This window comes from Octopus sinensis, linkage group LG13 (genome assembly GCF_006345805.1).
Source record: "Octopus sinensis linkage group LG13, ASM634580v1, whole genome shotgun sequence".
Classification (NCBI taxonomy): domain Eukaryota; kingdom Metazoa; phylum Mollusca; class Cephalopoda; order Octopoda; family Octopodidae; genus Octopus; species Octopus sinensis.
This window is the reverse complement of record NC_043009.1, coordinates 36,477,640-36,549,728: the sequence shown is the minus strand read 5'-3', so window position 1 is coordinate 36,549,728 and position 72,089 is coordinate 36,477,640. Positions and strand designations below refer to the sequence as shown.

General features: G+C 36.2%; 4 protein-coding genes across 7 annotated transcripts; 3 read left to right on the top strand and 1 right to left on the bottom strand.

Moving 5' to 3' along the window:
* The first annotated feature begins 1,187 nt into the window (after positions 1-1,187).
* On the top strand, positions 1,188-3,046 carry LOC115218458. The gene has a single exon (XM_029788282.2). It carries the CDS (start codon positions 1,639-1,641, stop codon positions 2,854-2,856), a length of 1,218 nt encoding a protein of 405 aa, XP_029644142.1. The 5' UTR covers positions 1,188-1,638; the 3' UTR covers positions 2,857-3,046.
* A 10,796-nt stretch (positions 3,047-13,842) lies between these two features.
* Positions 13,843-14,430, top strand: LOC115218276 (uncharacterized protein K02A2.6-like). Its single transcript, XM_029788026.1, has one exon. It carries the CDS (start codon positions 13,843-13,845, stop codon positions 14,428-14,430), a length of 588 nt encoding a protein of 195 aa, XP_029643886.1.
* Positions 14,431-15,067: 637 nt separating this feature from the next.
* Positions 15,068-58,418, bottom strand: LOC115218634 (mitochondrial ornithine transporter 1). Of its 4 annotated transcripts, XR_005001673.1 has the most exons (7): positions 58,316-58,418; positions 34,095-34,201; positions 32,404-32,791; positions 22,539-22,711; positions 17,539-17,700; positions 15,419-15,656; positions 15,068-15,382 (listed from the first exon to the last, which is right to left on the bottom strand). XR_005001673.1 is itself a non-coding variant. In XM_029788547.2 (6 exons), the coding sequence occupies exons 2-6, from the start codon at positions 34,168-34,170 to the stop codon at positions 15,526-15,528; spliced, it is 930 nt and encodes a 309-aa protein (XP_029644407.1). In that variant the 5' UTR covers positions 34,171-34,201; positions 58,316-58,418; the 3' UTR covers positions 15,068-15,525. The 4 variants fall into 4 exon arrangements, 3 of the variants coding, with proteins under 3 accessions (XP_029644407.1, XP_029644408.1, XP_036364206.1); XM_029788547.2 differs by having other exon boundaries at positions 15,068-15,656; XM_029788548.2 differs by lacking the exon at positions 58,316-58,418 and adding an exon at positions 57,854-58,000 and having other exon boundaries at positions 15,068-15,656.
* Positions 36,814-37,440, top strand: LOC115218275. Its single transcript, XM_029788025.1, has one exon. The coding sequence runs from the start codon at positions 36,814-36,816 to the stop codon at positions 37,438-37,440; it is 627 nt and encodes a 208-aa protein (XP_029643885.1).
* Positions 58,419-72,089: the final 13,671 nt, after the last annotated feature.

Below are 72,089 nucleotides of genomic sequence, written 5' to 3'. Positions count from 1 at the left end.
TTGCGTAATAGGATTTTAATTAGTATATGTCTGAAAAAAATCAAAAAGACAGATAGTTACAACTGGGAGGAATTTTGACGAAATAATCCAGCATAATCAGAGCTGACCTAAGGGTGTGGTAGGAAACTAGACAACACAGTAACAACAACCGAGGTACATTTTTACACAAACAGTCTAGACCGATATTCACCTGGTTAATCCTTGAGACATTCCCCACCCTCTATAGTATTTGATGTGTATTAAATGTAATGAATGGATAATGGCGACGGTGTGTTGTTCGTTTTTACTTTCTTTTTTTTTTTATTATTATTATTATTTCTCTTGTTGTAAACTGGAGCCATAAAATTTTGCCAGAGACGAAAATGAGGAAACCTTCACCAACAACTGATTTACTCGATGTATTTGTTAAATATCAGCATGATAGCAAAATAAGATAACTCTTGTTTTATCATCATCGATTATGTGAATCGATTTCTGCGTGATCTATTTTTTTATTTATTTTATTTGTTTTTTGTTGTTCACTGCCAATGTTTGTCGATGCTTGTTGCCAAACCTCGAAGCTTTGCGTTTACTCAAACATTCACTTCCGTTTCAAAGAACATCGACACAATTTTGGGTCTGCAACAATTTTGTTTCTTACGTTGGTGGTGCCAAGTTTTAGCAAAAATGGCTTAAAACAGAATAATTTAAAAAATTATTTATTGGATTCTAATTGATTGCGATTCTTTAATATGTGAATGAGATGTGTGTGTGTGAGTGTGTGTGTATTTTTGTCTAGATGTAGTGGAATATCGCATAGGAATTAAAAACCATTGGTCCAACTGAAAAATCCTTGACTAGGTTTCGATATCTAACTGGAACCGATTAACATATCACCTCTTTTCTTAAATATTTATGGGGAAGGCATAAATATTATGTCTCCATTCCTTTCCTGCCCATCATTAAAAGAAAATCTTCCGTTTTGATTCTCAAGCCGTAAATGTAAAGAAAAAGAAATAATTGTTTTGTTTATAAATTTCTTCCGACATGAAGCAATGCGCTTTAAATTATTATTATTATTATTATTATTTAGTGGGTTTTTTTTTTAAATAGAATAAAATAAATTTTTGATAATTTAGTTATTTTTAATATTAGTTTCATACCTTGTCAGAAATTTGTTGAAGGAAGTTGTTAAAATGTATTTATGGCTCCGTGACAAAAATACGAAAGTATGATTAGAAATCATGAAATATGTGAAGGTTGAAGGAAGGGAATGTCTGTGATTCTGTGAAGACACATGAAGAAGATTTCACAAGTGAACAACTCAAGAAAAAGAAAAAAGAAAAAAATGTTCAGTAGAAAAGTTTATTCAGAACCTAATTCTTCCACTTACACATACTTTTCCGATGACTTTGGAGGCAAACTGTTCGCTTTTGGTGCCATTCATATTGTTTATTTTCTGATTTTGCTGTCGGTTAGCGGATAATGAGAAGCAGTGGTGGAGAAGTTTTATTATAGCAGCGGCTGACAGCCACTTAATGTTTATATTATGGTTGTTAGTAAGCAGCAAGTAAATTAGCCGAGTACCAAGCCATAGTACCAGTCTGCAGACAGATTCCTAGAGCAGGGAGGAGGCAACAACGGTTCTCTAGAACGAAAATGTATGGTCAGCTGCTGCGTGCCGTACAGGATGGCGACGCGGATGATTTGCGAAGACTTTGTAATGATTTCATAACAGATATTAGTGTGACTCCATTGAATCCTGGAAATACACCTGCTCCAGTGGAAGTGGCTTGCAAAAATGGCAACACAGAACTCGTTAAAATTTTCTTAGAAAATGGATGCAGCCCTAATCTTCCAACATCGAAAGGGCGCCTTATTCACACCGTTTTGGATTCGATGAAATCTGGAGCTATAAATCTTCGAGAAGGTCGTGATCTTATAAGTTTCATGATAAAGAAAGACTTGCAATTATCTATGGTGGATATTAAAGGTGATTCCCCGCTCCAGCTTGTCGCCGAACTCGGTGATGTCGAAACCCTGGAAATTATTATTGAACATTCCCCCGCTAAACACCAGTGCGAGAGAAGTATTGGAAGTGGCTTCATTCCTCTGCATACATCTGTCATGAGAGGTGATTTAGACTGTGTTGACAGATTACTTCGGCGTTACCCCGCAAAGTTTATAAACCTTTGCGACCAGAATGGGGAAACTGCCTTAAACCACAGTCTCAAGATGATTCGAAACAACGTCAAGTACTTACGGACTGACAATGGTGTCATTTGTTTGGAACAGAATCCCGACCAACTTCGATTGTTCGGACACCAATGTAAATTTGTTGGAATTATGGAGATGTTGCTATCGATGGGAGCCGAACCTAATTCCTTATATTTCGAAAATAACTTCGATACTTCAAGACGACAACAGTCTATGCTTCCTTTATGTATCGCTCTCAGTATCCTGTCCATGTATGAAATGAGGTATGTTCATAAAGTGGAACCCGCAACGTTAGACCTAGAGAAAACAGAGGACTACATGAATCTATACCAAAGCATTCTTCAAACGTCAGAAGAATTCCTTAACCTCTATAAGAGTGTGGTTCGTTTATTGGTGCTGTGGGGGGCAAAACTCGAAAAAACTAGTCGAGTTTACTACAAAAATCTTTTTGCTAATTGTCCCATTGTTCAAAATTTAATCGATGAAGTATTTGATTACTGGTCATTTGTGAGATTTACCAAAAACAAACCTAAAAAACTGGGACATCTTTGTCGCCAGATCATCAGAACCAGACTTCGCCAAACTAAATCCTTACATTCTATCGATTCTCTTCCATTACCTGCAAACCTAAAAGAATATGTAAAACTGAATTATTTCTAACTTAAAATGTAATTAACGAGCAGCTCTTCATTGTGTGGGTTCCACCTATCTAGCCAAAATATGTTTGTTAAATGATGAACGAATCCTAAAAGTCAGTTGCTATCGACATTTGCTATTTTAAATGTATTTTTATGTCATGCTTGCTGTATTGTCAGAAAAGAATGAAAAGAAAAATAGATTCTAAAATCGCTTTATTTATTTATTTATTATTCAAGGTGTTCTAATTATTGTTGTCATTTTGTTATAACTAATATATATTATAACTAGAAAAAAAGTTTTTTAAAGTTTGATTTGTATTCCAGTGCTTCTCCGATCCTGATATGAGTCATGTATTATTTCTATCTCATCGTTTATATTTTAGTTAAGTGTATATATATATATATATATATATATATATATATATATAATATATATATATATATATATATATATATATATATATATATGTATATATATAAATGTACTTGCAGAATCGTTCTTCGTCTCGGCGAATAACTTTTGTACTCTAAAAACTGTTGGTGCTGTAGAAAGAATGTCTGTGAGTGACGTACCACTGAAAAAATAATTGATTGCATATATTTCATTCAAACCTCCCCCGCCACTATTCCTTACCATTTAACCATGGCTTCCTCTGCGCCTTATCGTCAACAACATGGCATCTGTACCTTTAACTATGGTTGTTCTTTCAAAACGGTTTATTTAATCATATTCATATCCACCTAGTAGTTGTTTGATTTTGGAAAGCTCCGTTTGTCTTTTAACATTACATATCTAAAATTCTGAGATAAGTTATTGCTAGAATTTGGATTTTCAATAGATTAACCTCAATCTTTCACATTCTCTCTCTCACTCTCTCTTTCTCTCTCTCTCTACACTTCTACGTTTTACACAATCAGTCGTATTTGCTGGTCATTCTTATGTACCCTCTTTCCTGCACACACGCTGTGTATGTGTGTGTGCACGGTACATAAAAAATGGATTTTACCTTTGCCAACATGGATCAGAACCTAGATTCCTCAGATTCTAGATTGTGCATGTGTAGCCATCCATCCCAAACCTTGGGCAATGAATTGGTAGAATCATTAAAGCATTGGACAAAATACAGTATTTAGTTCAGAGTTCAGATCTTGCCGAGGTCAACATCCCTTTAATCCTTCCAGGTCTAATAAAAGTACTGTGCTCAGTTTTAATATTCATATAAAACACCCTAGATTTGGCTGTAGTTATTGGAAACGGTAAGACTGCATTGGAATTCAAAGTTATTATTTTCTAACACAATGCTAATCAAACTAACAGGTTCTTTTTTACTGTTGTAATTCTTACCAAAATGGATTTATATTAAGGGAATTTTAAATTTTGTTTCTCAATTGGAGGCAAGAAGATTTAGCTCTTGTGGAATAGCAGAAGTCTAGTTGCAAAGCTTATTTTCTTTTAGGTAACTCTCCTCACCTTATCAGGTGCAAAACTTGGTAGTTGCTACCACTCTTCAGAGATTGTAAGACTTTTAGAGTGGAAGTAAATGAGTGCTGTGTCCAAGAGATAAGATGGTCCCAAGGAGCTCACAGACTAGGAACATAAGCAAAAATTCTCTTGGGTGAGTAACATTGCAGGAGTTGGTAAAGTAAATTTATTATTGGTTTCATAATGAATGGATAAAGTAATTAGAGTATGTGACTGAATGATTAAGACTAATCAGAGGTAAGACATCAGGAATAGGGATCTCTATATGCATCACAATCTAGATGATTTGTTAACAAAAGGACCATTTCTATGAGACCTTGCAAACTAGGATAGAAGACTGAATTTGCTATGGCTGGGAACTTTAATGGGTATGTTGAACTACATTATGTTGGTTATTCCAGTGTATATAGAGGTTTGGGTTATGGTACTTGCAATTAAGATGGTTCAAGATTCTTGGAGTTTTGTGATGCATATGACCAAACCATTTTCAAAACTAACTTCAAGAAACAAGCCAACCTTTTTATTATCAACTATGAACATGCAAGTCAGAGAGGCTTCATACTTGGCAAGGAATCGATTAAATAAATGGTTATGAATGTTAAGTCTCACTAATACTAAAAAGAAGGAGGTATGGAAGTGTTACTTAACCCTTTAGTGTTCAGATTATTCTATCAAATATAATGCTTATTGATTCCCATTGATTTGAATTAATCATGCATTATCTCATATCTTCAAGATCTTGATGGTGTAATTACTTAATGTAGAATAACATTGTAGGGTAGGTGTGAGAGCCTGGATCTGGTCAGTTTGAACATAAAACAGACTAGCTATTTTGGCCGGATATGGCCGGTTTAAATACTAAAGGGTTAAAGTGCTGAATGAGGAGAATAAATAGGACTATTCCAAGTAACAGCTATGCAATTGAAATAGGCATAGGGGTACAAATGCAAAAGCAGTTGGGCCTCAAGGATAGCCAGTGAAATGGTGAAACCATCTGATGAAATAGGGCTAATCATCATGTAGATCAGTGGTTCTCAACTGGGGTCCATATAAGATTTTGTTGTTAAAAATAATAACAAGTTAATTTTACTTTTACAATACAATATAGGCACAGGCATGGCTGTGTGGTAATAAGCTTGCTTCCCAACCACATGATTCAGTCCCACTGCATGGCTTCTTCAACAAGTGTCTTCTATAGCCTCAAGCCAACCAGAGCCATGTGAGCGGATTTGGTAGATGGAAACTGAGAGAAGCTAGTCATCACACTCTCCTGTCCCAGAAAGCATATTCTCTTTGTCCATCTATTTCTGGTCATTTCGAAAATGTAACTACATGTAGGCTGTTGGTGATTTTTTTCTCACTCTTCCTTTTCTGTTGGACTTTCCTATGTCTCTTGTTTCCGAAGAAGAACTATGCTTGAAATGTAAAACAACCACTCTTTCTTTCCTTCTTTGAGCATCTCATTAATACTTTGCATGTACTACATCCTCACGTTTTTTCTTGTCTTCTTTTCTCCATATTTAAAAATTAGTTACATATATATATATATTAGAAGGTTTGGAGGTGATGTACAGGTATTATATATTAGAACAAATAAGGTACTCAGAAACTTGGATGGTTGCACATTTACAAATTTTTATTTATATGTCGTTTTTATAAATCATATATTGGCACTTGCATCTACTCTAGTAGATTCTTAAGATATATGATTTATAAAAATATGTGACATATTAAAAATCTGTAAATGTACAACCATCCAGATTTCTGAGTACCTTATTTTTTCTATTATATATATATATATTAGAAAAAATAACACCCACACACACACATATGTGTGTGTGTTTGTCCACCTTTTACTGTTTGACAACTGGTTTTAATGTGTTTACGTCCCTGTAACTTAGCAGTTCAGTAAAAAAGAATGATAGAATATCAGGCTTTAAAAAGAAGTCCAGTGGTTGATTTGTTTGCTTAAAACCCTTCAAAGCAGTGCTCCAGCATGGCTGTGGTCAAATAACTGAAACAAGTAAAAGAATATTAAATATTTTTATTTTTTCAATACAATTCCTAATAATATTTAATTACAAAAGTATAGTGAGATTTTAAACATGAAATGACTGAGGGTCCATCTGAGTAAAATTGCGATCAAAGAGGTCCATAGGCAAGAAATGGTTGAGAACCATTGATGTAGGCAATCAAGTTATTTAGAAAGGGACCATTTCAAACTACTGGTATAGCAGTATCATCATTAACCGCTAGAAGAGCAAAAGCGGTTCACTTAGAGAGAAAGAAAATAAGAAGAGCATGAAACAGATGGACCGGTAGCAAAAAGAATATAGCACAATTAATTAAGACGAAAATTAACTTAGATAAGATGGAGCTTGGAGTACCAGTGACTACAGGAGTTGTTTTTAGTAAAGTGCAACCCATTACACTAAGCATTGTGGAGGCGCAGTGGTTAGGGCAGCGGACTCGCGGTCATAGGATCGCGATTTCGATTCCCAGACCGGCCGTTGTGAGTGTTTATTGAGCGAAAACACCTAAAGCTCCACGAGGCTCCGGCAGGGGATGGTGGTGATCCCTGCTGTACTCTTTCACCACAACTCTCTCTCTCTCTCTTACTTCCTGTTTCTGTTGTACCTGTATTTCAAAGGGCCGGCCTTGTCACTCTCTGTGTCACGCTGAATATCCCCGAGAACTACGTTAAGGGTACACGTGTCTGTGGAGTGCTCAGCCACTTACACGTTAATTTCACGAGCAGGCTGTTCCGTTGATCGGATCAACTGGAACCCTCGTCGTCGGAACCGACGGAGTGCTTCCATCCACACTAAGCATTCACTGATTTGGAGAAGGTCTTCAACAGTGTACTACTCTCTATAGTGTGGTTATTAAGAAAACTTGTGTAGATAGTTTGTAAGAGCTGTGTAAATATGTACAGAGATGTCTGCAAGGTGAGACCAACTTAGGATATAGACCTAATTCTAACCCAGCCCCCTATTCTCCTGGTCATAACAGAAGTGTTTAAGACTAGCTGTCTGCAGGAACTCCTCTATGCCAATGAACTAAAATATAAATGAATCTAAAACAAAATATTGCTCTCAAAACAACACGAGAGATGAAAGAGTGGCTGGTCAGTAAAAGTATCAGCTGACTGTATATTAAGAAAAGGTGTTAGTGCTGGTTGAATACAAATCAAACATAAAATCTGTTGGGTAATGAAAATGCCAAAGTGGAATGCCTCTGAGCCAGAGGAAGAAGTCGCTAAGTCACAGATACAAAAATAACTTGGAATTAAGGAGAGTCCCTTATTAATTAACCAACTAGACAGCTAGTTCGACTTGGCTAACCTAGGATTGGCTATCTATCTTAAAAATGTGGTAATATTTAATCTGATTTCTTTGTGTGTGAGTCTGGCAACAGAAATAGCATGCAGGTATGAAATATTCTTTTCTACTCTAGGTACAAGGCCCAAAATTTTTTGGGAAGGGGGCCAGCCGATTAGATTGACCCCAGTACACAACTGGTACATAATTTAAATTTATCCCCGCCAAGGATGCAAGGCAAACTTGATCTTGGCAGAATGTAAAGACAGATGAAATACTGCTAAGCATTTTGCCCGGTGTGTTAATGTTTCTACCAGCTTGCTGCCTTATCCAGGTATCAAATATTGGCAACAGAAAGGGCATCCAAGCATCATCTATAAGAATTCATCTTTATCACTATCTAAATATTCATAGAGATGCGTCTTTTCTCCTTTCTTAACCCCACTCTCTTTTATTTAAATTTTGTAATGTGTCACTCTGGTAATACAGAAAACAAATAAGACCAGTTTCTTTTGGCATCAGACAATACCTTGCTCCTACTATCAACCTACAGGACATGAACTTCTCTATTCACTACAAAACACTACTAATCTTTGACTTGAAATTCTCTTATTAACCCTCTCTCATTCTCATCATTTAAAATCCGTTCTCCATGCTGCTATGGTTTCTATGGATGGATTGGATGCCCTTCCTAACACTAACCTCTTTGAAGAGTGTGCTGGGTGCTTTAAACATGGTACCAACATGGGCACCTTTATGCAGCACCAAGACGCTGTGTTGAGCTATTTTTCCTCAGTCCCCTTTGCTAATATTTATGATCAAGTTCATTGCCAGTACCGTCTGACTGGCCCCCGTGCCGGTGGCATGTAAAAAGCACCCACTACACTCTCGGAGTGGTTGGCATTAGGAAGGGCATCCAGCTGTGAAACTCTGCCAGATCAAGACTGGAGCCTGGTGCAGCCATCTGGTTGCCAGCCCTCAGTCAAAATCGTCCAACCCATGCTAGGATGGAAAACGGACGTTAAACAATGATGATGATGATGAAAGGTAATCAGTGCAAGACCATCCCATTTGAAAATAGTTAATCACTGTAGTGTGACTGAAAAGTGACAGCTTGCATTGTTTAATGTAAACAGAGAAATATGTCAGAGGCAGCTCCTATACCCAGTGGTTTTTACTGTCACTAAGAACTTCCTGGTCAATAACCACCTGTCCTCTGGCTGGCAACAAGCTGAATGTGTTGGCCTATAAGTATTGAAATAAAGCCTAATGTAGGGAAAGGTTTCTCTGTAGACCCTTCACAGATTACTCTGGTGATGTATCTAGATATGTTATTGGATGTGAAATAAATGTACAGAGACAACTTGGAGATGAAGGAACGCACTTTGGTCTTCTGAGGGATAAGACAAACTTTTTGATGCTAGTGAATGGACAAGTGGATATAGTGTAATGCAGAGAGAATTCCTTGGTCTTTCTGTAAACAAGGCAACGTCTCTGGTACTGATGCCATTATAAGATGTATCCAGTACACTTTGTAAAGTGGTTGATGATAGGAAGGACAACCACTCATAAAAATTAGGCTGCAAAATGAAATGAGTGAATGAGATGTGATTCCTAATCTAAGAGGGCAATATTTTCAAATAAGAACTGGTTCAGATTGTGGTAACCCAACTCAATCCTGCAAGAAAAAGTAGGCATTTCACAATTTGTCATGTTCTTTAGCATCCTAAAATCAGCTTTCACCACTTTTGCTTATGTTTTCTTCCTCGGTCTTCCACTTGGATTTCCTGTCACTTCTTTTCTTAATTGTCATCATTCAGGGTTGCTGAAGCGTGGAATAAACTGCCTGCATCAGTTGTTGACTGCCATGACACTGCATCCTTTAAGGCCCTCATGCTTCCCGAAATCCGTCGAAACTACACCTGATTATATATACACTTTAGATGAGTTGTAGTGCACCTGAGCACTGTACACAATTATTATTATTATTATTATTATGTGCATAAGATGTCCATACCAGTGCAATCTTCTCTCTTGCACTGTTCTGCTGAATCCTCTTATACCCACTAGGGCCTTATCAATTCACATACACTAACATGACATACCCAGTGGAACATGCTTGCTTTCCAGCCTTTGCTCATTCTCCACATCAAGCCCCATGTTTTATTCTCATGCAGCAACATCACATCACACACAAATATCATACAATTTGTCTTTGGGTCAAAAAGAGAATCTCTTTGTTGCCAGTGGGGTTATTAGCTTCCTGAGCATTTTCCACCCTGTTCTTATTAACTCTGATATGTTCAGGTTACCCTCCTCTACTACTGGTTTGCTCACCTAGGCTAGTGGTTATTAAGCCTATTTTGTCACGAGGTACTTAAATAATTTTTCCCAAAATCACAGAACCCATACATATAATTTATAGATAACCCCTGCACTTTAATTGTAATGAAACATCAGATAAAGCAAAAAGCAAGAACTTTTAGAGAGAGAATCTCTCTCAAACATGTGTGCATGCATGCACGGACACACACACACACACACAACATAACTTTGAGAGATACAGACCTAAGAATTTTAAAGAATTTATGTTACTCGTGTTCTAACTACTAAGTATGCCTGTGCATCTGCTATATATAACATTTTGTTTCTCTGTCAACTTGCCTGGGATCCCACTACTTCTAATGTGCACCTGTAGTTTACATTATGTACACCAAACTGTAATTACAGCCACTCCTCTGCACACCAGCTTCACCCTTTTCTCTGAATGCAGCAGGGTTCAGTCCTCTTTCCTACTTATTAAAACTTCAATCTTTGCTAAGCTTGCTCTGAGGCCTCTTGGCTCAAAGTTTTGCCTGGAACTTCTTCTCTAAATCTCCCACAGATTCAGTTATAATAACTAACCCTATAGTATATTACAGATCCTACAGAGATCTGATCATAAATTCCTCTCTTGTGAGCTGAAGAACTATAATTGATAGTGGTAGGCTGAGAACAGAGCTTCAAAGAACACCAACTTAAACTGTAAATTTCTCACAGAATTCATGGTTAATCCTTGTGTTGCTAATAGCTTGTACCTCTTATAAGCTATTCATCGACATTTTGTTTTCTAAAAGACTACTAGACTACAGAGCATGGTACCCTGTCAGAGACCTCCTTCAGATCAATAGATAGTGCATTATGTGGATTACTCTGAGCTAAGAATTCTCTTGCTGTTGTCTATTGCAAGAAGAAGGCATTAGACATACCCTGATCTGAAACAAGCCAAAACTGCAGTGCATCAAAGTTAATTGTCATCCTGATGATCAGTTTACAAACAAAATTTAACACACACATATATAAATACTTGTATGCACATAGTATGTTTAATGATGGGATAATGTAGTTTTGTCAAAATATTTCTGCAAACCACACACTTAATGTGAAAAAGAAATTAAAAACACTTTATTTCTTACAAGGTGTGCATATGCAACCTATTCTGATATGTATTTTGATACATTTATTTACCTATGAATATATCCATAAGATTTAATATAGCAGTTAACATTTACAGCTTTATGGCAATTAAGATAGCTCTTATGTTATCGGTAGATGATTTTGTTCTTGACAAAGGTACATAACTCTGGTTGCTCTAGTTTACTTGGGTTGAGTAAAATTTTTTTGATTTGTTCAGGGTATGCTTAAAAGGAAAATTTAGCTATAAAAGAAATCAGTTGTGACCTTCCAATTTTTTTTTTATCTAGACACAGAGTATCGAAGACTAGCTTATTTAACTTTATTTTTGGTTCTGTAGCGACAGTCCATTTATTTATGCATTATCTTTTACTTGTTTCAATCATTGGACAGTGACCATGCTGGGGTACCACCTATGACTTCTCAAAATAAATTAGTCATTTGACCTAAACAACCACATATCCACATCAGTGCATCAGCCTCTCCTATACACATCAGTATTCTTTATAGTTTGCCTGCTATTTCAATTCATTTTGTCCTCTGTAAATTAATTTTGTACATCCAAGGGACCAGTTGAACACATTTTCCTCCAGCCTTAGCTAATCTGCATTGTTTCTTAGTCTCATATCAGAGAACATCAGAAATCTTTAACACCAGGTCAGTAATGATTCAGGCGTCCTCTGATCAAGGTTACACTTGTGACCATCTCATCTTTATATTCAGACACAATCATCATTTAATGTCTGTTGCCCATGCAGGTTTCATTGCTTTGTTGGTCACTGTTTATAATAATAATGAAATTGTTGTATACAGTGTTCAGGTGCACCACAACTTGCCAGAAAGTGCATATAAAGTGTATGCAGTAATGCAGAAATGTCTGGAAAGCGAACAATGTATGAGTCAGATACATGCTTGTGTGTGTATGGAGGGGAGGAAATCAGGTGTAGTGTTGGCGAATCTCAGAAAGCATAGAAGTTTTGAAGGATGCAGTGCTCCGACAACTAATAACCGATGCCGGCAGTTTGTTCCATGCTTCAGCAACTCTCAGCGTGAAAAAATGTTTCCTGAAGTCATGGGAGCTGTGCTGTTTTCTGACTTTGTAAATATGTCCACGGGTGTTAGACAGGTGTTTGATGGCAAAGAAGGCACATTGGTAACAGACAGTTCTGAGGGGAATAAATCCAAATGATAAATAATCACTACTGTACTGTTGACAAATTTTCTTGACTGGAGGCATCAGTAAAGTGAAAATGTGAAAACAAATTTCTATAGATGGCATCAGAAAGGCAGTATGGTATTCCCAAAGAGAATAAGAAGTCAATAGAGCAGAATCAGATGACATGTCTTTATTGGAGCCAATACAGATCTAGTTCATCTGCCTGCCAGCATTTCAAAAATTAAAGTTTATCAAGAATTTTAAAATTTGGCACATTAATGTACTTTTCCAAGCAAACTTGCTGGAGTTATTCAACTTTTTCCAGAAAAATGTTTTAAAAAACTTATATGAGATATAAAGTTTGATCACTTAAATCACCCAGTCAAGAAACACGATTTCAAAGCTGTCATTGTGTGCATGACTGCACATTTTGTCAACATCCTGAAAATAGCACTTGTGTTTTGATATGAAACCACAGAATTATGCATGACATATAACCCCTCATAACTCTTTTTTATTTTTCAGAGTTTTGGGGAAATTTTTGTGAATTTGAATTCTACACGTGGGACTTCATACGATTATGCCGAAAAAAAAAAAGGTTAACATTAACCAAAAAAAAAATATTTGTAGTGGAGTGTGATTTAAGGCCTAGGCCTATTTGGCTGCAATTTTTAGCATGCATGACAACCATCTCAATGAGTGTGACAAAAATATTTGATTGATAAACAAGTCTGCGTTTTAAATACAAGGAACATCTCATGCGAGTAGTCAAATCGATAAAAGTGCATCCTTATTCTAGGCATACCTAAATATTAGTAAATGCAGACTTGATTTCTAAAAATTCATTGTCACCCACAAAATGTTCATATCACTCGCTAAAATCTCAAATTGGCCACCATTTTCTAGAAATTAGCCCATTGCCCACCTTTAAGCTGAAATCACCCACTTTGGGAAGCTATGCCATAGACCTTTGCTGTCAATTTATGGGTCTAAAGAAGGGTTACTAACTCATACTGTGAACTGCCTGCAATGTTGGGGCGTAAATTATAATTTCAAAATGCAATACATACCATCACAAAAAAATCAGTCATGCAGACTGCCTTTTGAGATTAATTCCAAAATGTATGGAACCAGTAGAAGAGACTTTTATAGCTACACTGCTGGCAGAAAATTAAATTAAAAGTGTTATGATGAACATTATCCAAGAACTATCAGTGATGGCACAGGATATAAGAATGAAAGCTGTAGTTGATGAGTATATTACGAAAACAAAAGAAGCTTTAAAAAAATAAACAATAAAAATTCAGATGCCATCAATTTGCAATGATATTCTGATGTTTGCCCACAGATTGGTGGTTCCAACTACATTACGAAAAGGTGTATTGCAACAATTTCATGGCAAACAACTAGAAATTACAAGGATGAAGGCTCTGAGGAGGAGTCATGTCTATTGGCTATCTATGGACCAAGATATCGAAAATTTGGTGAGGACATGCTGAGGTTGTGCACTTGTGGCCAAAGCCCTGCCAGTAAAATATCAATCATGGCTAGTGACAGAGAACCCATGGTCGTGGTTACATAAACTATACCAGACCAATGAATAGCACTTACTACCTAATCGTACTAGATAGTTGTACTAAGTGGCCGGAGGTTTTCAGGTGCTATAGACCAACTTCTAAGACAGCTATAAAGTTCTTCTACGAATTGTTTGAAGAATATGGTGTCCCTGACACACTAGTTTCAGACAACAGAACACAGTTCTCTAGGTATGGATTCAAGAACTTCTGTAAAAGGCATGTGATAAAGCATATTTTCACTCCACCTCACCACCTGAGGTCAAATGGGCAGGTAGAAAGATTTGTGGACACCTTTAAGAGAGCATTAAGAAAAGTGAATGAATTAAGTGACGATGAAGCACTGTCAAATTTCTTAAGAATATACAGAGTGACCCCCAATCCAAGTACAAATTCAGGGAAGTCTCCCACAAAACTGATGTTCACAAGAAGAATAAAATCCATTTTTGATAAGCTATTACCAGAGAAAAAAAGACGTAAAGGAAATATGAAAGAGCTAACGAAATACATTGAGATAAGTGATAAAGTGCATTTCAAAACCTATAGAAATGGTAAAGAAGGCTGGGAAGATGGCTTTGTTACCAGAAAAATTGGAAGTACATCTAATTAAAGGGTCACACAGTGAACACAAAAGACATGTAAACCAACTAAGGAAGAGGCATACCCAAGATCAGGAAGAAATTCCCATGGAAGTATTCTGTGAAATATTCAATGTACTGGTACCAAAAGTAATAAGAGTCCCATAGAACCAGCATGAGAAAAAGAAAGCAGACTGAACACTTTGAGATAATGTCCAAACGAAAGAGATACTAAAAAAAAAGCTAAATAAATAATTCCATAGTTTGAGTGTTGATAGTTCACAGTTCACAATTCAAGTTAGCATGTGGGATTGTTGATTCTTAAAAGATTGTTGTTACAGTCCGTTCCGTGTGGTTACTGCCGTTTGTTTCAATTATATTGTTATTACACTATTGTAGTGTATTCATTTCTCCATAAGGATATAACACAATCCTTTGTGTTTTTCAATTGTTTAAGAAAATAGAGTGTGATTTAAGGGAGATATAGTTATTTCTAGCAGACTGAGTAGTGGCCTAGCAGTTCCCTTGTTGGCTTAGTCTAAACATGGTGATCCAATGATCCATTAATGATTATATAAATATTTTGGACTCAATGCAATAAAAACATGTCTCACTATTACCAGCCATGGCAATGAAAATATAAAAAAGTAATTTAAAAAACTCCATTTATAAACAGTTTTTATTAAAATTTCGATATATTCAATTTTATTTTACAAATATGTTGTAAACAAAAATAATCATCTCTTTATTGGAAAGAATTCCATAAACGTTGTTGTTATTGTTTAGCTCTGATGGAGCAAATTTATGATTAAAAGTGTTCCAGTTGTGACCATCCCAACTTTTCTCCAGCCATTGTGTATTTACTATTATTTTTGTCGAGGTGTCTTTTTATTTATGGTAAAATAGTGATTTAAGAGAAATTTAGCTGCTATTTCTAGCAAATCGAGTGAACACCTATGGGATCCTTCTTCGATTCCTTCATGATTGATTCTAGTTTCAGCTCATGAGCTGTGGCCATGAATATATTGTTTAGCTTTCAGATCAAAAACATGTTTACAATGCTTTTTGTTTTTTAAGGTCTTGCAGTGTATCAAGTGAACTACAATTTAGCAGAGTTTCAAGGATTATCACAAATGGAAATAATCAGCAGTGAGACCCATGTATTTCTTGGTCAACTCAACTGTGAGGAACAGGCCTCCAGTGGATGGAAATGTTCGTAATAATGTTGGCCCCAAACCTTTGTATAGTGCTGTTACTCCTATAAAAGAAAAAGAATTAGTAATATTGTAATATTTATTAACTCATTACATTCTTTATAACATTTATAATGACAGTGATAAGGAAAGTATAGGAGATTCAGAAAGTATAGGAGATTCAGAAAGTATAGGAGATTCAGAATGTATAGGAGATTCTAATTCACTTAAATCATTTTATGACTCTAATTCATTTTATGTCTATTTTCCATGCTACTACGGGTCAGACAAATACACATTATTGAGGCATTGTTTCATAACCAGATACCATTCCTGTTGCTAACCTTTACTTGTTTTTAAAGAGAGAGATCTCTTAATTTCACCTGTCTTCAAAGGCATGAGGCAAGTAGATGATTTATTGACAGCAGAAATGACAACATTGCTGTTTGCAGCTTGAGACTTTCATAGAGTGCAAATATAAACAAACACATGCATAACCATAGATAATATATAATACATTATATATGTATATATATATAGAGGCTTCTTTCAGTTTCCATCTACCAAATTCATTCCAATGCAGTAGGAGTGAAAGTGAGACTATGTGATCAATGTAAAATATGAGTGGAGAGAATCAATGATATGAAAGAAGGATGGATGTTAAGTGAAGTGGATCTGAATTATGAGAAGTATCATAGAAAAATCATGTAGTTTTGCCCTCATTTAATCACAGCAGCAGAACACTGCATTTAGGTAAGTGATGAAGAAGAAAGTTTAGTGAGTAAATTATGCAAGGGACTCAGAACCTTAGTTTCACTAACATGGGCAGGTCTTCTCAAGTGCTACATATAGTCAATTGTCCTGGTCCTTTGTCATCTCTGAAATTCAAAGTCCTGAGGTTTATTTCTTCCTGAATCTCTCTTCCACAAACTCCATCTACCTTAAGTGATCAACCCTTCCTTACACAGCTGTCCTTATCCATATGCATCACATGCTCATACCAGTACAATCTTCCCTTCCACATTTCATCTCATCCCCCTTATGTCCAATTTCCCTTTTAACATATTTTCAGTTTGTTGTATGTGCACACTGATGCACATTTAATGGGGTGTACAAGCCTCATTTCTTTCTAGTCTTTGTATGTCCTCTGCATTCAGGGTCCATGTCCTAATACTGTGTAGCATTGTTGTTTGCACACAAGTATAATACAACTCTGAGAGAAAGACCATTTGTTATCAACAAAGGTAAGAGAACTCTGAACTTTCTCCATCCTGTTCTTATTCTAGGAACTATGCTAGGCATGACTTTCTTCATAATTAACTCAAGAGGTGTAATGGTATTAAAAAAGCGGCGAGCTGGCAGAAACGTTAGCACGCCGGGCGAAATGCTTAGCGGTATTTCGTCTGCATTACGTTGTGAGTTCAAATTCCGCCAAGGTCGACTTTGCCTTTCATCCTTTCAGGGTCGATAAATTAAGTACCAGTTACGCACTGGGGTTGATGTAATCGACTTAATACCTATGTCTGTCCTTGTTTAGCCCCTTGTGGGTAATAAAGAAATAGGTATTAAATGAAAGCTGACAGAGAAAGGAGACTTTGTATGTGGAAGATGCACAAGAGCAATAAACACTAAAAACACATGAGAAATAATTCTTCTCAAAAGCCCAGGAGGTTCTCTAGAGATAGTGAATAATTCCTGCTACCTAGGTGACCTAATTATCAGTGGGGGAGGATGTTCTGAAAGTATGGTCACTAAAATAAAAAAAGGGTGGAAAAAGTTCAGAGAGCTTGTTATGTCAAACCATCCAAGTAATACCATAATGGAAGGCAGAGATTAAATGATGATGTTGATAATAATGAGATGACAAAAGAATATATATAATAGAAATGAAAAACCTGAAAAACAAAAACAAAAATAAAGAAGAAAATATCAAATTAAGAGACTAACCTTCAGTTTTTAAGACCGAAAAAAATACTGATGAAAACGTTGGTGCTGCTTTACCAACTGTGCTTTGAACTTGGATCCTAGATTTAACAACATCAGCTGGAAATATGGCTGTCCACAGAGCTAGTCCACCAACTCCACCACTAATAATGGTTCCTACTGGGCCTGGTAGATGACAAAACAGATGAAACATTTAAAATAAAATAACTCATTTCAATGGAAACATGTGTGCAAGTTTATACACATACATTATCATTTTAATGTCCATTTTTCAATGCTTGCATGGGTCAAACAAAATCTGTTAAGGCAGATTTTCTACAGCTGGATGCCATTCCTGTCGCAAACCCTCACTTGTTTCCACACAAAGTAATTTTTTCCCCATGGCTAGACATATTTTTACAGAAGATTGGAAGCGAGGAATACTGCTTTTATGATGGCAATGATCTTTTACAATCTTTGCATGCTGCCAAGAGGAGACACAAAGACGCACACATACACACACACAAGCTATGTAGAGGTGCAGTGAGCAAAGTTAAAGTAATGAGTACAGTAATGTATATCACATGCAAGTGGCACCTCATCAGGGTTCAGTACACAAACAAGCTCCCTGTTTATCATAAAACCTACAGGTCACAACAGAATAATTTAATATCAACTGTCCATGGGAACTTCTCTACACTGATGATTTAATCCTTATAGCAGAATCTGTAGCAGAGTTAGAAAGATTCCAGACACAGAAGTACTGTATAATCTAGAATGTAAACTTCACGGAGAGAAAATAGATCCTTTTTAACACCAGAAAAATTGCTAGGCTCAAAATGCAGGAGAAAGGTCAAGAGAAATTTTCTACAATGTACACAGTGTAAACTATGGACACGCAAGAGATGTGACAGTCAGGCTAACAAAGAAGGTAAACATTGTATGCAACCGAAGTTCACAATCAGTAAACCCTTCAGTGCAGATGTAAAATAGATTCTCTCAAATCTCAATGTAACAATCTTAGAAGCAGGTGATAGTTTTTGTTACTTAGGTGACCAAATTATCAGTGGAGGTGGATGTTCTGAAAGCATAGTAACCAAAGTAAGAACAGGATGGAAAAAAATTCAGAGATCTGTTACTTCTTCTGTTGGTAACAAAGGGGTTTGTCTCAGACTGAGTCGTAGATTATATGGTCCTTGTGTATGAACTGTGATGCTACATGGTAGAAAGATGTGGGTCTCGAATGCAGAAAAATTACAAAGACTAGAAAAGAATGAGGCAAACATGCACTACTGGATATTTAATGCTATAGTAAATGACATGCCCTGATCTACCCCTCATATAGGCATGGTAAAATAAACATTAACATGGAGGGGAAGATAGAATCTGGCAGATACAATATACTCATAGCTAGATTTCAGGTCTTTTGTCTCTCAAGTCCTTGTTAAATTTACATCTGCTGACCCTCAACTTTTTGATACCACCCAGTGCAGTAACGATACTGTTAACTCAGAGCTTATTCTATACATTACTCAGGTGTGCAAATATCAACCTATAAGAATCTAAACTAAACACCAATAATAATCTCACCAGATGTGGCTGTGTGGTGAGAAGTTTGCTTCCCAACCACATAGGTTCAGGCCCACTGTGGGTTCAGGCCCACTGTGTGGAACCTTAGGCAAGAGTTTTCCACTGTAGTCTCAGGCCAACTAAAATCTTTTAAGAGGATTTGGTAGATGGGAGCTGAAAGAAACCTGTTGTATATGTGTGTATATACTACACTCTCATAGTGGTTGGCATTAGGAAGGGCATCTAGCAGTAGAAACTTTGTCAGATTGGATTGGAGCCTGGTGCAGCCTTCTGGCTTGCCAGCCCTCACTCAAACTGTCCAACGCATGCCAGCATGGAAAGCAGATGTGAAACGTTGATGATGATGATATGTGTGCGTCTTTGTGTTTGTCCCTCACCACTGCTTGACAACCAGTGTTGGTTTGTTTGTGCCCCTGTAACTTAGCAGGTCAGCAAAATAGATTGATGGAATAAGTACTAGGCTTAAAAAATAAAGTACTGGGGTTGATTCTTTTGGCTAAAATCCTTCAAGGCAGTACCACCATCATGGTTGCAGCCCAGTGACTGAAACAAGTAAATGATGAAAGATACATGCATGCATGTCTGAATGAACAGTTATCATGTTTCAACCAGCACCAGGCACAGCCTATATGGAACCTTCCATCTACATCAACAGGAAGAACCTAAAGGTTGTTGACAACTTCACTTACCTCAGTAGTACAATACATCATCAATGCTCCCTCTACAATGGAATATCTTTCTGTCTTAAGAAAACCACTGATACCTTCTCTATTCTTAAAGACTATATGTGATCTTAGAAAGGCTTGAAGAAGACAATGAAAATACAGGTCTATAATGCCTGTGCTCTTACAAACCTTCTTTACACTTGTGAGACCTGGGTAGTTTACAGGAAACATTTAAACCTACTGGGTTGCTTCCACCTGGACTGCTTGAGACTGATCTAGGGCATTCACTGGATCTCACATGTTTCAGACACACACACACACACACATGCATGTATGCAACACACACACACACACTGGACCAAATGCTTACTGTTGTTACTTCTGCCTCTCTACATTCTGAGTTCAAATACCACTGAGGCTAACTTTACCTCTCATTATTTCAGGGTCAATAAAGTAAATTCCAGTCAAGCACTAGAATTAATATAATCAACTAGCCCCTCCCATCAAAATTTCAGGCCATGTGTCTATAGAAAAAAAAAAAATTATTATTGGTGAACTGGCAGAATGGTTAGCACACCAAGCAAAATTCTTAGTGACATTTAGTCTGCCTTTATGTCCTGAGTTCAAATTCTGCCAAGGTTGACTTTGCCTTTTATCCTTTTGGGGTCAATAAAATAAGTATTGGCTGAGCACTGTGGTCAATCGAGTCAACTAGTCCCCTCCCACAAAATTTCAGTTCCAGTGCCTAGAGTAGAAAAGATTATTATTATTATTATTATTATGAAACTCTGACAGAGAGAAACAGCAACAAAAACCACATTTTTATCCACAATAAGAACAACAACACCAATAGCAGAAGCGGAAGGATCTTCTCCGTGGTCAAACAACTATACAAAAGAAAATTTTGTAGCAAGAAATATCTTCCTTACTATTTAAAATTATCAGATAATATAGTGTTAAATATGTAATGATAGTTAAGGGGAGATAACTACATTAATGTGAAGATTTGTTTTTATTGGTTTGATCTAGAGCAGGGGTAGAGGAACCCCGGCCCGAGGGTGCAATTGCGCCCACAGGCTGGGATACTCGTATGTACAAAGTATAGTAAATTTTTCAATTATAAAATATATACAATACTCGTATACCTCTTTGCGACATAGGTCACGTTTCCACTACAACTTAAAACGGTTAGACTCGAACAGAAAATCGTTCGGTAATTGCCATTTGAATGGAAATTTTGTTTTCACTATAAAACACATATTGCTAGGTTTGTACCACCCCCTTGAGACCCAAGTAGACTCTAGCTGAAAAATATAGAATACTTCATAAGTAATATAAACGTCCTAAATTCAGGGGCAGCGTTAATGACGTGTTAATTTAATGTGTTAAACTTATTTTTATTAATGTATATCGAATTATGTATAATATATATAAGATTTAAGAATTAGAACTTATGATTTGTCCGAGGACCTTTTTTCGGAAATTTTTGCCTGCCTCACTAAAAAGTTACCCCATCTCTGATCGTCGTTTGTAGATCGTCCAAGACTTGTAAGATTAATGTCACTAACATTTCACTAGATCTATTTATTGCAGGCTAATGATAGCAGGAAAATTATGAGCAGCAAGGGAGTTCCAAAGGAATGATGCTCATACATCCTATTTCTCTCCAAGACATGAATTTCTTAACCTTAGAACAGGAAAAGATGGTACAGGTATATCCCAGAAAAGGTCTCAGAAAATGACAAAGCAACCATGCTCTGGGATATGCCAATACACACAGATAGCGAAATCAAAGCCAATAGACTGGATATAGTTGTCAGAGATCATCAAGAAAGAAAATGCCTCTTCATTGATATATCAAACCCAACAGATGACAATGTATTTCTAAAAGAAACAGAAAAAACTAAAAATACAAAGACATGAGAATAGAAATAAACTGAATGTGGAGTCTAAAAACAGAAACAATCCCTATAATAATAGGTGCATTAAGTATGAATAAAATTTTTTTAGACAAATACATAACCAAAATACTAGGATTTATAAATATGCTAGCAGTATCGCCCGGCGTTGCTCGGGTTTGTAAGGGAAATAACTATATAAGCATTTTTAGAGAGTTACTTCCTTTATAGATGCCAATTCGGGCTTTCTTAGCCATTTCTGTTTTGGTGTCTTCAAGCCATGAAGTCGTTGTTCTAAAAGAACGCTGGTCTCCTTGACAACGCATTACGACGTTGATTTCCTTAAACTCCCTTCCCCACAGCTTCACGAGGGAGGGAAGAAGGGGGAGAAGCAAACACAGGTGCAGGTGTTTGAGCGTGGACGCCAACTCCGCCGCCATCGACACACGAAAAAATATGCATTAAAATGGAATAAAAAATGATGTTAAATTATTTTTAAAATCGTAGACTTATCGTAGACGCGCGCTAATAGCCAGACGGGCTTGATATTAATCACGACTATAAGATACCCGAATTTGGTTAAACTGCACCGCAAAATGTGGGAGGAGTTAGGAATCTAAATCGTAGGAGACAGACACTCACACAACTACAGTTTTATATATATAGATATAACATACAGAAAAGAGCACTGCTAGGCACTGCACACATCCTATGAAAAGCACTTTCATAGCACCATGAAAAACAAGCCACAACACATACCCAAGGCACACAGAACTGTACTTGGTAGTGCAGTGAAAGCACGTGATAAAAATTAGACAACAAAATAATAATAATACTAAATATTTTTAAAAATAAAACAGCAAAACCTTACCCACATCCTCTTTAGTGCCACCTTTTGGTATAAACAAATGACGGGTTAACTCATAACCACCAAAGAAAAAGAAATATCCAGGCATTTCTCTGAGTATAGTACTGGTCAAACCTTTATAGAGACCTGGAATTCCTTCAGCATGGAGGACTTCTCTTGTTACTGCCCAAGGTCCACTGACAAGTGAAAAAAAATATATATAAAGATATGTATATGCATGTATGTGTGTGTGCACAAGTGTATGTGGAGATAAACAGATATATATATATATATATATATATATATATATACAGGGGTTGGACAAAATAATGAAAACACCTAGCATCATAGCATCATAACTTTGAAATATCTATAAAACCATTTTAATGTTTTTTTTTTTATTTATTATTAGTATTGCTTAATATGTTTTGCTAAAATTGCTGTTTCTTTTCAGATATCATCAAAAAAAGGTAATTAAAATGACAGATCTATTGAACTTTCAAAGAGGTCAAGTTGTTGGTGCTCATATGGCAGGTGCTAGCATAACAAAAAACAGCCAAAACGTTTGGTGTATCAAGAAGTACTGTTTCAAAAGTAATGACAACCTTTGAGAAAGAGGGAAAAATCTCCCTGTCGAAACAAAACTCCAGAAGAAAACCAAAACTTTCAGATAGGGACTGTCGGACTCTTATGCAAATTGTTAGAAAGTATCACAAAAGTACAGCTCCCAAAATTACTATAGAGCTTAATGACCAACTTCGAGAACCCAGTTTCCACAAAAACTGTTTGTTGGGAGCTGCACAAAGCCAGATGTCATGGGAGGGCTGCAATCAGAAAACCACTACTTTCAGAACAAATTTTGCAAAGTGTTTAGAGTGGAGTAAAAACCTACAGAATTGGTCCCTAAAGCAGTGGAAGAATGTTATTTTCTCAGATGAGTCATCCTTTACCTTATTTCTGACCACCAGCCAAGTATGTGTGGAGACAGCCAAAAGAAGCATTTGACCCAGACTGCTTTCTTAACTGTTAAACATGGAGGAGGACCTGTGATGATCTGGGGTGCTATATCTTGGAAGTCCGCTGGCTCAATGGTTTCCCTTCATGGCAGAATTAACAGTCAAGACTATTTAAGCATTTTATCTGATCAAATTCAAACTATGGTTGCAGAACTGTTTCCGGAGGGAAATGCAATCTTTCAGGATGATAATGCACCAATTCACACAGCTAAAGTTGTTACAGAATGGCATGAGGAACATTCTAGTGAAGCTGAACATCTTATCTGGTCACCACAGTCCCCAGATCTTGATATTATTGAACATTTATGGTGCATTTTAGAAAAATATATAAAGAGTTGATATCCTCCACCACCATCACTACAAGAACTGGAGACTGTTTTAGCTGAAGAATGGACAAAAATTCCTTTGGAAACAATTCAAACTTTGTACGAGTCCATACCTCACAGAATTCAAGCTGTAATTACTGCCAAAGGTGGTCTTATCCCATAGTAAAATAAATTTGTTTGAAATTTTCAAGTGTTTCCATTATTTTGTCCAACCCCTGTATATAATAAATAATATATAACATATATATATTTGCATATATGGATACAGGACGTCACCAATGGTGAAAATAACATGAAATACGTAAACAAACAAGGGAAAAATGAGTAATATATGTAAACGAGACAAAAATGGAAAAGAGGGCAAATTAACTGAGAAAGGACTATTCATCATTTGTCAATCTATGTCTCATTTCAAGTATTCAACGACAATATGAGTCTTCAAAGACAGTTGCTTCAAAAATTCTAAAATAAAATTTAAGATTTATGGAGGGTCAAAGTTGGGAGCAAAAAAATGACAGTGAATGCTGGGAGAAACGTTTTTCTTTTTGAAAAGAGAGAAGATAGAAGAGAGAGAGAAAAACATGTCTGCTTGTTTAAACATCCATGTGAAAAAGAAAGATGGATGATGAAAACAGTGAAGGCAGGAGGGGGAGAAAAAGGGAATTAGAGAAGGATGGAGGAAGAAAACACTATAGAGTAGAGAGTTGCATCAAAAAGGTGAAGATAAACTTACTTGGAAATGGATGTGTTGTGTTCAATTAAATAATAATAAATAATATATAATATATAACATATATTATGCATATATGGGTACAGGACATCACCAACGGTGCAAATAACTTGAAATATGTAAACAGATGAGGGTAAAACGAATAATATACATAAACAACGAGAAAAAATTGAACTCATTTTCCCCTCATTTGCTTAAGTATTTCATCTTATTTGTACCGTTGGTGATGTCCTGTACCCATATATGCATGGTGTCATGAGACCTTTGGGTCTCAATGACACCATTATCCCTTATAACCTCAACTTCTCGCTATATATATATATATATATATATATATATATATATTATTTATTATGTAATTGAATGCGACACATCCATTTCCAAGTATATATATATATATTCTAGCAAAACTGTCTGATGAACGGCAACGAGAAACTCAGAGTAACAGATTTTTTGAATTTCTGCTGCTTAAAATAAAGTATATATATATATATTATATATATATATATATATATATATATATATATTATTTATTATGTAATTGAATGCGACACATCCGTTTCCAAGTATATATATATATATATGTAACAAATGATCGAGATGGAAATGGAATATATGAGAAATTTTATTGCTCACAACGATTGTTTCAACGCATCTTGCATTGATCCCTCGTGGGTGGGATTCTGTACAACTGGTTGTGGTGCATCCCTCAGTGCATATGCATCTACTCAGGCGATGTCATAAGGAGTATCTCATAAAATAAACTCTGTTACTTCTAGGAACATACCCAACACTCAAATATTTACTTATATATGCACGTATAATATATATATATATACATACATGTGTGTGTGTATATATATATATTTTTATTCTTTTATTTGTTTCAGTCATTTGACTGTGGCCATGTTGGAGCACTATCTTCAGTTGAACAAATCAACCCCAGGACTTATTCTTTGTAAGCCTAGTACTTATTCTATCAGTCTATTTTGCTAAACTGCTAAGTTATAGGGATGAAATCACACTAGCATCGGTTGTCAAGCGATGTTGTAGGGGACAAACACACACATATACAACAGACTTCTTTCAGTTTCCATGTACCAAATCCACTCACAAGGCTTTGGTCGGCCCGAGGCTATAGTAGAAGACACTTGCCCAAGATACCACGCAGTGGGACTGAACCCAGAACCATGTGGTTGGTAAACAAGCTACTTACCACACAGTCACTCCATACATACACACATATATATATAGATAGATATATTAATGTTTGTTTCAATGTTATAATAAAAACCACTTTATACTAAACTGAAGGATTACTCAATACTTTTGGTAGAGTACAAATTTATAATTCTTTAACAAGAATAGTACTGACAATGACTTTGAAGTTTCAGCCAGCTAAGCTATCCTCTGCTCGTATGTAATATATGTTTTCATGCATACATACATCCAAACATCTCTCTCTCTCTCTCTCTATAACGGTCATTTTCATAGCATTTTTTCCAATGGCTGGATAACTGAAGAAATGGTGGTGTGGATTTCCACCCCGACATCCAAAACTCGGAGTTTTATCATGGCTACTGAATAATTGTCACATATTACAATTACAGATAAATTCCTCTATTTACATAATATCGAGGTCTCTTTCATTCTTTTGTTGTCTTACCATTTCTATCAATACATATATATATATATAGAGAGAGAGAAAGCCAGCAGGTGGTTTTGGACAAGAGAGCTGATCCATGGATTGTTATTGCTAGGACATAAGTACAGGTCTGATTAATCCCCTGCCTGGATTAACTGAAAAAGGTGACTGATGTTGAAAGACAAACATTGGATGATCCTAGGTTACATTATGGATTATGGGCCCCAGCTCATCCATAAGATGTACCTAGTGCACATTGTTTTTTCTAACAATTTGAAAGACTCCTGTTTGGCAGAGAAGATTGAGGCAAAGAAATTTACAAAAGTGTCTATGTAGTGTAAACATTAGTAATGATAACAATGTTAATATTTTTAGTAGATCTCAACTGTCAGAAGTGTTAGCTCGCCAGGCAAAATGCTTGGTAGGACTTTGTCTGTCTTCACGTTCTGAGTTCAAATTCCGCTGAGGATAACTTTGCCTTTCATCCTTTCAGGGTCAATAAAATAAGTACCAGTTAAGTACTGGGGTTGATGTAATCAATCAACTCCCTCACTTGAAATTTCTGGCCTTGTGCCAAAATTTGAAGCCAATATTTCTCACAGACCTCAGAATGGCTCTTATGAGCCAGAGCTTGGATATTTTATTTCAGTTTAATAATGTTAAACATCGGGTAAGAGTTAGATCTCTTTCTGGATAGGACACCAATTTCTCACAGCTAATATTCCCGGATTATCAGGTATTTATTCCTTTCAGTGATGTAAACCAATGTGTGTAGAATGTAGTTGTTGTTTAACAGTAGGTCAACCTTGATCCAGCTGGTAGATCTATAATCAAAGACATTCCCAGCTATGACCCTCTTATCTTATTTCAGAAATGATATAAACAATTGTTAGGACTGTCCAATCCATGTCAATAGGGAAAACAGATACAAAATGATGAAAAGAGTATCTAGGAATACATTATCCAAAGTGCCCTTCCTTTTTGAGGGAGATTTGGCAGCTATTTCTAGCTTATCTAGCGATTGCATAGGTTCCCTTTGGTAGAACTGATTATGCTGATTAAGCCATTAAAGCGTCACTAAAGACTGTCTTCCTATAGGATTCTACAGCAGGTAAAAATTGTTATAGATACGTTACATTTGTTTATTTATGGTTTTTACAAGACTAATCATGTTTCTTTCAATTGTGAATTCATTAGATTTGCACTTTGATGAATTTTGAAATTAAAAGAAACAGCATTAGGCCTGTCAGTGTCATGAATAAATATTTCCACTCTACATTATGTTACTGAGTACTATGCCTTACATAGTGGTTCTTCCAGTTTTAAACAGATACCGGATCTTTTCGGTTTGAACGGCAGTTTTTAACATAATTTCTAGGTAACTAAAAAATTTTAAACTTCGTATACTGATAGAATGTGTTTATAAAACATCTTTTTCTCTTGGCTTTATTAAGAAAATTCTATAGTTTGTAAGATATTTGTTGTTTTTTTTTTCTTCAATTTCTGCAATTTCAACCAATCAATCACGTCCATTGTGGTAAAAAACATTCTGTGCCGTATGAATATGTCCCTCGTTTAAGAAACAGATTGGGTTTATTTACATTTGTGAAGAAAAAAAGATACCCTTCCCCCCACCCCTAACCCTAACCCTAAAACAGATTGAAATGCAATAGATCGATACTAGGGTCATAATTATGGGTGACAATTTCATATGACACCGCTAGAAAAAACTGCCGTTCAAACCGAAAAGATCCCAGATACCTACTAAAATATAGACACATTATCTGAAGATACACAACATAGGATCTCTTGACATGTGTATTCTAGTTTTTAAAATAGGCTGAGTGCTGAGTGCTTAGACAGTCTGTGAATTTATTTAGAAATAAAACATTTTAAACAAAGTATAATATGTAGCACTTTAAACTAATTTTCAAAAGCAAGAAACTTTGTCATGATTAGAAAAAAAGTAGGACACTATGTTATCAGTGAGAAGAAACATGACCGATTAGAAACTCAACGTAGTTCAATATCCACAATTTACTTCTATTAGATCTAAATAAAATATTTTTTCAATGAATAATATTTGTTATTTATTGCTTCCATATTAAATAGGGATAATAAACCACTGTTTAACCCTTTAGCATGAAAGATTACACTATCAAATGTAATGCTTACTTATTCATCATCATCATCATCGTTTAACGTCCGTTCTCCATGCTAGCATGGGTTGGACGGTTCAACCGGGATCTGGGAAGCCAGAAGGCTGCACCAGGCTCCAGTCTGATCTGGCAATGTTTCTACGGCTGGATGCCCTTCCTAACACCAACCACTCCGTGAGTGTAGTGAGTGCTTTTTACGTGCCAGGGGAGTCTGGCAACAGCCACGATCAGATTGATGCTTTTTACGTGCCGTTTTGAATTATTCATGCATTATCTTGTAGCTTGGTGATTTCATTGATGTGGTTCATATTTTACTTATTTCAGTCATTAAATTGCAGCCATGCTGGGGCACCAATTTTAAGAATTCATATAGTTGAATGGATTGACCCCAGAACTTATTTTTATTCTAAGCTTGACACTTATTCTATTGGTCTCTTTTGCCAAACTGCTAGGTTATGGAAATGTAAACATACCAATACTAGTTGTCAAGCAGTGACAGGGGACAAACATAGACACAAAAATAAACACACAGATATATGTAAATAGATATACAACAGGCTTCTTTCAGCTTTTATCTACCAAATCCACTCACAAGGCTTTGGTTGACCTGAGGCTATAGCAGAAGACACTTGCCCAAGGTACCACTCAGTGGGACTGATCCTGGAACCATGTGGTTAGGAGGCAAGCTTTTTACCACACAGCTACAGAATGAGGTTAAACAACAGCAACAACAATATTGATGACACAACAACAGAAGTCTTAACCTGCTAGAAATAGCAGTAAAATCTCCCACAGAAAGGAAGGACATATAATGTACTCAGCAAGTTCAGATCTAGCCAGTTTGAACATAAAACAGATAAAATATTGGTGCCAGATATGGCTGATTTAAATGCTAATGGGTTGATTAAATATTTTGCTTAATTAAAATAATTTACTAGATTTTCCTTGTTTTTGTAAAACAAAGAGAGAGGTTTGTTTGTAAAATGCCACTTCAGGCAAGTGACCACAAAGCTAAAAATGATTGAGACCCATTTGTCCCAGGACAAATCAGCTTAACAGAGACTCTCTTTCTTTCTTTTGCCCTAGAGAAGTCAGCTCAATAGAGACTATATCCCTTTCTCTCTCTCCCTGGCCCTACTCATAAGTGGAGTTAAACCTAACACTAAGTCAATGAAATACTAATCAGTTTTTGCTTAGACCAGGTCAAGCCATGACCCATCACATCTTTTTAATACATCGCTGAGTACATTATGTGTCCTTCCTTTCTGTGGGAGATTTTACTGCTGTTTCTAGCAGGTTAAGACTTCTGTTGTTGTGTCATCAATATTGTTGTTGCTGTTGTTTAACCCCAGGTCAACCTAGACTGACCAGACCTATGATCAAAAGCATTCCATCCAAACCCACCCAGATACTCTATATTTAATTTAATAATCATCATCATCATCATCATTGTTTAACGTCCGTTCTCCATGCTAGCATGGGTTGGACGGTTCGACCGGGGATCTGGGAAGCCAGAAGGCTGCCCCAGGCTCCAGTCTTATCTGGCAATGTTTCTACAGCTGGATGCCCTTCCTAACGCCAACCACTCCGTGAGTGTAGTGGGTGCTTTTTACGTGCCACCTGCACAGGTGCCAGGCGAGGCTGGCAACGGCCACAGTCGGATTGGTGCATTTTACGTGCCACCGGCATGGAAGCCAGTCGAGGCGGCGACAATGCATCCCTTCTTTTTCAACAGGGTAGAGGTGAAATTTAAAGCATGTTTGGCAGCTACCCCTGTTGTACATATTTGCAGTTGGCTGCATGATTAAGAAGTTTGCTTCAACAGCATGTGGTTAAGGGTTCAGCCCAACTGCATGGATGCTTTTGGCTGGTGTTCTCTGTTATAGCTGTAGCTAAACCAATACCTTGTGAAGGAAATTAGTAAATGGGGAATAAAGCAGCCCATCATATATATATATATAGGTTTCAAATTTTGGCACAAGGAAAATTATTTCAAGGGAGAGAGTAAGTCAGTTATATTGACCCCAGTGCTTATTGGGTGCTTATTTTATTGACCATGAAAGGATGAACGGCAGCCAACCTTGGCAGAATTCGAACTCAGAACATAAAGATAGATGAAATGCTTCTAAGCATTTTGCTCAGCATGATAATGATTCTGGCAGCTCGCTGCCTTAATGTGTGTGTGTGTGTGTGTGTGTGTGTGTGTGTGTGTGTGTGTGTGCGTGTGCGTGTGCGTGTGTGCGTGCGTGCGTACGTGTGTTCAGTAGATTTACAAAATGTCACCTCCAGAAATTGAGAAGTTTAAGGTGAGAGACTATGATTTGGCAAATGAATTTAACCCTAACTGAAGACATCAGCGCCAGACAAAGAGCCAAACCACATATGGTGAGTACATCTATCTCTTATTCATATCCAACCCAACTGTGGTTCCAGTAAATCTATATCTCTTAGTTCTCTATCCTCTTAACTCTTTAGCATTCAGATTATTCTATCAAATGTAATGCTTATTTATTCACAGTTTTGAATTAATCATACATTACCTCATAGTTTTGAAATTTTGATGATGTGATTGTTTACTTTTGGAATGGCAGTGTAGGATAGGTACAAGAGACCAGATCTGGCCAATTTGAACATAGAACATGTGGAATGTTTGGGCTGGATATGGCTGGTTTAAATGCTAAAGGGTTAAAATGACAAGATGGTCATGACTGGATCACCTTTTAATCATAGATTTACCTGATCAGAGGTGTCCTTCTGTAAAACATTTGAAAAGAAATTTCTATTTTATTCCTATTACACATTTTTAATTGTGTTGGGCTCTTTAGCTGTAGATAAGTCTTGATTGAGTAGACCTATGATCAAAGTCATTCCAGCCATGACCATTCCACCTTCTGTTCAGATACAGAGCGTCTAAGATTACATTATCCTTTATTATTTTAAAAGAACTATATCCAGCCTAAAGCTTCTACTTGTTTTGGGTTCAAATTGGCCAGGTCTGGCCTCTCACACCAACCCTACAATACAGTCACAGAGTTTTAGTATATTGCGAGAGAATTTAGGCATAAGAGAAGTTTGGTGCAGTGTGCAAGAGAGAAGACTGAGCTGGTTTGGCCATGTGATGCAGATGGATGCTGACAGCTCCATCAAGAAGTGCTGTTCACTTAAAGTGGATGAAACTTATGGAAGAGGGAGATTCAGGAAGACATGGGATGAAGTACTGAAGGACAACCACAGAATCTTGAATTTTTTGGATGAGATAAGAAAGGACTGAGACACCTGGTGACTTGCCGTACTCAAGAAGATCCATCTTCCATAGCAGAAGTATTCCCTGATGATGAGGATTGGTCTGTAAGAGTCCTGTACTGGTGCCATGTAAAAAGCACCGATGGCATGTAAAAACACTTGTGGTGATGGCATGTTGAAAGCACCCAGCACACATTGTAAAGGGGTTGGTATTAAGAAGGGCAAACCAAATCAGACTGAAATCTGGTGCAGCTTTCCAGCTTGCCAGCTCTGGTTAAACTGTCCAAACCATGGCAGCATGGAAAACGGACTTTAAAAGATGATGATGATGATGATGATGATGATGACGATGTGTGTGTATGCATGTATATGAATATATGTATGTATGTGTATTCGTCTAAGTTCATATTCTCCCTTGTCCAACTGTATGCTGACTGTAAACAAAAGGTAACAAAAGGGCTACACATATGGTGCTATTTGTTTCCAGTTCTCCACATAACCATGTCTGGACTGTTTGTTATTTGATAGACTGGGGTATTATTACATTGCTTGGAAATAAGAAGGGCATAAGAAAATAAGAAAAAGACACACTGAACAATATAATCCTTGATGTAAGAAAAGGAGGTATCATTTAAGCTGGAACACCTTTGATCATGAATCTCTGATCATGGTCTGAGGTTAAACAGCAAGAAAATAAAACAATAAAAAGAGGAGAAAAATGTTAAAAAAAGACTGAATAAGAAAATTTCAAGTATTGACAATGGACATACACTGTTCTGGCACCCCCTTTCATTTCACGCATGGCCTGCAGGCGACATTTGACAAGTTCTGTAGGACAAAGTGCAAATGCACAGAAAAAGGCAGCACCACTTCCAGCAAATGCATTGTGAATAGGTGATAAATCTTCCACCTTCTTATGTTTTGTAACAAGAGCAATTGCCTTCTGGCAAAATCCATAGAACAAGAAGAGAATAGCATTTTCCGAAATATTTGCCACAAGGGAAGGCCCGGTACCAGCATAGAGGCCCCTAACAATGCCATCCTTTTTGAAAGTGTCGGTGAAACAGTGGAGACCATTTCTGTACATGGTTGGAAACGTCTGCATCTTCACTTTGACTGTGTCTAGTGGCTGACCGATGTAAACATTGGCAATCCCACCTGGAAGTATAGAAGAGAAAAGGTAGATTGGTAAATAGATAAATACATATATAAATAAATAAATGCACAGACAGGTGGGTGGTGGATGGATGGACAAACGGACTGATGGACAGACACATAGACTGGTAGATAGATAAATGGAAAGAGATAGATAGATGGCTGGATAGCTAGGTCAGTTCTAGGTAAGCTCTAGCTGCTCTATTCAGGTAGACAACTGCTTGAGATCCAGATATACTTACTAAAGATACAAAAGGGTTTCCAACATTGCAATGGCTTTAGTCGTTATAAAGAGAAGAGCTTACAATATCTTTAAGTAACTCCTTGAGTTTCTGGTTCGGGCAATGCATCTCTAATTTTTACACATTTGCATACATACATAAATACACACATGCACCCCAATGCACACATATCATCATCCTTACTTAACATCCAGAATTTGTTGCGGTAGAATATTTATGGACAGATGCTCTTCCTGTCTCCATATAGAAAATGCAGGAAACATTACTATCTAAAATTTTTCCAAATAAGAATCATAATATCATAAGAGTACATTCTTACCACAGACGTTGACTATTGTGAGGGGTGGTGGTGGAATGAGTGTTTCTAGGAGGATGAGGGACAATATTTAAAAATCTGATAGTTCATTATCATAAACATTAGCTTGAGGGGTGAAGAACTTATCCAAAGTTGTTTATGATGCATCATCACTTTGTACAGTTCAGTATAGGGATTGAGCTCATATATATATATATACACATACACACATGTGTGTGTGTATGTTCATATACATGTTTGTGTGAATGTGTACATATGTAGATATGAACGCAGGAGGTTTATGTCTATGTATTGTGAGAATAAGGTTGCGTGTATTTTTTATCTTTTTTCTTTTTTTTGTTTTATACCTATTAGAGTAACTTCCCTTTTATTCACCGTTTTTTTTTTTTTCATAGTGTCTGTCGCTATTAATAGTCAATGAGAATGCATTGTAGCTCTTTGCTCCAGCATTCGAAACTCTGAGTACCATAAAGACAACCTTTTATTGTTTGTTCTAAATTATAACATATATATATATATATATATATATATATATATATATATACAGTATAAGAATGGGCTGAGTATGATCTATTGGATGTATAATGGCAGTTCAGCTGACAAAAAAGAGTAAAGGTATACAAACTAAGAGCTCAGGAGGAGGTAAATCCTTGTACCGCATCATACCTTAAAGGTACAAAAAAAGAAATAATAAACAAGCAAGCACCACTGAGATGCAAGTGAGGAATGAAGGCGGCTTTAATCTTACCTGCCGTCCCAGCAGTGAAGTCAATGACTCCATCGACAAGGATTGATCTTTTAAACTGTGTAGTTTGTACTTCCATCACTTTGGGTCAGCAGATGTAATATATGGACCTATTATAAGAGATTAAAAAGAAGGAAATAATAAAACATCATCATGATCATCATCAAAATTATCATTATTTCCATTATTGCCGCCTTCATTATAATCATTATCACCATTACTCTCATTTTCAACGCCAATGAAAATATTATCATCACAATCTTCACTTTCACATCATCACAGCCTTCATTATTATTTCGCATAATTATTAGAGTATTGGAAACTATGCTTAGCAGCATTTAATTACAGCTCTTTACATTCTGAGTTCATCCATCCCTTTTAAATCATGCTTAAATAAGAAACCCTTGTTATTACTACTGTTTCTTTTTTATTTTGTGTAATATATTTTATAGGACCAGGTCCAGACTATGGGCCAGTGGTACTATAGAGAAGATATCACTTGATTGGCAACACTTTATCAGTTGTTCCAAGTAGTGTGATCTTTCTGGACTACCTAAATACCTATTTCTTTATTACCCACAACGGGCTAAACACAGAGGGGACAAACAAGGACAGACATAAGTATTAAGTCGATTACATCGACCCCAGTGCGTAACTGGTACTTAATTTATCGACCCCGAAAGGATGAAAGGCAAAGTCGACCTCGGCAGAATTTGAACTCACAACGTAACGCAGACGAAATACCGCTAAGCATTTCGCCTGGCGTGCTAACGTTTCTGCCAGCTCGCCGCCTAAATACCGATGTTGTCCAGGATATGGTTGATGAACTTTCACATTCCCTTCTATGTAAATTCCAGTGCCCCAATGACCAGTGGTATTATTTCACTTTTCATATTCTACATCCTGCTGATTTCCATCTCTAGTTTCTCTTTGAATAGAAATGTTTCTTCAGGAAGGTATTTCATAATTTGAGAATTAGGCACTTCCTGTCCTTCATATCATTGATAACAATATCAGCCTTGTTGGATTTATTCCCAATGTTTTTGTCATTGTTTAATGGTAAAGAAAACTACTTTTATTATCATTCCATCAAAGAGAATGGATATAAAATACTGCATTTTGTTGGGTTTTTCTTCCTGTTAAGCTTTAACAAAAGGCCTTAAAGCAAAAGTACCTTTCTAAGAATATAACACATTCCAAGAAAGGCAGATTTTGGAACACTCACATTTCTTTCATCGTGCAACCAGTCTAGACAATATGATAGTTTTTTGGGGATTAAATCTCATGTTCTAATGAGAATTGGTATAAATTTCACTTTTACTGCTGGACATCCCCTCATTATTGATATTTCTACTCTTTAATCAATGTATTTTGAGATATTTTTCTACTTTTTCATTTGCAGTGTTTTAGCTTGAAGAAAATTACAGCATCACTTATTATTATTATAGTCTTTCATCATTTCATAGTCAGCTGTTGCAAGTGGTGTGATCTCTCTGCACTGTATAAATATTGATGTTATCACATACTGAGGTTGATGTAATCAACTAGCACCTTCCCCCAAAATTTCAGGCTTTGTGCCTATAGTAGAAAAAAAAATCATTATAATTATAATAATAATAATCCTTTCTATTATAGGTACAAGGGCTGAAATTTTTGGGGTAGGGAACTAGTAAATTACGTCGACTCCATTGCTCGACTGGTATTTATTTTATCAACCCTGAAAGGATGAAAAGCAAAGTCGACCTCGGTGGAATTTGAACTCAGAACATAAAGACAGATGACATGCTAAGCAATTTGCCCAGCCTGCTAACAATTCTGTCAGCTCACCACCTTAATAATAATATTAATAATAATAACAACAACAATAATAACAATAACAACAACAACAATAACAACAACAGCAGCAATAATAATAATAATACTAATAATAATAATAATAATAATAATAATAATAATGATGATGATGATGATGATTATAATAATGATAATGACAGTGAGTTGTTTGATTAGCAGAAATGCTTTTGGAAAAAGTGCTTGTAGTATTTTTCTTCCACTCTTTACATTCTGAGTTCAAATCTCACAGAGGTCATTCATTCCTCTGGAGGTCAATAAAATAAAACAACAGTCAAATACTAGAATTAACTAACACCCTCCTCATATAATCACTGACCTTGTACCAAAATTAGAAACTAATATTATTATTATGGACGTTATTTCTGTCACTTTTTCAAACTTTCAATATCTATCAAGGTCTTAAATTGATAACCAAGAGGTAAAGATACAAACTGTGTCTTTGTCACACATAAACATATACAACCTCCACTCTTAATTATCACCAATATAGAATTTATAGCAGTTAATTAGTTTGCTGTTTAAGATGTCTTTTTGCTATTATTCTAAAAAATTAAGAAGTAGGTAATCCTGTTAAACGTGGAATAAGTTCAGAAATGATCTTGCTGAACATTTGAAGCACGAAGTTCTTCAAGAATGAGTAAATTACCTATTTAAATGGACTGTTCATATAATTACCATTACTGTATTCATAAATATAACATATACAGCTCACTTATTATTGTCATAATAAACAAACAGAAGTTCATGTATGAAGTTGATCTTTTTTCTACTTCAATTATTATATGAGATCAAGGCTTTCAAGACATCAATCAGCTGAACTTATTTGCAGAGCAGCTTTTGAAACTCAGTGAAGGGAGACTTCCAATTGATGAAGAACAGTTTCTTACACTCAATCCAATATGATTCCATTGATGATTTGGTGGATGAAATCTTTCCTAATCTTTTTCATAATTACAACAATACAAATTGGATCTGTGAGCGAGCTATCTTGACTCCAAAAAATGTTGCTGTACATAGCTTTGATAACTCAATTGACAATGTTGTTGATGATCAGGATATTGTTAACTACCCCATTGAATTTTTGAACTCACTAGAACTACCAGGTACAGTTCCTCATTGTCTTCACTTGAGAAAAGAGATTCCTATTATGTTATTGCATAATTTGTCTCAACCAAAATTATACAATGGTACAAAATTAAATGTGCACAAACTTATGATGAACTGCATTGAGGCAAATATTCTCACTGGTTGTGGTAAAGGTGACACTGTCTTCATTCCTCACATACCGGTTATACCATCTAATGTCCCATTCCAATTTAAGCGGTTACAGTTTCCTATCTCACTTTCTTATGTCATGAGCATTAATAAAAGTCAGGGCCAAATACTAAAAGTTGCTGGATCGCAACTTGAAGAGCCATGCTTTTCACATGGCCAACTTATGGAGGAGCATCATGTGTGGGATGAAAGACAAAACTTTTTGCCTATTCACTTTTAATGCAATATGAATACTTCAATAACTTAATTTGTCATTACTATTATAACATTCAAGAATGATTAAATTACCTATTTAAATGAACTGTATTATATAATTGTCATTATAGTATTGATAAATAAAATAACACATACAACTCATTATTATCATATAATAAACAAACAGAAGTTCATGTATGAAATTGATCTTTTTTCTGGTTCAATTATTACATGTTTTTCTCTTATAAAAATACACACATACAGGAGGAATAAATTAACCCGATCAACAATGAGTATTACTGCTAGTTAAAACATAAATAAGGAAATGTTCATAGATTATAAAATATGAAATATGCCTAAAGAAAAAGCATAAGGAGATGGGGGTGATATTCAAACATTTCTTAGTATCTTGTTAACAAGAAAGTAAAAACTTGCTTTCCATCAAGTAAACCATGCTAAATCCAATTTTCTCTGCAGTGAGTTAAAAAATGTCTGCTCATAAAAGCAGTGATTCCTAATAAAGGCACAGAGCAGAATGTGTTTTTTTAGAGGGAGCACCACAGGTTATAGTTGATTATATCAATCCCAGTGCTTCACTGGTACTTACTATATCAATCCCCGAAAGGATAAAGGGAATGTTAACATTAGCAAGATTTGACTCAAAAATATAAAGAAGCATAATTCAATGTCAGACGTTTTCTTCAACATTCTACCAAACCTTTCCGCCAATACCAAACAATAATTTATAATTAAATAATTATGGACAGGAAGGGCATACAAGAATCTATGCCCACTCCCCACCTATGAAAAAAATATATACACATAATTCGAAGGAACTTGTGGAAGAGGGAAACCCAGGAAGACATGGGGCTAAGTATTGAAGGCTGATTTCAAGACACTGAGCCTTATGAAGGAGATGACAGGGGATTGTGATATGAAGGGCCTTGCTGTTCTCAAGAAGACCCATCCACCACAGCAGAACTGATAGTAGTGCTGTTGCCATATAAAAAGCACTGGTGCTAGTGCCACATAAAAGCACCTAACACACTCTGTAAAGTGGTTGGCATTAGCAAGGGTATTCAGACATAGAAGCCATGCCAGAACAGATAATAGAGCCCGGTGTGGCCCCCAGCTTTACCAGCTCCTATCAAACCATCCAACCCATGCCAGCATGGAAAACAGATGTTAAATGATGATGATATACACGAAAACTAAGTTGGTAGGATTTCCATGTGGTTTTATGTAGCAAGTGGTGGATGACCACAACAAATGGTTGGCAAGATGCTCTGAGACTTGTCTAACCACATCAGTGTGGAAAATAGACTGATGATGATGATGATGATGATGATAAGATTTATAGAAACAGCAATCATAACTACAACAAATTGCTTTGAAGTGGGCCAGTTTATAAATTTGTTTTGTGTTGTTCATTAGCTTTTATAGCGTTTTTTTTTCTAAATCAGTGGGAGAAAGAGAAAATGGGAAATTAAGAAAGAGAAAGGAGAGAATATATAAGTGTTATTGCAGGTAAAGGAGATTGAAGAGAAAATGAGAGGGAGAGAGAAATGAGGAGAGAAAGAAGGAGAGAATGAAAATAAGAAGAGGTGAGATAGGAAAGTAAAGAACAGTAAGAGCAGGGAGAGAGGGGGGAGAGAGAGAGAGGGAAAGAGAGAGAGAGACTGAATGAGAGTAAAGTAAGAGTTGAGAGGAAAGTGTAATGAAGGATGGCAGAGGTTAGGGGTTGAAATTTATGGAAGATAAAGGAAAGAGAGAGAGAGAGAAAGAGAAGAAAGATAGCGGATAATAGATGCAGGGAAGGAAAGTAGGAGGTATAATTTATGAAGTTGTACAGGCCAAATACAAGGAGGGAAATATGAAGTGGGGGGGATATGGAGAGGGAGAGAGAATGAATAAGAGAGAGGGAGAGAGAGCAGAGCAATCAGATGGGGGAGAGTAGAATTGGGTTGTTGGGAGGGCCATGTCCTAGAATGGACAACCTATATTTTGAGAGTAAAGATTATTATGAAAGGTTGAAGGTGGGGAACATAAGTAGAGAAGGTCAATCGTTAAACTATGTAATTTTGTCAGAAGGATTCATTTTTCTCATTTTTATTGACCCCCACCACCACCACCACCACCACCAACAACAACAACAATGTACTCCCCCATTGTGGGAGTCACTATGTAGTCACTCAATCTGCTAGAAATAACAAACCACATGTCCCTCAAGTAATACCCTACACAATGACAATGTGATCCTGGGTTTTCTGCATATATGAAAATGACAGGATGGTCATGGTTGGAATGCCTTGGAGCATAAATCTACTCAGCCAGGCACAGCATTTACGAAAGTTTAAGAAATATGTTTTTGTTCCCAGTTCAATCTAACGGCATAGCATCTTGGCCAAGTGTCTTTTACCATAGCCTCCAGTTGACCCATATGACCTATATCTTGTGAGTAAAATTGGTTAGATGGAAACTGTGTAGAAGCCCTTCAGGTGGATTGTACCTGAAATTTAAAGGCCCAGCTTTCTCATTCACTGAATCACAATGATTCTGCCTGAGGATTATATCAAGGGTATTATCCATAGCTGAGTATCCTTAATGTACTCAGCCACTTCTACATTAATCCAATGAGCAAGTGGATTGAACAATGCTTCTGTGTGGTCAAGTGAACTGCTAGAAATAGCAGTCAAACACTTCTCAAATCATTCATTACTATCTTAAACGAATGACATATTGATAATATAACATAATATGAGCAGAATTCTGTTCCTCATATAACACCTCATAACTTTTTTATCTTTTGGAATTTTCTGAAAATATTTGTGTATTTGTGTTCTACACACAGGAATTCATACAATTATGAAAAAAATATCTTTTTGTAATTTTTAAAATTAATTTTTTTTTTTAAATCAGGGTTTAAAATACAGACAGTCCAAATTTTTTTGCTTAAATCCTGGCAATGGACCATTAAATTTCTTTATGGGGAGAAACACATTGAAAAACATCAATATGTCAGAGAGACAAAGAAATGAGGAAGGTATCAGGTTGTCATTAGATATGCTAAAAATAATGGGTAAATAACCCTTAAATCATACACAAAATTTTTTTTTCTGGCTTTTGCATAATTGTATAAATTCTGAAAATTCCCAAAAATAAAAAAAAAAGTTATGAGGGGTTATATGGGGTATTTAAACCAGAACTCCACCAGTATTAGAAACATGTATGAAAAAAAGATGGCATGAACATGTTTGGAGCATCCTTAATTATACACACTGATCAGAGCTGACAAGGTATTAAATAATGACAATAACATCAACAAACATCTCCACTATCACAAACAATATTAAAACAATTATCATTACCACCACCTCATCATTTAAACTAGCACCACTGACAACACAACAGCCACACCATCACCACTACCAAAAATACATAACAAATCAATACTACAATCATCATCAACTTCACCGTTACCACCACCACCACCACCACCACCACCGCAAAAACAACAACAACAACAGAAATAACATCACTCCTAACATCACCTTCATTTCCACCGTCACAACTCATCACCAAAACACTGTTATTATCATAACACCAACATCTCCCTCACCACCATCTCCTTCATCACCAACATCAATGGCACCACCACCACCACCACATCACATTCTGCCATGTCATCACTGCAATCTGACCATAATTATGGCTGCCACCATCACCACAAAGGTCACTAAATACCATTATTTCAACCAGCACTATTAAAAGTACAAGTGGCTCCCCCTTAGCATCAACATTAGGGTGGATGACATTGAAAGTGCTTAAATGATGTGTAGTAAACATCAGTGTTATTGTTGTTGTTGTTGTTGTTTAGCACTGGGCTGACTCTCATTGAGCAGGCCTATGATTCCTCTCAGACATGACCAACCTGTTGTTTTTGAGGTGGGGAATGCTATCTAAGACTACACTGTGCAATGTGTCTTACCGCTTTCTAAAAGATGGTGTGGTGTGAGCAGAGGAAGATTTGGCAACTATTTTGAAAAGGTCAGACACATAAAGAATGTCTAATTGGTATCATTTATCTTTATGTTTGCTTATATTTTAGCTTAAGCAATCCAAAATAATCTTAACTAACAAAAGAACATAACCTTGACGCTGTAGAGGAAAAGAAATATTTTGTTCTAATAGTTAATAATAGACTGAATGATGCACTACAGCTTGGAAAGAAAATGCCTCCTGTCCCAAATGTTCTTCCAATAATTTTTGAGACTTTGGTGAAACCACACCTAAGATTTTAAATCATCATTTGAAATTGAGAGACAAAGGAAAGATAAAGGAGGAAAACACCAGAATCTTATGGCAGATTACAGCTGATGTGCTCAGTACTACTTAGAATCACCTTATTTACTTTCCAACCTGCTTGTATGTATGTGGTCCAGGAGTATATGAATTCATGAATACTATACCTTACTTAAATATGTATGTGCACACACACACATACATATAAACATACATATATAAATATATATGAAAATTAACAAAAAGAAGAAAGAGGATTTGCCTTGGGGAGTGGAAAATCCAATGTTTTGAACAGTCCTTCTTCAGAGAAAGTTGACAGGAGAGAAATTAAAGAGAAACCAGTAGAATTTTACATCCTTTAAGTTAGAAAAACTTGGCTGCAACTGATAGGGGGCACAGGATCATGAGATTTTCATACATATAAAAGAAGTGGTGGGAGAGAGAAACTGGATGAGAGAGGTAGAAGTAAAGAGAAATGGAATGAGGAAAAGAAGCAGGTGAAGGTGAGAGTGAGGTGAAGGAAAATGAAGTGAGAGGGGAGTTGAGGGATAAGAAGGGAATTACTTAACAAATGGGAGGTATAGGAATAAAAAGAAGAAAAAATTTAATTTAACCCTTCAGTATTTAACCCTTTCGCTACCATATTTATTTTGAGATGCTCTGTGTTTCTTTCAATTGCTTTAACTATAACAAAGAATTTAGTAAAATAACTTAGTTATCATTAAGCTAGTGTTAGGAATGTAAATTGTGACTAAGGTTTGGTGGAAGATTTCAATTCAAAACTTATGAAAACAAGACATTTTACCACATAACCAGAGCCGGTTTTGGCCGGGTTAGTAACAAAAGGGTTAAACCAGCCATATCGAGCCCAAATATTCTACCTGTTTTATGTTCAAACCAGTCAGATCTAGCCTCTCACACCTACTAGTGGAGGCATGTGGCTTAGTGGTTAGGGTAGTGGACTCATGATTGTAAGATTGTGGTTTCAATTCCTAGACCAGGCAATGCATTGTGTTCTTGAGCAAAACTCTTCATTTCATGTTGTTCCAGTCTACTCAGATGGCAAGAATGAGTAATCCTGTGATGGACTGGCATCCTGTCCAGGTGTGGGACATACACATCATGAAACCTAAAATCTGGCCTTTGTGAGTTGGCATGACTTGAGAAAGTAATTTACTTTTTTTTTTTTTCTCACACTTACTCTACAACATTCTAAAAATACACAATCACATCAAAGAAATCTCAAAGCTGTGAGATAATGCATAACTAATTCAAAGCAATGTAAATAAATAAGCATTATATCTGACAAAGTAAGCTGAATACTGAAGGGTTATACCTGTTGGTGACATGATACTAAGTTCAAATATGAGAAGTTTTTTTCTGTTTCCTTGAACATGTGGAAATGCTATACAACTGAGTAATGGAATGGCCTGTTGTATATAAATGGGTGGTAATACATAGGCCAAGCATATGTAGTAGCTTAGCTTTAAAAATGCTTCTGAAAGCTATCAGCAAGACATTGGTCTGTTTCTCCAATATATAGGGCACTGCAAAGTTTTCATATGATGCATTATATGAAGTTAGACAAGGTGCAACAGACGTCCTGAGTAATATGATGTTATGTCTTAGACCCAATGATGGTTGTAGAGTTGTTAATGGTAGTGGTAGGTGATGCATCATGAGCAAGTGTATTTAAAAATGCCTGCGTGTTTGGAGCTGCATACTGTGGAGTTTCTTACCAGGAGATTTCCAAGGTTCCTATTTTTTTTTTTCTTTAAGTAAGGAAGGGTGGTGAGGGAAAGATTGAACCAGTTGTGCGATTCCTCATCATCATTTAACGTCCACTTTCCATACTGGCATGGATTAGAGAGCTTGACTGGGACTAGTAAGCTGTAGGGCTGCCCCAAGTTCCAGAGTGAATTTGGCGAGGTTTCTATGGCCAAATGCCCTTCCTAATACCAACCACTCCAAGAGTATCGCGGGTGCTTGTTACGTGTTACTGGCATGGGCGCTCTTGCATCTCACAGGCACATGTGCTTTTACAAGACACCAGCAGGGAAGCTGTTACGTGTCACTGGCATCAGCCGCAACTATGATTTCACTTGGCATGGTGAGTCTTTTCAAGCACATCAAATCACCAAAGGTCATGGTCACTATTATTTCTTTCTATATGTGTAGGCATGGCTATGTATTTAAGAAATTTGCTTTACAACTACATGTTTGGGCAAGTGTCTTCAACTACAACTATGGGCAAACTGAGTGAATTTCCAAGAAACTGAAAGAAGCATGTGTTTGTGCATGCATGAGTGTGTACGTGCACATATATCTACATATATATATATATATATATATATATATAATATATATATATATTTAAAAAAGGAGATGTGGAACACGAGTTGTGATATATAAAAAAAGGAAATGAAGAAAATGCTGACAAAATAATTTAAGTAAGGGAGAGTGTATTTAATTAGGTGAAAGTTCTTTTTACTGGTTGCGCATTTGTTATGCTTATCAAAAGATATTTTTTTAAGAGAGATAGAGTTCCTTTCTGATAGATTTTTTTTCTCTTATCTGACTTTATGTTGGGTTTGCTGTCTCTTATATGTGAAAAAAGAGGCTCCAGAGTTGTTTAAGATTTGCTTGGTTTCGCGCCTAAAATTTCTTGTGGACAATGGTCAATACAATTTTGATTGGTCATTATAAAGGGGTCACGTGAATGTTTGAATGGAAGTTGATGTTGGGGTAAGAAAATAGGCTCCAGAGATGTTAAAATTTGGCTAGTGTTGTGCCTAAAATTTCTTACTGGTCATAATAAAGAGGTCACGTGGATGTGGTCATAATAGAGAGGTCACATGAATGTTTAGAATGAATGTTGATGTGGGTGGTGTATGGAGTTTTCAAAAATAGCTTTGTTGAAAATTCTTATTGTTCAGGCTGGTCAGTAGATGTCATGTGGATATTTTAAATAGCTTTTTAGCTTGTTGTTAAGGAGTGTATTTTCCGCTTGACTGAATTTGAGCTGGATAAGTAAGTTTGTTTAGGACAGGAAGAGCTATATGTATGTATGTGTGCGTGCGTGTGTGTGTGTGTGCATGTGTGTGTGTTTATATGTATGTTGGGGCGCGTGCGCATGTATATATGTGTGCGTGTGTGGGTACAATTTTCAATATTTATAGTTCTGCTGGCCTTGTGCCTGTATCGGGAAGCAATGTGTTTGTGTGAAGTCAATATTTATAGTCATTTCCAAAAAATAGTGTTAGATGTTTTGCACCCGTATCAAATTATGTGTATGTGTGGAACCATATATTTGCGTGTGTCATGATGTTAATATCTGGGTAAAAGTGTGTGTAGGGTGTGTGTGCAGGTGTAAGTGTGTTTGTTGTGGGTTCGTGTTAGGGGGATGTGTTTAGAAGTGGTCTGTATTTATTAATAAGGTGGGATTCCATGGTTATTCGCTGGGTATGAGTGGCATTGTCTTTACATTTGTAGAGGGGAAAGATTCTAAAATTGGGTTACAGAAAAATAGCACTTAGTGCACATATTGATACCTGTGCCACACAACTTCATCCCATACATATAGCTCTTCCTGTCCTAAACGAACTTACTTATCCAGCTCAAATTCAGTCAAGCGGAAAATACACTCCTTAACAACAAGCTAAAAAGCTATTTAAAATATCCACATGACATCTACTGACCAGCCTGAACAATAAGAATTTTCAACAAAGCTATTTTTGAAAACTCCATACACCACCCACATCAACATTCATTCTAAACATTCATGTGACCCCTCTATTATGACCACATCCACATGACCTCTTTATTATGACCAGTAAGAAATTTTAGGCACAACACTAGCCAAATTTTAACATCTCTGGAGCCTATTTTCTTACCCCAACACCAACTTCCATTCAAACATTCACGTGACCCCTTTATAATGACCAATCAAAATTGTATTGACCATTGTCCACAAGAAATTTTAGGCGCAAAACCAAGCAAATCTTAAACAACTCTGGAGCCTCTTTTTTCACATATAAGAGACAGCAAACCCAACATAAAGTCAGATAAGAGAAAAAAATCTATCAGAAAGGAACTCTATCTCTCTTAAAAAAATATCTTTTGATAAGCATAACAAATGCGCAACCAGTAAAAAGAACTTTCACCTAATTAAATACACTCTCCCTTACTTAAATTATTTTGTCAGCATTTTCTTCATTTCCTTTATATATATATATATATATAGATATATGTGTGTACATGTATGGATGGGTGTGTATATGTGTGTGTATGCCTCTCCTATATATATACACAAATATAATTCTTTTCTCAAATAAACTGCACTTCATATTCGAAGCTCCAATGAAACTATAAGGTGTTACTCAGGCACCTATCTATGAGCCCACTGCATCTAATAGCAGAAACAGCTGAAAGCTAATGAAGTCCACAGCATAATCGTTTTTTCCCTTTGTCATCTTTTTTTCTTAGATATATATATCATCATCATCATTGAAAGTAGACATTAAACAATGACGATGATGATGATGATAATATATATATATATATATATATATATATATATATATATACACATACATATAAAGACTGACAGGAATTTATGTTCAGGTTTTGAAAGACGTAAACACTTGAATTCTTTCTAAATATCCTGAAGTAAGAGATGAGAGAAACCTCAAGAAGATCACTAAGAACTTCAAGTTTATATTACAGCAAGATGGGGCTCCTTGTCACACAAGTGCAGTGGCTCAAAAATTTCTCAAGGATGAGTTTGGGAACGGGTTTGGGGTAAGGGCACTTGGCCTTCATCACATGATTTGAACCCTTTTAGATTTCAGCATCCAGAATGAACTGGTCAGAAAAATTTGTGAGAAGCCCACAGTATTCTGCAAGCCCTCAAAAGTTCCAGCCATAGGATGTAGTTGAAAGACATTGATGAGGAATTCATTAAAAAAGCTTGTGGGGCAGTCTGGAAGAGTGTTGAGGAAGTTATTACCAAAAGAGGAGTAACTCTTGATGCCTAGAAGGTGGAATTTTGGTCAGAATTATCTCTGGCACTTTGAAATAAAACTTTAAGCTTCATTTGAACATTATTCTAATCCTTTGTGAGCTCCCAATCCTGACCGATGGTTAATTATTTATGAAAATGTCATTTTTGTTCATGATCAACTTCCTCACAATTCTGGAGAGTAATCAACAATTTTTCTTGCTCAAAGTAGAGTCCAATAGTGTTGGAAAAATTGCTGATAACTCCATTAAGTTCATCATCATCATCATCGTTTAACGTCCGTTTTCCGCGCTAGCACGGGTTGGATGGTTCGACCGGGGTCTGGGAAGCCAGGGGCTGCACCAGGCTCCAGTCTGATCTGGCAGAGTTTCTACAGCTGGATGCCCTTCCTAACGCCAACCACTCCGCGAGTGTAGTGGGTGCTTTTTATGTGCCACCTGCACAGGTGCCAGGGGGGTCCAGCATCGGCCACGATCGGTTGGAGCTTTTAACGTGCCACTGGCACGGAAGCCGGTGGCACGTTAAAAGTTATCTTTAAGAATTCCTGAGATACAAAGGTTCAAAGCTGAATCTAAAATTTGGACAATTTTGCTGATACACTCGGGGTATATATATATATATATATATATATATATATATATATATATATGAGAGAGAGAGAGAGAGAGAAATGAGTAACAAAGATGTACAGGTGTCAATTCATTATAGCTGTTTCAAGTTACTCCTTTAATTGATTAATAGAAACATTACATCATTTGAAAGAAACTGTTCTCATCAGATGATCACATAGACTTCAAACATAAGGGATACAATGATTTCCTTAACATATTTACATCAATAATGGAACTCAAAATATTTACATTGTTTCTTTGGTCATGTCTGTGGCAGAATGAGTTTAGAAAATAAAGATATGACCAAAGAAACAATATAAATATTTTATTTACCTTACTATATTTTATTCACCTTACTTGGAATCTACACTTCAGAAATACTATAGAAAGTACCTTTATAAAAATACAATAGAAAGTACCTTTATAAAAAGTACATGTCTCAATTATCAAGAGTGGATATCTTCACTTAGCTGGGTTGCGTTGTCTACACACACAGCTGGAATATCAAGTACAAATATCCCTGCATGGAGTCTTAATATTCAATTAATATTGTTTGGGTGTGCAGATGATACCGATCTTACAAAGTGCCTAAATTTAAGTACCTAAATCAATGGCATGTGTGGGTTGTTGGTAGTGCTGCCTGCCTGGCTCCCATGCCGGTGGCACATAAAAAGCACCCGCTACACTCTCGGAGTGGTTGGCATTAGGAAGGGCATCCAGCTGTAGAAACACTGCCAGATCAGATTGGATCTTGGTGTGGCCACCTGGCCAGTGCCCAATCAAACCATCCAACCCATGCCAACATGGAAAACGAACATTAAACGATGATGATGATATATATATATATATATATATATATATATATATATATATATAATATATATATATATAAATATATATACACACACACACAAAGATATATATGCCAATTATACATGGATATATATATACACACACACTCACAAAGATTTCACAAGAACAAAGTGTAATATGAAATTAAATAAATGACAATGGAACAGGAGTCATGTTATCAACTTCATTAGCTTACAAGTGTTTTTGCCATACGATATAGTACACTCAAAGCTGAGGGCATGAGCATACCTTATAGCTTCCTCAGAGCTTCTAGCAGAAACATCTGTAAGCTAAAGATGTTGATAATGTAATTTCTGTTCCTTTGTTATTTATTTGATTTTATTTGTATAAAGTACATGTTTGAGAGAGTGAAGAAATATCTATAAGCATGAATATACATATATAAATATTTTGCTTGTGTGTGTATGTAGATGATGCCTAATTATTTTATCAAGATCAAATGATTAACTGGGGTTATCAGCTGTGTTTTTTCAACAAAAGTCAAAGTAAAAACTCTTAACAGTACGTTTTAAAACACAAGTGAGCATGTGAAGTATGCATGTATATATGAAAGAGAAATAAGTTTAAAAAAATAGATGGTATATTAAATAGAAAGATAACACACAGGGGGTGAGATAGTAAGAGAGAAAAAGAGAGAGAGAGAAAGAAAGAAAGAAAGACTAAAATTTTTAGACGAGTCTGCATAAAGCTAAACAATCAGAACAAAATATTTTATGTAAATAAAATATTTTATCTCCCGTGCTGACACCATAAAAAAAAGCTCCCATGCTGGTACTACATAAAAAGCACCCAGTACGCTCTGTAAAGAGGTTGGGATTAGGAAGAGCATCCAGCTGTCATAATTGTGTCAAAACTGACAACTGGACCCTGGTGCAGCTATCCAGCTTGTGTCAAACTATCCAACCCATGCCAGCATGGAAAGTGAACATTAAATGATGATGATGATCTATCTATCTACCTATTTTCTGTCTGAAGGATTTCATCATCATCATCATCACCATCTAATGTCTGTCATCCATGCTAGCATGGTTTGGACAGTGTGACCAGAGCTGGCAAGCTGAGAAGGGGGAGGGTGCACCAGATTCCATTCTCATTTGGCATGGTTTCTATGGCTGGATGCCCTTCCTAACACCAACCACTTTACAAAGTGTGCTGGATGCTTTTACATGATGCTGCACAGATGCTTTTATGTGTTGCCACACAGGTGGTTTTACATGACACCACATGGACACTTTTAAATGGCATCACCACCATGAGTGCTTTACATAACACGGGTCTTCTTGAGTACAGCCAGGTGCCAGGTGCCACAGTCCTTTGTCCTTTCTAATAGGAAATTTCTTACATTTTTATTCAGTATGTACAACTTCGTGATTCCTATTAGCAAGTGAAACGTGTAATGGTGAATAAAAAATATGTAAAACATTTCCAATTTCCTGTTTTGTTACAAACAATATTCTCAGAATTTTCAACTCAAAATGTATCTCACATCAATACAACAACAAATGCATAGTGGATTATAATTCTGGAATAAGCAGCTGTGCTTCAAGAGGACACAGCTTGGATTTTACCCTACCAATATGATATCTACTTTATTTGAATTTTTTTTTTTTATCACACCCTCTCTCTTTTTTATATTCATTGGTATCCACATGTTCATCTAGTTTAGATTACCTCCCAATTAACAAGCCAAGCTCTTTACTTTCAGTGTCTCATTATTCTGAGCTGAAATACTCCCGATAGTTTAAATATAATTTTTAACTTTGTAATTCTCTGGGGCGTTAAAAAAAAGGTAAAAAGAGGACAATTCCACCCCACCCCCAAATGTGGGCATTCCTATATGTAACGATTGTTACCAAATCAACAAGTTTTCTGTTGAATGACAGCATAGACACAAATAACAGGTCCCTAACACTGAAACTTAAAGAAAAAATGAGTCGTTTTGCTGATGAATATTTGCCCGGCATTTTATGAGATGACATGGTATCACTCAGGAACAAACTGCAATGAATGAGCTTCTGTAGTTACCTTTGATTTATGTCGGGGACTCTTTACGTGTATCACCGGTGTTATTACAGTCAGAAAAGTCAATGATACGTAATAGGAGACCCAGCATTGATCAGGGCTGACTATCTTGTCAAAATAATAATACCAGCAATGAAATATCATTTATTCTTATATCCTATCATTATCTGATTCTCTTCTACCCACTTTTAGCCAATATCTACATCTATTTAGCAGCAAGGAAATGGGATTTTTTTCTTTGTACATCTAAACCAGAGCAAATCTCAGAAGTCCATTAACATATACTATGTTTTATAGGAATATTTTATAATAAGAGATTAAATCATTCTCAGGACTCGACAGGTATTTCATTTTGTCGAACTAGGAAGAAGGAAAAGCAAAGTTAATTTCGGCGAGATTTGAACTCAGAACATAGTCGTAACTATTTTACAGCTGGCAGTAGATTCAACTAACCTCTTATGAAATATACTTGTACCTAGTTTTAAAAAAATACATCTAAATCAAAGCATAATTTTCTAGTGAAATTTCTAATGACTAGGAAGGAAGCGAATTGTTATAAAGATATCATATATTAAAGTAAAAATACATACACGATTGTAAATGTGATATTAAATCCTTAATTGTCTTCCGTACACGAATGGTTTCTTTTGTTCTTTTGACTAATCAAAATTATCGGCGGTACTTAAGAGACCAAAACCACAAGTTATCTCTTAGTTTGAACGGAACTTGGATCTCAACACGTGTTTATGTTTTGTATTCATGTTGGCAAAGTTAAACAGTTATCAAGATATATAGATGTTTAGTCCCGAGTCATTTCTAACCCAGCAGAACTTACGATCAAAGACATTCCAGCCATGAGCATCTAGTCTTTTTCAGGGTATTTGGGACTTCATTATATAAGACGGTAGTGCGTTATTTAGGGAAGAACTGGTTGCTGTTTCTAGCATGTCTAGCGATTTCACAGAGGTTCCAGGTAATCCAAAATTCATACAATGCCAACAATTGAAAATACCCACTGTCGGAAACGCATTATTATCCTTAATACTTGTGTTAATTTGATGTAGAGCAAAATTGTAATATTAATTATTAGTACAGCAAAAGGTATATATACCCTTTAACATTGGTTTCAAATTTCGGCACAAGGCCAGTAACTCCGGGCGGTGGGGGGGGGGGGTAAGTCGATTACATTGACCCTGAAAGGCGATGAAAAGCAAAGTCGACCTCGGCGGAATTTGAACTTAGAATGTAAAGACAGACAAAGCTAATATTTAATATTGATTTCAGATTTTGGCATATGACCTAATACTCGTAATTAACATTAAAGGATATATAAGGCGGCGAGCTGGCAGAAACGTTAGCACGCCGGGTGAAATAGGTATTTCGTCTGCCGTTACGTTCTGAGTTCAAATTCCGCCGAGGTCGACTTTGCCTTTCATCCTTTCGGGGTAGCACTGGGGTCGATATAATCGACTTAATCCGTTTGTCTGTCCTTGTTTATCCTCTCTGTGTTTGGCCCCTTGCTGGTAGTAAAGAAATAGTATTTCGGCCGTCTTTACGTCCTCAGTTCAAATCCCGCCGAGGTTGACTTTGCCTTTCATCCTTTCGGGGTCGATAAAATAAGTAACAGTTGAGCACTGAGCGATGTAATCGACTTATCTCTTCCCTTGAATTTGCTGACTTTGTGCCAAAATTTGAAATCAATATTATTAGGCGTAGGAGTGGCTGTGCGGCTTGCTTAAGAACCACATGGTTCCGGGTTCAATCCCACTGCGTAGCATCTTGAGCAAGTGTCTTCTACTATAGTCTCGGGCCGACCAAAGCCTTGTGAGTGGAGATGGTAGGCGGAAACTGAAAGAAGCCCGTTGTATATATATATATGTGTGTGTGTGTGTATATGTTTGTGTCTGTCTTTGTCCCTCCAACATCGCTTGACAACCGATGCAGGTGTGTTTACGTCCCCGTAACCTAGCGGTTCGGCAAAAGGGACCGATAGAATAAGTACTAGGCTTACAAAGAATAAGTCTTGGGGTCGATTTGCTCGACTAATGGCGGTGCTCCAGCATGGCCACAGTCAAATTACTAAAACACGTAAAAAAAAATAAAAGAAAAAAAAGGCTTTCATGTTTTATATAAAGCTTATGACAAGTGTTCTCAGCATCGCAGGGGTAAAAACAATCTTAGAGCCCCGACCTTAATTAGCAGTCATGGTAAAGCAAAATGAAATTTTGAGCCCCTTCACCCTTGTACTCGGGGAGCGACTTGCTCCCTACACGCGCACTTGCTTTGCCTCTCTTAATGAGTGGGATATAGAGTAAGATGGTCCCAGATGAAGCATTTCATGAACGCTGAAATCAATATTAAATATACAGATGGACAGGTGCATAGAAAGATTAAAGAAAAAAGAAGTCCAGGGTGGGGGTGGATGAGGTTTTATCAAATGGCGCTTTCATGAAATCAATGTATTTGCTAAATCAACTAAGATGTATATGTACATGGGGTCCGCGATGAAGGTTCGATTTAATCGATTGTTTTTTTTTTCTCGAGTATTACATAGGACTTCATCACTCATGTTTTCTCCCCTTGGTAAGATGGCAAAAGTAAAGAATACGCACACCCGGTGTTTAAGGTTAGGGTCATCGTTACGCCGAAAACGGGTGGTGTGCGTATTCTTTACCTCCGCTGGCAAGACTATAGAGTGCAATTTGAGGAACCCGACTTTGTATTTATAGTAGAGTTAAACTCTACTTTGTTGGCTAAATGCATAATTTTTTCTTGTATTTTCAGTCATTTGCCGGATCTTTTCATTTTGAAGGCCAGATTTTCCTAGTTAACTAAACAATTTGAAACTTCGTATACTGGTAGAATGTGTCAAAAGAAAACATAATTGTAAACCAAAATGAAAACGGAATTGTAATTTCTAAGTTTAACGTTGTTTAATAATTCGAATTTTAACCAATGGTATTCTTTCTTTCGACTTCATATCATTTACGGCCTAAGTTTCAAATTATTTAGTTAACTAGAAAAATCTGAAAAATCTGGCTTTCAAAATAAAAAGATCCTTTTTTTTTTCAGCGTTTAGCAGAAAATTTTTGAATCTTGCATTTAGCAGGGAAAATAGGTTTAAAATTTTATTCAGCATTTTTCTCTGATCATGACATTTCCGCAATAGTTACTCTGGATCGATTTAATCCACAATAGTTACCTCAGCGTCCTCAAATTTTTCTTTCACATCTCGAAACTTCAAATGAAAGTTTATCCAGTTATGAACTTTTCGAGACCTGCCGCCACCGACTTGGATAAAGAGTGGTGGGGAAGGGGAGAAGATAACTCATGTCAGCACCTGAACTCACTATACAACGTAAATTTGTTGCAAAGAATGAAAGCATGGAAAATTGTCCTCACAATGCTTTATTCTGTAGTAATGAGTTTTTATAATGACAGGTTGACTGATTTACTTTCAGTTTGACTGTTTTAAAATAGGCCTGTGTTTTTTTGTGCTTGTTTTGGATTAACACTTAATAAAGTGATCACAGCTAATCCAAAACACAGGCTTATTTTAAAACCGTCAAAGTGAAAGTAAATAGAGTTATGTAAGAATTATACGTCTGATACTGATATTATATCCAAAGTGAAGCTGCATCGTACAAAATGTGCAAATATTGTGAGAAATGTTCTAGCTCCATATTTTGACGGAGATTTGATTTCAGATACAGGAGATAGAAAATTTAGCTTGTTATTAGATGAATTCAATGATATATCGATAAACAAGTTGTTAGGAATTGTTACCATATATTATAGTTACACTCACAAAAAAGTGGTACATACATATCTCACTATGGTAACTTTAGAAACATGTGATGCAGATGGCATTGTAGATGCTTTAAAAATTGAATTAGTGAAAAAGAAATTAGATATAAAAAATTTATTGGCTATAGGAACCAATAATGCTAGAGTAATGATAGGTGTCAACAATGGTGTTTTCCAGAAATTAAAAGAAATTCCATCATTACTTCTATTTAGATGTGTATGTCTTTCTTTACAGTTGGCAGTATCCCACACTTGTGCTGAATCCTTGCCCATAAATTTAGAATTTTTAGTATCCGAAACCTATAAACGGTCCTCTCATTCTTCAACAAGACAAAGTGCCTAAAAAACAACTTTATCTTGCTATCAACGATAAAGAGTCTTTGAAGATCGTGAATTCTTGTACAACTAGGTGACTCTCCGTAGAACAAGTGGTAAACAGAATTTTAAGCCAATGGTTTGAATTGCAAACTCACTTCCAAACTACAACTACAAAAGAAAAATGCTTTACAGCACAAACGTTACATGAAATGTTTTGTGATTATAGGAATTATTTTTCTATCCAATTTCAAAATATGTTCAGGAGTGGCTGTTTGGTAAGTAGCTTGCTAACCAACCACATGGTTCCGGGTTCAGTCCCACTGCGTGGCATCTTGGGCACGTGTCTTCTGCTATAGCCCCGGGCCGACCAATGCCTTGTGAGTGGATTTGGTAGACGGAAACTGAAAGAAACCTGTCGTATATATGTATATATATATAAGTGTGTGTGAATATGTTTGTGTGTCTGTGTTTGTTCCCCTAGCATTGCTTGACAACCGATGCTGGTGTGTTTACGTCGCCGTCACTTAGCGGTTCGGCAAAAGAGACCGATAGAATAAGTACTGGGCTTACAAAGAATAAGTCCCGGGGTCGATTTGCTCGACTAAAGGCGGCGCTCCAGCATGGCCGCTGTCAAATGACTGAAACAAGTGTAAAGAGTAAGTGAATAAACTGTTTGAATTAAACACTGTCGACGAAACAAAATTACTTGAAGAGCTTTCAAATTTGATCAAATCTGTTGCTAATATGATAGTGTTGCCAACATGTAGAATTGATCCTCTTGATCCGGATGCTTCTATTGAAAAAATTCTGGATCCTAAACCAAATTTAGGCTACAGGTTCGAGAGCAAGATAGCAGAAATGATTATCAAGAAGACTGTAACAGCCACCAAAGAAAATAATATTTGCAAAAGAGCACGAAATTTTTTACTCTACCTTTATAAAGAACTCAAGCACCGTTTGCCAGGAAATATTAAACCCCTATCTCATTTTATAACCTGAAGAACATAAAACTATTTTTCAGTAGAGAATATTTTGCAGCATTTCAAAGAGCAAAATTTCACCTGTCAATGCATTTAAATGAAGAAAAAATTGCTTCAATTGAAATTCAGTTTAATAGCATTCATTTAGTTAAATGGACAAATAAGTCTAATACTGAGGCATTCTGGCTGAAAGTCTTGGAATATAAAGATGCTACTGGAGGAAATCCTTTTAGAGATGTTGCAAATTTTGCCATTAATCTATTGGTATTGCCAAACTCAAATTCTGAAACTGAACGGTTTGTTCAGTAGTATAAGTGTAATCAAATCAAAATTGAAAATGCATCTTCCTATACTTAGATCAATAATGTCTATAAAATATTGCCTGATTGGAAGACTTCCTTTTGTACTCCACCAAAAACACTCCTTTTATTTATTTATTCTACACAAACCCCAGTTTTCGGCTACGGAGAATACGAATCTGCAAAAATTTGGCAAAAATCGGCATTTTGAAATTACCCCACCCCACCCTAATTTCTTCATTTTTAACTTTTTTCAGAAATTTTTTTTTTTTTTCAAAAGATGAAAAATGCGGAGATTATGATTCTGAAAAAAGAATTTCAAAAAATTTTTGTAGTTACGGTTAGGGTGTTAGGGTTTAGAGTTAGGGGTTAAGGTTTTAGGGTTAGGTTAGTGTTTTAGGTTTTAGGGTTAGGGAAAAAGTGAAAAATGAAGAAATTGGGGGAAGGGGCAGGGAGGGGCCGAAATTTCAAAATGCCGATTGTTGGCAATTTTCCGGAATCTCCGTATCAGAAAACGGAGGTTTTTCGTATAAAAGAAAGAAAAAAGAGAGAGAGAGAGAGAAAAGGGGTGGGGGAGGAATTCTTTCCCTGAAAAGATATGGCAAATGTTGCAAAAACTTCAATATTCCAAAACACATGATTAACAAGATTGGGACCTTGAATCTATACAGAAGTCAAGCACTGCAGCTGAAAGTTATCAAATCAGTGAAATTCAAGAAATTATTTCTCAATGCTTAATATAATTCAAGAAAGTAAATAAAAATTTTAACAAAACAAGCTTTTTGATATAATTAGTCTTTGGCATTTTTTTTTTTTTTTTGTCATATTTAGCATGTTTTAGAAATTTAAAAAAAATTTCCTACTGAAATTTAGCATAAAATTCTGATTTTAAGGTGGCACTCGTTGATTTGTTATGACCTCCACGCACTATACAATTGTAAGAAGCATTAGAAGAGAACCTGACACCACAATATGCAAGATGCACTGATAACGCAGACAGAAAAGCAGCTAAGATGAGAGAAATGGTGTTCCTTTATTTTTTTCGCAACAGTGGAGGGTAGCGACTAAACAATTATTCTGTAATATATTGTAATCAAATCATTTTCCTATACAGGAATAGATTTTACAGAGGCATTACGATGAGAGCACAGACAGAGTCGATAAGGTGTCGGGCTTGGATAGGTAGCCCATCGGAGTTTATTATATCCCTCTATATATTACATATGTTAGACCCTACCGCAGGGTATTGCAGTTTTGCAGATCAGAACAGTGAGCCGGGAAGACGGTGTTCGTGTCCGGTCAACGGTACTGAGTTATATCTAGGACTAAATACTCCTATTTAACTGCACACATGTACCATAAGGAAGGTGTAAACAGCGACAACGCTTTAAAATTGATGACTTTCGTTAAATAGCATTGCTAGGTTTAGTTGTTTCTATAAGCTAACGTACGTTACACATAATACAAAAATCGCGATCTATCCTACTCGGCAATTATAATTAAAAGAAAATCAACTGCCTATATGACCGCTAGGTAATTCCTATCAATTTCTATCCTACCGACTTAAAACGGGTAGGTCACATTGCACAATGTTATCCCGGATATATAAAATGACAAGATAATCAAGGCAGGGGTGCCTTGGTTAGTAGATTTTGCTTCAACAGAACTGAGCGAAGACCAAACAGAGAATACCAGAAAATCAGTTGATTATTCCTTAGAAAACAACGATGAACGGAAACAATCACATGAAAACTAAAAGTCACAGGAAAAGTGACACACTCATTTAAATATCCTAAATAACAGTTAAAGTTATTGAGTAATTCAGGGTAAGTAATTTAAAGCGATCAATCCTTTAACTATTACGGGTGTTACGTTCGAACCCCACCCCCACGAAGTAGAAACAGTACTGTACAGAATATTTTTTCCATATTTTTACAATTTGAATATATTTATTTTATTATAAATGTAAAACAATACCACAGTGGAATCGACGTATGCTTAAATAATAAACCGCGATAGGACAAAAATTAAACAACGAAAACTAAAACATAAAATAAGTTATTAATGAAAGTTTTTCCTATCAACAATCATCTATACACAATTAACACAGTTTAAATACAATTTTTCCAAATAAACCGGTATAAGTATTGTATCTCACGCAACAATTGTAATCAACAGATCACTAATTAAAGACATTATCACTTACTGAATGTTGCCGGTGCGTGAATCTCTATTTACTTTTCTTTTCTAATACGTTACTTTCGCCTTAAACACATTCTCTTTTCTCATTTACCCAGACCCGACCTTACATACAGCTCCGTCCCGTGCAATACACAAACACATTAAGCTAGGATCCTTAATTACGTAAGATATACATACTGTTTTCTTTAGCTTCTCACCTTTGTTTCTATAGGTTGCCTGAAGATTATTGTTTATTTATATTAGTTCGCACATACACATGTACATGTGGTTCGTCCATGAAGGTCGGTTTGTTTGTCTTTCATTTACGCGGACACAGATATATTATAATCTGTTATGTTTAATCACATATTGATACAACCAAATTATCATCAAGCAATATCATTTTCAACATCACAAGATTACCAAAACTAATAATAATAAAATAATAATAATAATAATAACGACAATATTTCAACAGATAACTTACAGCAGATGATGCAACAACAGTCCTTTATACCAAAATATTTTCCTCTCCACAAAATCACAACACTTTCATACACACACACACATTCTCTCTCTCTCTCTCTCTCTCTCTCTCTCTCTCTCTCTCTCTCTCTCTCTCTCTCTCTCTTGTTACACGTTTACTGACACATACACTCTAATCCATACGTTTCCATTTTCTCTCTCTCCTTTTTTCTCTCATTCGTACGTTTTCATAATTTCTCTGTCTCTCTTCCTCTTCTTCATTCTCACATTGCAACTCTCTCCTTTCTCTCTATATTTGACCCAATTGGTGGGTCCGGTTACATATCTTCTATCGTTTACCTTCTTTATCATGAACTGAAACGAAGATAGTAATTAATTCTACCATCCAACACACAAAATTATGACGAAGGGTGCCATGTTATGCCTTTATTCATTTATATATGTACTATATTGTTTGATTTCGCTCTAATGAAATATCCATTTCTTTGGAGTGGATCCAAACAAGGGATGTACTTTTGAAAAAATAAAATGATGTGTTGTGACGTTCATATTCTTTCTCTCTCTCTCTCTCTCTCTCTCTCTCTCTCTGTTATGTTCGCCCCGTTTTAATTTACATCCAGTTGTTTTTCCTGCCCTTCCCTGCTAGAATAGTTGTATTCTTTTCCTCTCATTGTCACAGATGTACATTTTTTTTCAATCAAAACTTTTTAACTTACTAAATTAAGTATGTCAGTATCTTCTTTTATTGTTTTGGTTTCAAAAACAACCAATATTAGTCACTGACCAATAATTTTAGTCCTTTCAGCAAGTATAGGAGATAACTCCAAACATATTTCGGTATTATTCTGACCTCATTGGCAAGAGCATAGCCTTCACTACACTTGCTAAAGTGGTGATAAGGGAATCACTAAGTAACATCTCCCTCTCAACAACACCTTGCATATCATTCCTCTACCTTTTGAACTAGTGTCCTTCTAAAGCCACTTCAATCTCACTTAATCCATTCTCCACACCGATATTTCCCATCAACCACACTGCTCCCTTGTTCATCACATTACATTTACCTGTACCTCCTCTCAAATCATCTGTCATTTTCCCGTCACACTCTTACGAAATTACCCAGCTCATACTGCCCCTCTAATCCACTGTCCGTATCCTCTCTTACATTCACCTTGAAACTTCCAATTACGCCCCCACATAGTGGTGTTCCCTGTAACCTTTCCCTGTTCTTTTTCTATATTACAAGCTATTTGGAAATCTTATTAGTGCTGGTGTATGCAAAAAGCACACAAACTGTAAAGTGGTTGGTGTCAGCAAGGATATCTAACCCTAGAAACCACTCTAAAGCTGATACTGGAGTTCAGTGCAGCCCTGAAAGTCTCTAGCTTCTGTCAAACCATCCAATCCATGCCAGCATGGAAAATGGATGTTAAATGATGATGATGTATATGTGTGTGTGTGCACGCATGTGTATATATTTATATATACACATTTATATATACACACACATACATATGTAGTGAATCTTGCATGCATGAAGTGGATTCGATCCACCATAGCCAAATTTGAATTAACACTTCAACAGAACTTTTCCCACGGTGGAACAATGGTTTTTCTCTGACAGCAGTTTTACATTTTCCAGATACCTTTAGCTAGGCTGAAATAATATCTTCACCATTTGACCCTTTCTAACCTCTTCTACTTGACTAAAAGCTAGAATAGAGATAACAAGACCACCAACTAAATCTATTGTTCTCAATAATATATCTATCCTTCTGGGTAGTTATAAAAGCAAGAACACCCCAAGCAAAAATCAGTCAGTGACAACGAAGTCTGGCTGACCAGCTAGAACCTTGGTCAGAGGGAGAAATGAAGTTTACTGTCAGCAACTGTAAGACAACATCCCACACCCTACAACTCTCACTAGCTCTTATTCTGTTCTCTTACAACATCATTCTATATCTCTCTGTAATTACTACTAAACAACGAAGAAGACACAAACACAAACTTTACTTCACATGCTTTTGGATTTATCATAACCTGCCCATCGAGGCAACGTATTGTAACATAACAGTAAATAAATATTTCCTTAAAACTTTATGCATTGTTCATCTTTCACATCCTACAGTATGCAATTATAACGACAAATTTTTATTGTTACAACTGCTGACTCCGACATTTCATAATATTGTTTACAAATCAATTTCTCCTGCTACAAGTGGTGACCCTGAACAAGAGCATTGCAGCCTTCCCAAGAACCAACTGTTACACATGTATACATATATGTGAGTATGTGTATAATATATATATATATATGAATATTTGTATATATATATATATATATGTACATGAATATGTATTGGATAATGTATGGTTGTTGTGTATCATTCAAGTGAATGAATATTTATGACTGAACATGAGAGAATGAGAGTGAGAGTGAGAAGGTACAGTAGTAGTAACTTCACTTGGACTGATTTTACTATATATGAATATATATTGTCTATAAAAACATAAATCTGAAAAAAGAAGCACACTCTAAGTTATAGAGCTGTATATATTAAAGTTAGATAAGGCTGGTTTATGGGATTACCTTAGGTTGCTTCAGTTTGCTACAGACTTTGAATAAAGTTGCATAGTCAAAAATAGCTGGATGCAAAATGCAATTGTTTGTTCTCTATGCAGCAGAAATATGTGTCAGTTATATTTTAACCAAATATGCAGTATAATTGACTGTAAAACAAGAAAAATATATAGATACACTTATCTCTGTATTCATTGTAATTGTTTTACACCCCTGAAAATGTTCATAATCCAGAGAAGCAAACCCAGGATTTACTCATCAGATGAATTACAGTGAGATTGTTCACCCTAAGTAATCCTTACTACTAGATGCAGTTAACCCAAATCCAGAATATACCCAAATGCTTGTACAATTTATCTCTAAATACTCATCATATATATATATATATATATATATATATATATATATATGTATGGAAAAAAAAGTCAAGATAGAAAATGCTAAAAAAATTTTTTAAAATACATTTCAGTACCGGTTTCAGTCATTGAAACTTTTTCAACTGTAAGTATGGAAAACAATTAAATTTAAGAAAAATCAAAAGAAAAGTTTTTTTAAAAGAATATTTGTATAGTGTTCAAATACAAGTGGCATTTTCCTTGTTTCTGCCTCACTTGTTTACTCTTGTGGGTTCGAGGTCGTCGTCGTCGTATGTATGTATGTATGTATGTATGTATGTATGTATGTATGTATGTATGTATGTATGTATGTATGTATGTATGTATGTATGTATGTATGTATGTATGTATGTATGTATGTACGTACGTACGTACGTACAGGCCAACCTGTCGCCACCCACTTCAACACTGTGAATCATTCTATTGCAGATTTATCAGTGTGGCATGGCCTTGCACCATAGCCCCCTCCTTCTCTAGGAAACAAAAGGAGTAACGTCTCATATTTGATCTTGGCACAATGTCCCCAACAAGTATGAATGAAAGTTTATCCTTTCACCTCCTCTTAATTCTTTTTTACCCTTTTTAATCCTTCTTCCACCCTCTCTCTCTGCAACATTCCTGTTTTTACTTATCTCTACTCACTAGGAGCTAGTATAAGAGTTACCCTAAAAGGCCACCCATTTAAGTTTAACAACAAAATCTACACCCAGGATGAGGGTCAGCCATTAGGGTTAGTATCACTGGTGATGGTGCCCAACCTTTTCATAGTATGGTGGGACAGAAGGCTAAATGCTTGGCTCAGAACTCCATACTCATGAACATGTACTCTCGCTATGTCGATGATATCAACATAGTAGTAAAGTCACCCCCACCAGAGAGGTCTCTAGAAATAGAAATAGAAACTAATACTATGGAATGCATCCTGCAAATAGCTAACTCCATCCACCTGAGTATTAAGGTCATGATAAACTACCCTATGAAACACCCTAACCATAGACTACCAGTACTAGATACAGAACTCTGGCTGGAAACTGTGAATAATAAAACCCAAATCCTTCATTCACACTATGCCAAACCTATGGTCTCCAAATACCTGATCCACTGGAACTCAGCTATCGCGGACAATGCCAAATTCAGTATATTGATGGCAGACCTCATCAGAGTAATGTGAAATGTGTCCTGCATGCACGACGCTACAGAGTTAAAGAGACACATACAACACTTTGTTCACTGCATGCAGATCTCAGGATACAGTCACAGAGAAAGGAGCGATGAGGAAATTTGAAGTATGTAATGATAGGAATGGCATTTGCGCACTCTATAGGAGCAAGTCTTGGAACACCATTGAAAGGACTAAGAAGAAAATAGGGAAAGCCAACTCATGGTATGATAGCCACAAATACCATAGTGTTATGTTCGTTGACACCACCCTTAGAGGCAAACTGGCGTACTGCTTTAGAAGGGCCCTAGACAAACTTAAGTTAAGAATTAAGGTTGTAGAAAGGCCAGGTAACCCTATCAAATTCCTAATCGGTAGAACCTACCCTTTTAGTAGAACCCCCTGTACTGATAGGAACTGTATTGTATGTAGATTTATCCCACAAACAAACCGTAAAGCTAGGAATGTAGTCTATAGTATAAGATGTACAGAGGGATGGTGTAGTAACAAGACAATGACGTTTGTTTGTGGGCTAAATCTACATACAGTACAGTACTTATCCGTGCAGGGGGTTCTACTAAAAGGATAGGTTCTACCAATTATAGATTTGATAGGGTTGCCTGGCTTTTCAACAACCTTAATTCTTAGCTTAAGTTTGTCTAGGGTCCTTCTAAAGTGGTACACCAGTTCACCTCCAGGGGTGGTGTCAACGAACATGACACTCTGGTATTTATGGCTATCATACCAAGAGTTGGCCTTCCCTATTTTCTTTTTTGTCCTTTCTATAGTGTTCCATGACTTTCTTCCTATAGAGTGGGCAAATCCCATTCCTATCATTACATAATATATATCAAATTTCTTAATGACTCCTTTGTATACTCTGATCATTTCTTTATGGCTGTAACCTGAGAACTGCATGCGGTGAATGAAATATTGTATGTGTCTCTTTAACTCTGTAGGCTCGCACATGCGTGACACATTTCTCATTATTCTGACGAGGTCTGCCATCAAAATATTGAATTTGGCATTGTCCGCAATGGCTGAGTTCCGGTGGATCAAGTATTTTGAGGCCATAGGTTTGGCATAGTATGAATGAAGGATTTGGGTTTTATTATTCACAATTTCTAGCCAGAGTTCGGTGTCTAGTACTGGTAGTCTATGGTTGGGGTGTTTAGTGGGGTAGTCTATTGTGACCTTAATACTCTGGTGGATGGAGTTAGCTATTTGCTGGATGCTCTCCATAGTATAGTTTCTATTACTATATCAACATTACTCCCTTGTGGGGGTGCCTTTACCACTATGTTGATATCATCAACATAGTGAGAGTACATGTTTACGAGTATGGAGTTCTGTGTTAGGCATTCTTTAAGCCTTCTGTAATGATAATAATAAGTGGATGTAAACACATGAACAAAATAAGAATAAACAAAAACAAAAACAAAATACAAAATACAAATTACATGAACATATATAAACAGAAGATACAAATATTACAGGCATCCCCCCACATACACACACTAAATAAACATAAACGCACATAGAGTTATAAGCATGCGCAAATGAAGACATACAATAGAAATACAAAATGGCTGACGGTTAGTAAGGAGAGACACAAATAAGAAAGAAGAAAACAAAGGACCACTGATGCGGTCACAGGAGTGTGACGAAAGAACTCTGGCCGAAATAAGATTAAGATTAATGTAAAAAATAAATAACAATGAAGCAAAATAACACCAAATATATAGTGCGTGTGTTTTTATTGGCTAAACTGGCAAAATGACCATTCCGAAATATAACAATATCCGTTTCAACACACAACTTCAGATAAAAAATCTTGCACAACAAATATTTATGTATATATATATATATATATATAAAGTTAATCCAAACAAGAAAACACAGAAAAAAAGAAAAAAACACAGCAACGCAGGACGTGGAACAATTAAAGTATTATTGACGCTCAGGAAAGAAGGGAAGGAGATATATATATATATATATATATATATATATATATACATATATTTATATGTATGTATATATATATATATACATATATTTATATGTATGTATATATATATATATGTACCTGGCTTTCGTTGACATGGAGAAAGCCTTTGACAGGGTCCCCCCCCCCCGATCCCTTATCTGGTGGACAATTAGGAAACTAGGGCAAGCCATGTACAGGAACGCTGTCAGTAAGGTGAGGGTTGGCAACGAGTATAGTGAAGAATTCCGGGTAGAGGTAGGGGTCCACCAAGGTTCAGTGCTCAGCCCCCTCCTATTTATCATAGTGCTCCGGGCAATAAGAGAGGAATTCAAGACAGGATGCCCCTGGGAGCTCCTCTATGCTGACGACCTTGCTCTAATTGCTGAGTCACTATCAGAACTATATATATGTATATGTGTGTACACACACACATACATACATGCACACACACACATACATACATACATACATGTATCTATTGGGACATTCCATAAGTAATGCTGTTTTTTTAATACTTCTTTTATTTACCAAAATTGAAATAAACAAAGTTCTTTTTTAATCAAAAACTTACTCTTCTTCATTTTCTAGAATGCCCTTCCATCTATGTGGTAGACTTGCAAGGCCCCACTTCCAAAATTCACTGGTTCATGATGAAAAATACTTATCCAGTACTGTTCTGATGTTGTCTACAGAATTAATATTTTTCTCTGACCAAGCGATTTTGAAGACTGCAGAATAAATGATAATCGGATGGTGCAATGTCTAGCAAATATGATGAGTGGGGCATCGTTTCCCATTCAAACTGCTCCAGCCTTTGGAATGTCATCCTCATTGTATATGACCGAGCTTTATCCTGATGGAAGAACACCTTTCGTCTTGAACCCAAAGATGGTCGTTTTCCTTCTAGCATTGATTTAAGCCGTTCAAGCTGCTCACAGTAGATCTCCTTTGTTACTGTTTGGTTTAGGTTTAAGATTTCAAAGTGGACTAAACCTTTCATATCCCTCCAAACAGTTAACAACCCTGACATGGGTGAAGACCTTATTTAGCCTGGGGTGCTGGTGTTTCTCCTTTCCCTACCCATTGTCTTCAGCGCTAGACATATTCATAAAGAACCCATTTCTCATCACCAGTCACTATTCGGTCCAAAAATGGTTCATTCGTGAAACGTGACAGCAAAGAAGAGCACACATTCACTCTCTGTGGGTGATTAGACTCAGAAAGTTTGTGAGGAACACAGTAATCCAATTCGTTGACTTTTCTAATGGCACACAGCTGTCGATGAACGGTTGAATGACAAAATCCAAGCTTCTCTGCTAGTCTTGAAATAAAACTGAATGATAACATGCACACTTGCACACACACACGATATCTAACTTAAACTACGCTATTTTCTCTTAAAAATTCAATAATGTAGTCATAGATTTATTGTGTCTCAATAAAAATCTGTGATGGTCACGACTGGCAAGCTTATGATCATAAACCTACCTGATGGGTTTTGACCTGGGATTAAAAACTCAATACAGAAACGAATCCTTCGTTTGACAAGAACGAAAGTATGACAAGGGAGATTACTCTGCTTATCTTAGTCCAACGGAATTAAGTCTCAGGGTGCTTTAAGGCATGAAAATAGATAAAAAAAAAAAAAATTTTCTGAAAATTCACAAATATATATCCTAGTTTCCAAAGTTCTTTTCCGTCAATCTCTGCATCCGTCAAAAATTTCCGAAGGTCTTGATCATTAGTCATTGCCTCGGTGAGGCCTAATGTTCGAAGGTCATGCTTCACCACTTCATCCCAGGTCTTCCTGGGTCTATCTTTTCCACAGGTTCCCTCAACTGCTAGGGTGTGTCACTTTTTCACACAGCTATCCTCATCCATTCTCGCCACATGATCATACCAGCACAGTTGTCTCTTGGTATCAAATTTTGGCAGAAATTTTGGCAATTTTAAAGGAGGAGAATGCCTGTTATATTGACCCCAGTATTCAACTGGTATTTATTTTATTGACCTCAAAAGAATGAAAGGGAAAATCAACCCTAGCAGCATTTGAACTCAGAACATAAAGACGAATGAAATGCCATTAGATATTTTGCTTGGAGTGCTAACATCTCACTGCCTTGGGTTATATTTACATACTGAAATTACTTTTCACTCTTATCTTGATTTAAATTTGAAATATATTTCTCCCCAAAAGAGTACAATCCCTTGTATACTGAATGAAGGTTACTAATTTTTCTTTAATATCTTAATTAAATATTTTGTCTGCCACATTGATATCTCTTCTAATCTTTAACTTCAGTGGTCAATAAATTTAATTCTATGACCTATACTGGACGTTGTTGGTATAGCATAGAATGCATTCAGTTTTTCTATGTTTTATTCAAGTAGGCTTATGTTGAAATACAATAAGAATTCTTACCAGATCGTATCTCATTGCCACTTCTACATTTCTATCCAATCCACCACCAATATTTCTTCTTAGCTTCATTCAGTACGGAATTTGGTCGGTTGCCAATGCTGCTATTATTAGAATAAGGAACAATAATATACTGGTGTTTATTTTATAGATACCAGTATATTATTTATTTTATAGATTTATGTAATATAACCGGATTCATTAATATGTAGAATCATTGAATTAAAGTATGATGCAAAACTAGCATATGAGAAACGTAGCTCAGAAATTTATGTTGTAAATTTTTTGATTAAAAATGTGAAATTCTCAATTCCTTGTGTTTGCATACATTCGCTAAATCTATCTTAAACCATGCTATTTTCTCTCAAAATTCGATAATGAAGTCATGACCATAAAACTACTTGATCAGAATTTTGATCGGAGGCTAAAAACAGCCAATAAATAAATAAACCAATATTTCGTCTTATCAAGAATACAATTGTGACAAGGGAGATTACTCTGCTTATCTTAGTCCAACAAAAAATTGTTTTGTTGAGGGTAAAAAATGACTATTCTGGAAATTCACGTGTGTATGTCATCAATTTCCAACACATGCATGCATGTATGTATGTATGTATGTATGTATGTCTGTCTGTCTTGTCTTTTATCTTTCACTTGTTTCAGTCATTGAACTGAGTCCACACTGGAGCAACACGACGGAGTCTAATTGAATGCATCGACCCCCAGTACTTATTATATTGTTAAACCTGGTAATTATTCTATCAGTCACTTTTCCTGAAGTGCTTATTTACAGGAATGTAAACAAACCAGCATCGGTTGTCAAGTAATTAGGGGGACAAAGATATATACCCCAACACACACACACTAACACACGTGCTTCTTTCAGATTCCATTTACGAAATCCACTCAGAAGACTTTGGTTAGCCCAGGGTTGGGGCTATAGTATGTGACTTTTGTCCAAAGTGTAATGTAGTGAGATTGAAACTGTAACCATGTGGCTGCAAGCAAACTTCTTACCACACAATAATTGGGATATACAATACTATAGAACCAATCTGTTTGTTCTAGGTGAGGCTCATTTACAATTATCACATGAATTGTTACAACAAAGAGACGATAACACACACACACATACACGCACCCATACACACACACATACATGCACCCATACACACACACACACTCACACACACACACATATATATATACACACACACATATATATATACATATATACATATATATGGAGAATTCACAAAAAAAGACAAAAGACGAAGACAGGTGGTGTAGACAACAAATAGATGTATTAGTATAATGCTCGGGAAGTGAAAAAGTTTTTAACGTTTTGAGCCTACGCTCTTTCACAAAAAGGAACACAGAAAGAAACAAGGAGAGAAAATAAAGAATGTGTAGTGGCTAGTGATCTATATATATAAATATATATATATATCACCATGATCACCATGACCAACCAGTCCATCAGATGTTGCTACACATTGCTGGTCACAATGTGCCTCGCATTGTTTTAGCATTCAAATGACACTAAAGAGGGCGAGAAAGTTGTGGCGAAAGAGTACATACAGCAGGGATCACCACCACCACCTGCCAGAGCCTCGTGGAGCTTTAGGTGTTTTCGGTCAATAAACACTCACAACACCTGGTCTGGGAATTGAAACCGCAATCCTATGACCGTGAGTCCGCTGCTCTAACCGCTGGGCCATTGTGCCTCCACACACACATATATAGAGAGAGATACATACAGGGTGTGGTGAATAAACTGTCGTCTAAATTATGCAGAAATGAAAATAACAATGACATCTCATTTCAACAGATATATTTACCAAAATTACATACAAAAATCTTGAAATACTAAAGAGTAAATTTATTCAATAACCATGACCTCCAGATAACTTCAAAATCTCCTTCAACTCTTCTGGATGATCTCTTTGTTTAAGTTGGTGAATGCTGCCATAATCCTTGCCTTCACTTCATCTTTGGTGGTCTCTCGCTCAACTTCACCCCATGCATAATAAACAAAGGGATTGCAGTTGGGAGTGTTAAGCGGTCAGATGTTAGGAGTGATGTGGTCGGTGCAGAATCCTGTTGCCAGACATAGGGTCTTCCAGCAGCCATCCTCTTGACCCAGGGTAACACGGCGAGCTGGCAGAAATGTTAGCACACCGGGCGAAATGCATAGCCGTATTTCGTCTGCCGTTATGTTCTGAGTTCAAATTAAGCTGAGTTCGACTTTGCCTTTCATCCTTTTGGGGTCAATAAATTAAATACCAGTTACGCACTGAGGTTCGATGTAATCAACTTAATCTGTCTGTCTGTCCTTGTTTGTCTCCTCTGTGTTTAGTCCCTTGTGGGTAGTAAAGAAATAGGTATTTCGTCTGCCGCTATGTTCTGAGTTCAAATTCCGCCGAGGTCGACTTTGCCTTTCATCCTTTTGGGGTTGATAAATTAAATACCAGTTACGCACTGAGGTTCGATGTAATCAACTTAATCTGTCTGTCTATCCTTGTTTGTTTCCTCTGTGTTTAGCCCCTTGTGGGTAGTAAAGAAATAGGTAACATTACCTCCTCCAGGCACTTGATATAAGCCTCTGTGTTGAGTCTGAGACCATGTAGGAAAATGAATGGAGATATAACCTCACCATCACTAGGTGATCACTCCAAACACTATGATGTTGACTGGATGTTTGATTTTCATCACTCTTGGAACATGCCTTCAGACTGACACACAAACACTCTGAAGCATTCATATTGGAGCTTCCGGCATGAATGCCAAGCAGTACAGAATGAATTGCATCATGATGCTGTTTTTCATACAGACCCTACTATACTGTGTAGTCAACAAAATCAAAAACAAACAATGTTCATGTGCAAAATTAAAAATATAAAATAGCAACAATTTATCCATCTCACCCTGTATATATGTGTCTGTGTGTATGTGTGTGGTGTATATATATTCGAATATGAATTAGAAACTGTGAGTGTTGTAAACATTATTGAACACACATACACAATGTATGTGCTTTGCTGCTTCGCTTGTCGGCTGCAATTTGACATGGTGGAGATGACTCTCTCAAAGCGCCAGGTGTTACGACACCTGAATGTCATAGTCATAGACACGCAAAACAACTCATCCCCAAGTCCTATTCAGGAGCGATGGACATCGATGTTTCACCATTTTTGTGGCTCATCAACATTACATGCCTGAATTGAACCAGAGTTAAATTGAACAACTTGTCCGTGACTATATGTAAAATGGTGTTAAAACCATCCACTAGTATGTATATGTAGGAATATATTTATAATATACTAGCACTATGATCTGGCAACGCCGGGTCATAATGCTAGTGCATGCATTTACAGCTGCGTGCGCACATACACACGAGTACTGTCCAAATCTCTGACCAATCACATACAGCTAGCTGGCATTCAATTGGCATATTAAGTTTTGGGCATTTTGATTAGGTTTTGGATAGAAAATTCACAAAAAAGTCACTTCTATTGATTTTTGAATGGCTTTGCAGGGTGACTGGGGAAATGTAAAGATGTGCACGACCACCCTTGGATGGTTTTGAATGACCATAGAAAGTGCGAGCCTTCTAACTGAAAAATTGTGGATTTGTATAAAGGACACACACGCAGATGTTTTGCCGTTTATATATAGAGATATATACATATATTGTACCACTTCATTGCAAATGCAGTGTTGATGATCTGTCATGACATAACAGTCAATCATAAGGCAGGCTGTTCCAAGCTGTGTGAATCTTTTTTTAATATTAATTAACGAGATATTCAGCATATTTGGGTGTGTTATGCTGAAAAACTACTTAGCAATGTTTCCTAATCCATATTTTGTTATAGGAAGTTTTACTTCTTGATTTAGTTAGTAAATCTTAGTAAATCTCAGTACTTTTACTAGTTTGTATACGCCACATTCAGAAAATATGAAATGTTTACCCGATGTTATCATATGGGACATTTAGACGTTTTGGTGACTATTCACCACATCAGTTGCTGTTGGATAGAAGACAATCAGGGTCATACAGTAGAATAATATATTGCAATATAGTTGGCGTCAGAAGTGTGTGTATATATATATATATATATATATACACACACACTTCTGATGCCAACTATATATATATGTGTGTATATATATATATACACACATATATATATATATCTTGCTATGTTGTTATATATGGGGATGGTCAACTTTTGCCAATATGCACATGTATTGTTTATTATTATTATTATTATTATTATTATTATCATCATTATTATTCATATACACTCAACAGATTAGACTATTGGAAAAGAAAAGAATCGGGCTACAACAAGTAACCTTAGATGCCAAGAATCCTCCCATGTATCTTAGTTTTCCCTAATAACACTGCTTTCTGAAGCTATACTAAACTGTGTTTTTTGCCTATTTCCTCTATTCATCTATTCAGATCTTTAGGGATTATCCCCAATGCATCTATGACTACTGGGACACATTTTACCCTCACTTTCCATTGTCTTTGTAATTCAATAGCGAGGTCCTGATACTTTGCTATTTTTTCTATACTTCTCATATTAATTTTTTCATCATTTGGGACCATAAAGTCAATTCTCTGGCACTTTCTATTCTTTTTATTTACTACTACCAAATCAGGTCTTCTAGCTTCTAATACTCTGTCAGTCTGAATGTTAAAGTCCCACAACATTTTGTATTTCTTACTTTCTAGTACTTTACTAGGCTTATGTTCATACTATTTTCTACAAAGCTCCAGTGGATTGCTCTCCCTAGATTGTCATGTCTTTTCTTGTGTTCTTTCAATGGCAACATGCTACATTCACTTGCTACATGTATAATGCTTTCCTCTTTTGATTTGCATAATCTACATTGGGAATCCACTTGCTTTTTGTCTATTTTGGCTTGTATCCAATTAGTCCTTAATGCTTGATCTTGTGCAGCTATTGACGAACTTTCTATCTCCCTCTTCAGCTTTCCTTTCTGCAGCCATAACCATGTCTCACTATTACTGTTTGCTTAAAATCTACCATGCAACGTCTTCTGTCAGTCAGATAATTTCTGTTCTTTTTCTTGCTTTTATATTCATTTGGTGTCTTGGTTTCCCTATGTCTTGCTGTGACTCTAGCAGTTTTTAATAAGCTTTCTTCACTATTATCTACATTGGAGTCTATATATACTCTTGCTTACTCCACACAGTC

What these genes read in the sequence shown, in the direction of transcription:
- LOC115218458 (XM_029788282.2), top strand. Translation starts at nt 1,639, where the DNA reads ATGTATGGTCAGCTGCTGCGTGCCGTACAGGATGGCGACGCGGATGAT.
- LOC115218276 (XM_029788026.1), top strand. Translation starts at nt 13,843, where the DNA reads ATGAATAGCACTTACTACCTAATCGTACTAGATAGTTGTACTAAGTGG.
- LOC115218634 (XM_029788547.2), bottom strand. Translation starts at nt 34,170, where the DNA reads ATGGAAGTACAAACTACACAGTTTAAAAGATCAATCCTTGTCGATGGA. An exon ending in CTTCACTGCTGGGACGGCAG is followed by an intron (nt 32,792 to 34,094) that starts GTAAGATTAAAG and finishes CTATACTTCCAG; the next exon opens with GTGGGATTGCCAATGTTTAC. An exon ending in TTCGGTCTTAAAAACTGAAG is followed by an intron (nt 15,657 to 17,538) that starts GTTAGTCTCTTA and finishes TTTCTTTTATAG; the next exon opens with GAGTAACAGCACTATACAAA.
- LOC115218275 (XM_029788025.1), top strand. Translation starts at nt 36,814, where the DNA reads ATGAAGAACAGTTTCTTACACTCAATCCAATATGATTCCATTGATGAT.